Here is a 71,769-nt window from a genome sequence, read left to right as displayed (position 1 = left end):
CATTATGATGTAGGCTTTGTACATTTCTAAAAGGCTTTTATTCCAATATAACTCTATCACTTTGCTATCACTCAGCTCGCAATACTAATTCAATTCAATATAGTGTTTTAATGGGAGTATGCTACATAGTGTTTTAATATAAGTATGCTATATATAGTAGTTTAATGGGTGGGAGTATGCTACATATAGTGGTTTAATAGTACTATGCTATATATAGTGATTTAATGGGAGTATGCTACATATAGTGGTTTAATATGAATATGTTACATCTAGTTGGTTAATGTGATATGAGTATGCTATATCTAGTGGCTTAATTGGAGTATGCTACATCTAGTGTTTTAATAGAAGTTGGTGAATGCAGCATTTGTTCCCTCTCGTATGCTCTAACAATCTAACCCCTCTTTTATTTATATATATTCCTTCTTTTATAAACAGCATCAACATATAGGGTTATGGTATGTTTTTTTTTTAATAAATTCTCAATTATTATTGCTACTGCATAAGATCTAATCAAACATAAGAGCACGTTAATTTTGTAAAAATGAAGGTAATTTCCCTTTAAATTCATAAGTTTGATTAACTTTTAGGGGTAAATAAGATTTTTTTTGGAGTTATTGAGTCTCATTCTTCACTTCGAATTTTATCAAGTATAAAGAGCACGAAGAATTTGATCTTTGAAATGTCAACAGAGATAAATTGTTTATCAAGTATAAATAGTATGAAAAAAATTTGTTGGTTGTGTGAAGGTTTTCCGTCCTTCATGGATTAGTAATTCTTGAATAATTGAACTTGGTTGAGCTATTGATTTGAACTAGCCTATTAAGAAGTTTAATTTGTGCATTAGTTGTTAAGACATTTGTTCATTGTTGCTATCTTCATGAGTTTTAAATTGAGAAGTACATGTTAGGTCTGTGATCAACTTGGACACTTAGCTATTAAGTGCCAATTTATGTACTCTCCCTATAAAGAAGCTACATGTGATAGGATATGATTGTTGGGCATATTGCAAACAACAAGCAATCCAGGAAAGAAGTACTTGAAGTGTCAGCATGATTCATGTCGAAGTTATTTGCAATGGTTGGATGAAGCTATTTCTGATAAACTTTATGGATCAAGCTCATCAACAAACGAATGCTTTAAGTGTGGTCAGCTAGGCCATTGGATGCACGAGTGCCCTTGGGTAGACTATGAATGCAATACAAAAGACTGTAAGGGGAGGATGACTGTTAATACTACAAAGTATGGATTAAATATTGGAAAAAAGTATTTGAAATGCAAGAGCTGCGAGGAATTTCAATTGCTTTGTGATGCAGTGAAGATGACATCAAGAAAGAAAACAACCAGTTTGACTGTGGAACCCATTGTTACCCTGAAAATAACTGTCAAAATTCTCAAAGCTAAATATAAATTGAAATATGTAATGTGTAATGCAAAGTTTAACTTTGAACTTCTGTACAGTTTTAGCTTTGTAAGATGTATTCTAACATTTTTCTCTCTTTTCTTATTGCAACTTTTAGCCTTGTAAGGTGTAATCTGACATTTTTATGATTGCAAGTCCATAATGTTCACGATGTATGTATTTGAAACACTTGACAAGTGCTTGACCACTTTTTAAAACTGAAACACTTATTTGTGTTTTTTTGCTCATTTTGTTGTAACTTTTTCAGTAATAGCCTATTTTGTTATGTCTGTTCAGTCATGCTAGTAGTTAAGATACAATCTGATGTAACATATTTGCACTGTAAACACATGACAAGTATGAAAGTAACCTGTCAAAACTCCATATTTCTCATTTTAACATAAAATTTCTTTACTATATGTAATCCATAATGTAGTGACATACAAAACAAAGTTGCATTAATTAGACACAATCTTAGGTAGTATGCAGACTTTTTAGGAAAAATAGTTTGAGATACAATGGTTTTATCATATGATTAAACACAGACTTTTATCATATGATTAAACTTTTTTTAAGTGATTGCTTATTAATTTCAACACCAGTTTTGTAGCACTTAAATGTTCTACTGCAATAAAATGGTAAATAACATGTACTTGTGCGTAGTACACTATTAGCAACCTAATGCCATCACAAACAGCTTGCAATACTAATTGAATTCATTTTTATTGTGTGATATTTCATTTGTTGTTGGATGCTAAATTATATGCTATATATAGTTATTTAGTGTTAGTATGTTACAACTTGTGGTTGAATGTGTAGTTTACTGATGCAATGTGAAGTTCACTAAAGTCAATATGTCATTTATTGTTAGATACTAAAGTATATGCTACATCTAATAGTTTAACAGTAATATGCTACATTTAGGGGCCATTTGTTTTTGCCTCTCATAAGACCTTGAGGTCTTATAACCTCTTATAAAATGTGGCCCAGTGATTTTGGACATTTTTTTGGTTTGTTTTTTGCCTCTTATAAGAGACATTCTACTATAAATGTCTTATAAGAGGCTCCAATTTTATAAGTACCAAAATTGGATCTATTTCAATTCTATAAGTCTTATAACTTGAAAAATGACTCAAACACTCCCGTCCATATACCCTTTGCCTCATTTATCTCTTCTTCCTTTTTTATTATTTTATTCTCCAAATAATTCCATTGCCCTAGCCACCACCGGCTACCACCACCACCACTACCGCCACTAGCAACACCACCATCACCACCACCACTACCACCGTACTATTAAGACTATCACTACCACCATCATCACTGTATAAATCTAGTATCGAAAACAGTAATAATAAAGCAGGTAAAACTTATCACTGAGGATTGTGCTCGGCACAATTTCCTTAAGACGAAAAACGCCGCCGGTATGGTTGCTGCCAGCCTCAAGCGTACGTCTCCCAGGATACAACAATGGACGAGCGTGTCACCAGCCAATGACCTGCTCAGTAGAAACTCTCAGGATACTCCAGACTAGGTTTTTGATTTGAAGAACTAAAACAGTAAGCTGCGTTTTCGCTCTCTGTTAAACAAGAGAGAGTTTTGATTTATAGATTTGCCACTCGCCCCTCAAGGCGAGAGTCACGTCCAGTTTTTAATGTGAGAGCAAAAAACGTGTTGACTCGAATCAGTAAGGAAAGATTTTGAAACGGATACAGTTTTATTTTTGGAAAGAAAGAAGACCAAAAGTTTTTGCAAAAACAAGCCCAGAGTACTCGCACCCACGCGAAGCCCAATTGGGTGGATTTGCACCCCTAGCAGCGGCGTGTGTGGGCACCGCAGCGCACTAAGGTTTACGGAGCTCCCACCTCCCGAGAGCCCCCAAACCAAGGAGGCCTTATGTGCGCGCGAGCACCTCCTTATATCTCTCTACACTATCCCTCCATAAGGACACAACCAATATAAACTTAAGAGTCTTAAGTTTAGTAACCAATGTGGGACTAAAGCCCCCCACATTAGAGTGTAGTAGATACAAAGGTCATGGGTTCAAACCCATGAGGACACAAATTCATTCACATTTCCAACAATCCCCACATGAATGGAATTATTAAGAAACGAAGAAAAGAAAAAAACAAAACAAGAATGTCTGGAGTATGAAGAAGTTATGAATGGGCTGAAGGTGTCATACGACTTGAACCTTCGCTTGGTGTTTGTCTGTCGGGATTACTAGTTGACCAGTGACCTTAGTCTTGAACTGTTCAACCTATATGTAAGCCTAGTCAACGGGGTAACACATAACTTCAAAAAATCATCATAGAGTTCCCTCGGTTGTGCTTTCATTATAGCCATGAGCTTCCCGGGTTTCATGAGTGCTCTAGAGAACAAGCCTATAAGTTCTCATAGGAAGCGGCTTTTACTTCCTCACTCATATAGGTGCCTCTATCGAGAGGTATCTTGTATCATTACACCCCAATGGAAAAACCAGCTATAGAAAGCATTAAGAGTATTCACTCATCCTTTAAAAGATACTGAAGGTACTACTACATCATAGGGATGGGTGCGAGTTTTCACTCTAGGTGTAGTACCCCACAAATCCACCAATGATAACTTGTTTCCCCATTGAACCTTGATCCGGGATCTCCATTCCACGAAGGTTGGGTGTGGAGTTATCGGTGATTTAATTAAATAGGCAATTAGTCTTTAATAGACTTTAGCCCCATCCCCTCGATGTACTAAAACCGCTCTCTCTAGCCGGGCCTTTAGTTAAAGGATCATTAAATTTTCTTTTGACCTCACAAAGTCAATAGCTATGATCCCATCTCTTAACAACTGTGCGACCGCGGTGTTATGTCTTCGATTTAATATGTCGAGATTTCCCATTATAGGAAGTATTTTTGGCCCTCAAGATAGCGCTTGGCTATCACAATGAATAGAGGCAGGTGGAAAGGTTTTAGGCCAAAGCGGGATATCCATCAAAATTTCGATCCACTCTGCTTCCTCGCTAGCTTTGTCTAAAGCTATAAACTCAGATTCCATAGTGGAGCGGGCAATGCAAGTTTGCTTAGATGATTTCCAAGACACGCACCCCGCCGCCATAGTGAACACATAGCCACTAGTGGATTTAGATTCACGAGAATCGGCAATCCAATTGGCATCATGTACCCCTCAACCACAATTTGGATATCGCCATAATGAACACCATAATTTGAAGTGTATTTCAAATATCTCAATACTCGATAAGAGCATCCCAATGCTCATTCTTTGGGATTTATGGTGTATCTACTAAGTTTGCTTACGGTAAGCTATGTCGGGTCTAGTGCAGTTCATAAGATACATGAGACTACCTATAACCCTAGAAAACTCTAAAGGAGATACACCTAATCCAAGATTATTTTTTGTCAAATGTATACTAGGATCATATGGTGTTACGGCGGTATACTGATCAAATTGATTAAATCTTTTAAGCATTTTCTCTACATAATGAGATTGAGACAAAGTAATTCCATCGAATTATACACAATCTTAATGCCAAGAATGACATCGCCAATACCCAAATCTTTCATGTCAAAATGCTTACTCAAAAAGATTTAGTCTTATTATGATCTCTAAACTGGTTCAATGATCAACATGTCATCCACATATAAACAGATAATTACACCAGATTGTTTCTCAAATTTACAATAAATGCATTTATCTGCCTCATTAATATTAAAACCATTAGAGATTAGCACACTATCAAATTTCTCATGCCTTTGTTTAGGAGCTTGTTTGAGACCAGTAAAGAGATTTCTTTAGCCTACAAACTTTTCTCTCAAGGCCTTCTAAAACAAACCCTTACGGCTGATCCATATATATCTCCTCTTGTAATTCCCCATTTAGAAATGCCGTTTTAAGCGTCCATTTGGTGAATTACAAGACAAGATTAAATAGAAGCAAAGGCTATTAACATTCGATAGATGTAATCCTTCGTCACAGAGAGTAGGTATCAAAGAAATCAAACCCTTCTCTCTGTTTATAGCCTTTTGCTACTAATCTCGCTTTATATTTATCAATGGATCCATCGCCTTAAGTTTCTTTCTAAATAACCATTTATTTCCAATAGTTTTACTACCGGGGGCAACTCAACCCGGCTCCCAAGTGTTATTGGTTATAATGGACTCATATTCACTTAGAATGGCCTCTCAAAAAAATCGCATCGAAGATGATGACATGGCCTCTGGATAGGTCGAGGATCCTCCTCTACTAAGAAAGTAAGGAAATCAGGTCCAAAAGAGGTGTTAGTCCTAGGTCTCTTGCTCCTCCCGAGTTCAATTTCATCTTCGTGAAGAAGAATCTTCTCGAACTCTAGGAGCAAGTGTAGAAGAACTTCGGAGTCCCTCGATCTCTCAATAAATGGGAATTTATCCTCAAAAAAAAAGCATCCCTAGACTCAATAATGGTATTATCATCAACAAATTTATTTTTAGATTTGAAGACTAAAACTGTGAGGGCACTTTGCTATTACATTGCATACCCAATAAAGACACAATCTACAGTTTTAGGGCCAAGTTTAGTCCTCTTGGGTGTTGGTATAGATACCTTAGCCAAACACCCCCACACTTTAAAGAATCTATAAGTCGATTGTCCTATTTTTCCACATCTCATATGGAGTTTTTATCGTGTCTTTAAAAGGTATCTTATTGAGAATATAACAGGGCCGTTAGCAAAGCCTCCCCATAGGTTCATAGAAGCCCCGAGCTATTGATCATTGAATTGATCATATCTTTGAGAGTCCTATTTTTCCTCTCTGCTATCCCATTGGATTGGGGAGCATAAAGGGGCGATGGTCTCATGTACAATACCATTATTTTCACAAAATTTATTGAAAGGACCGGAATATTCACCTCCTCTATCGGACCTAACTATTTTTATTTTCTTGTCTAACTGGTTCTCAACTTCAGGTTTTAAAGGAAATAAATTTAGCTAAACTATCATCCTTACTCTTAAGAAGATAAACATGATAAGAAACGTGAAGCATCATCAATGAATGTAACAAAATATTTATTACCTCCTCTAGTCATGTAACCTTTAAGATCACATAGGTCAGTGTGAATCAATGCCAACAACTCAGTGTTTCTTTCTACCTTTTTGAAAGGTTTCCTAGCATATTTAGATTCTACACATACTTCACATCTCTTATTTTCAGAAATATTATTCTTGGATATGTTACCTAGATGCATCAGTTTTTTAATTGAAACATTATTAACGTGTCCAAGTCTACTATGCCACAGATCAAATGACTCAACCATATAAGAAGAAGTAGATGCTTTATTTAAATCAAAATCAGTTACATTGAGCTTAAACAAGCCTTCATCTAAATAACCTTTACCCACAAAGGTTCCCCCTTAGTCAGAACAAATTTGTCTGACTCAAAGACAAGTTTGAACCCCTTCTTACTTAAAAGGGAACCGAAACCAGATTTTTTCCTAATATCGGGAACATAAAGAACATCCTTCAAATTAAGAACATTTCGAAGTGAACTTCAAATTAATGATCCCTTTTCCTTCAACTCTAGAAGCGGATGAGTTACCCATGAACGGACTTTCTCCTTCTCCCGGAGGAGTGAAGGGCCTTAAATGCACTTTTAGTGCCACGGATGTGTTTGGTAGCCCGAATGTGTCTACCCGCGGTCGATCATGTTACTCACCAAGTTAACCTCGGTAACCACGCAAGAAAAGTTACCATCCCGAACTACATTTGCTTGTGCCTTGTCTTTCTTCCCATCATTGGACCCTTTTTGAATTTGATCCGGGGGCTATATGACCTCGAGATCGCACACATAGCAATGAATTTTCAGGATTGTAAGGTTTCTTTTTAAAGTGAGGTTGGGACTGTTTATTCTTGTTAGCATATGGTTTCTTTTTGACGGGAATTTAGTTGATTTAGACTTAGAAGAACTAGCGGCGTTACCTTCCACCGGGTTAGCCTTAGCCTTCATTTTCGAAGTCTCCACATTGAGTTGACCTTCTGTTATCCTCCTCGATCCGAAGGTTGACGATCGGATCTTCTAGTGTCATCTCTTTCTTCTTATGTTTGAGATTTGTTTTGTACTCCTTCCACGAGGAAGGGAGTTTCTCAATGATGGAAGCAACCTGGAAGCCTTTGCAGATTTTATAACCTTCCTGCAAAATCTCATGAATAATTATTTGCAGCTCCTCCACTTGAGAAACAACAGATTTCCCATCTTCCATCTTGAATTCCAGAAACTTTCCTACAAGAAACTTCTTAGAACCTGCATCTTCAGTAGCATACTTCTTATCAAGTAAACTCCACAATTCAGTAGCCGTCGTACAAGCATAAACATCATACAAATCAAGGGAAAGACAATCAAGTATATAATTTCTACATAAATAGTCTTTCTTTTCCCATCTGTCCACACCACCAGAACGACCAGGTTCATCTTCATTTTCATTGTAAATGGGTTTCTCAATCGAAATCCATTCAACCAATTTCAGAGTAGTCAGATAAAATCTCATTTTCATCTGCCAGCGCTTAAAATTTCTGCCATCAAAAATTTCAGGCTTGACAGACTTACCACTAGGTTTTTCCATCTTAGCAGTATTAACAACAACGAGCACAATACTAGATAATAACAGTTCGTTATTAGACAATCGATTTTTCGTCTTAAGATTGTATAAATCTAGTATCGAAAACAGTAATAATAAAGCAGGTAAAACTTATCACTGAGGATTGTGCTCGGCACAATTTCCTTTAAGAAAAAAACGCCGCCCGGTATGGTTCTTTGCCGACCTCAGCCGTCGTCTCCGGGATACAACAATGGATGGCGTGTCACCGACCAATGACCACCTTTCGGTAGAAACTCTCGGATACTCGGACTAGGTTTTTGATTTGAAGAACTAAAATAATGTTGCTGCGTTTTTCGCTCTTTGTTAAACAAGAGAGTTTTTTGTTTTATAGATTTGCCACTTTCGCCCCTCAAGCGAGAGTCAAAATCGATTTTTAATGTGAGAGCAAAAAAAGCGTGTTGACTCGAATCAAGGAAAGATTTTGAAGCGGTTCTGATTTTATTTTTGGGAAAGAAGACCAAAAGATTTTGCAAAAACAAGCCCGGTACTTCGCACTCCACCTTGAAGCCCAATTGGGTGGATTTGCACCCCCTAGCGGCGTGTGTGGGCACCGCAAGACTAAGGTTTCTGGAGCTCCCACCTCGAGAGCCCCCAAACCAAGGAGGCCTTGTGTGCGTAGCGAGCACCTCCTTATATCTCTACACTATCCCTCCATAAGGACACAACCAATATAAACTTAAGAGTCTTAAGTTTAGTAACCAATAATGGGACTAAAGCCCCCACATTAGAGTGTAGTAGATACAAAAGGTCATGGGTTCAAACCCATGAGGACACAAATTCATTCACATTTCCAACAATCCCCACATGAATGGAATTATTAAGAAGCGAAGAAAAAGAAAAACAAAACAAGAATGTGCGGAGTATGAAGAAGTTATGAATGGGTGAAGGTGTCATCACGACTTGAACCTTCGGCGGTGGTGTTTTGTCTGTCGGGATTACTAGTTGACCGGTGACCTTAGTCTTGAACTGTTCAACCTATATGTAAGCCAAGTCGGCAGGTAACACACATAACTTCAAAAATCATCATAGAGTTCCCTCGGTTGTGCTTTCATTATAGCCATGAGCTTCCCGGGTTTCATGAGTGCTCTAGAGAACAAGCCTATAAGTTCTCATAGGAAGCGGCTTTTACTTCCTCACTCATATAGGTGCCTCTATCGAGGGAGTGTCTTGTATCATTACACCCATTTGGAAAAACCAGCTATAGAAAGCATTAAGAGTATTCACTCATCCTTTAAAAGATCTGAAGGTACTACTACATCATAGGGATGGGTACGAGTTTTCACTCTAGGTGTAGTACCCCCACAAATCACCACAGATAACTTGTTTCCCCATTGAACCTTGATCACGGGATCTCCATTCCGAAGGTTGGGTGTGGTTATCGGTGATTTAATTAAATAGGCAATTAGTCTTTAATAGACTTTAGCCCCATCCCCTCGATGTACTAAAACCACTCTCTAGCGGGCCTTTAGTTAAAGGATCGACTAAATTTTCTTTTGACCTCACAAAGTCAATAGCTATGATCCCATCTCTTAACAACTGTCGCGACGAGTGTTATGTCTTCGACGAATATGTCGAGATTTCCCATTATAGGAAGTATTTTTGGCCCTCAAGATAGCGGCTTGGCTATCACAATGAATAGAGGCAGTGGAGCAGGGTTTAGGCCAAAGCGGGATATCCATCAAAAATTCGATCGATCCACTCTGCTTCCTCACTAGCTTTGTCTAAAGCTATAAACTCAGATTCCATAGTGGAGCGGGCAATGCAAGTTTGCTTAGATGATTTCCAAGACAACGCACCCCTGCCATAGTGAACACATAACCACTAGTGGATTTAGATTCACGAGAATCGGCAATCCAATTGGCATCTTTGTACCCCTCAAAACGCAATTTGGATATACGCCATAATGAACACCATAATTTGAAGTATATTTCAAATATCTCAATACTCGATAAGAGCATCCCAATGCTCATTCTTTGGGATTTATGGTGTATCTACTAAGTTTGCTTACTGGGTAAGCTATGTCGAATCTAGTGCAGTTCATAAGATACATGAGACTACCTATAACCCTAGAAAACTCTAAAGGAGATACACCTAATCCGGTATTTTTTGTCAAATGTATACTAGGATCATATGGTGTTCTGGCGCGGTATCTGATCAAATTGATTAAATCTTTTTTAAGCATTTTCTCTACATAATGAGATTGAGACAAAGTAATTCCATCAGAATTATACACTATCTTAATGCCAAGAATGACATCGGCAATACCCAAATCTTTCATGTCAAAATGCTTACTCAAAAAGATTTAGTCTTATTGGCCGGTCTCTAAACCTGGTTCAATGATCAACATGTCATCCACATATAAGCGGATAATTACACCAGATTGTTTCTCAAATTTACAATAAATGCATTTATCTGCCTCATTAATATTAAAACCATTAGAGATTAGCACACTATCAAATTTCTCATGCCCTTTGTTTAGGAGCTTGTTTGAGGACCGTAAAGAGATTTCTTTAGCCTACAAACTTTTCTCTCAAGGCCTTCTAAAACAAACCCTACGGCTGATCCATATATATCTCCTCTTGTAATTCCCCATTTAGAAATGCCGTTTTAGCGTCCATTTGGTGAATTACAAGATTACGAAAATAGAAGCAAAGGCTATTAACATTCGATAGATGTAATCCTTGTCCACGGGAGTAGGTATCAAAGAAATCAAACCCTTCTCTCTGTTTATAGCCTTTTGCTACTAATCTCGCTTTATATTTATCAATGGATCCATCTGCCTTAAGTTTCTTTCTAAATAACCATTTATTCCCAATAGTTTTACAACCAGGGGGCAACTCAACCAGCTCCCAAGTGTTATTGGTTATAATGGACTCATATTCACTTAGAATGGCCTCCCTCCAAAAAATGGCATCGAGGAAGATGACATGGCCTCTAAATAGGTGCGAGGATCATCCTCTACTAAGAAAGTAAAGGAAATCAGGTCCAAAAGAGGTGTTAGTCCTAGGTCTCTTGCTCCTCCTGAGTTCAATTTCATCTTCAGGAGAAGAATCTTCTCGAACTCTAGGAGCAAGTGTAGAAGAACTCGGAGTCCCTCCCGATCTCTCAATAAATGGGAATTTATCCTCAAAAAAGACAGCATCCCTAGACTCAATAATGGTATTATCATCAACAAATTTATTTTTAGATTTGAAAACTAAAACACTGAAAGCCTTTGCTATTACGTGCATACCCAATAAAGACACAATCTACAGTTTAGGGCCAAGTTTAGTCCTCTTGGGTGTTGGTATAGATACCTTAGCCAAACACCCCCACACTTTAAAGAATCTATAAATCGGTGTCCTATTTTTCCACATCTCATATGGAGTTTTATCTGTGTCTTTAAAAGGTATCTTATTGAGAATATAACGGGCCGTTAGCAAAGCCTCCCCATAGGTTCATAGAAGCCCGAGAGCTATTGATCATTGAATTGATCATATCTTTGAGAGTCCTATTTTTCCTCTCTGCTATCCCATTGGATTGGGGAGCATAAAGGGCGATGGTCTCATGTACAATACCATTATTTTCACAAAATTTATTGAAAGGACAGAATATTCACCTCCTCTATCGGACCTAACTATTTTTATTTTCTTGTCTAAGCGGTTCTCAACTTCGGTTTTAAAGGAAATAAATTTAGCTAAACTATCATCCTTACTCTTAAGAAGATAAACATGACGAAGCGTGAAGCATCATCAATGAATGTAACAAAATATTTATTACCTCCTCTAGTCATGTAACCTTTAAGATCACATAAGTCGGTGTGAATCAATGCCAACAACTTCGGTGTTTCTTTCTACCTTTTTGAAAGGTTTCCTAGCATATTTAGATTCTACACATACTTCACATCTCTTATTTTCAGAAATATTATTCTTGGATATGTTACCTAGATGCATCGGTTTTTAATTGAAACATTATTAAGCGTGTCCAAGTCTACTATGCCACGAGATCAAATGACTCAACCATATAAGAAGAAGTAGATGCTTTATTTAAATTCAAAATCAGTTACATTGAGCTTAAACAAGCCTTCATCTAAATAACCTTTACCCACAAAGGTTCCCCTTAGTCGAACAAATTTGTCGACTCAAAGACAAGTTTGAACCCCTTCTTACTTAAAAGGGAACCGAAACCAGATTTTTCCTAATATCGGGGAACATAAAGAACATCCTTCAAATTAAGAACATTTCGAAGTGAACTTCAAATTAAGTCCCTTTTCCTTCAACTCTAGAAGCGGATGAGTTACCCATGAACGGACTTTCTCCTTCTCCCGAGGAGTGAAGGGCATAAATGCACTTTTAGTGCCCGCGGATGTGTTTGGTAGCCCGATGTGTCTACCCACGATCGATCATGTTACTCACCAAGTTAACCTCAGTAACCACAGCAGAAAAGTTACCATCCTGAACTACATTTGCTTGTGCCTTGTCTTTCTTCCCATCATTCGGACCCTTTTTGAATTTACAGTCCGGGGCTATATGACCTCGAGATCCGCACACATAGCAATGAATTTCAGGATTGTAAGGTTTCTTTTTAAAGTGAGGTTGGGACTGTTTATTCTTGTTCGCATATGGTTTCTTTTTGACGGGGAATTTAGTTGATTTAGACTTAGAAGAACTAGCAGCGTTACCTTCCACCAGGTTAGCCTTAGCCTTCATTTCTTAAGTCTCCACATTGAGTTCAGCCTTCCTGTTATCCTCCTCGATCAGAAGGTTGGCGATCGGATCTTCTAGTGTCATCTCTTTCTTCTTATGTTTGAGAATTTGTTTTGTACTCCTTCCACGAGGAAGGGAGTTTCTCAATGATGGAAGCAACACGGAAGCCTTTGCAGATTTTATAACCTTCTGCAAAATCTCATGAATAATTATTTGCAGCTCCTCCACTTGAGAAACAATGATTTCCCATCTTCCATCTTGAATTCCAGAAACTTTCCTACAAGAAACTTCTTAGAACCTGCATCTTCAGTAGCATACTTCTTATCAAGTAAACTCCACAATTCAGTAGCAGTCGTACACACAGCATAAACATCATACAAATCAAGGGAAAGACAATCAAGTATATAATTTCTACATAAATAGTCTTTCTTTTCCCATCTGTCCACACCACCAGAACGACCAGGTTCATCTTCATTTTCATTGTAAATGGGTTTCTCAATCGAAATCCATTCAACCAATTTCAGAGTAGTCAGATAAAATCTCATTTTCATCTGCCAGCGCTTAAAATTTCTGCCATCAAAAATTTCAGGCTTGACAGACTTACCACTAGGTTTTTCCATCTTAGCAGTATTAACAACAACGAGCACAATACTAGATAATAACAGTTCGTTATTAGACAATCGATTTTTCGTCTTAAGATTGTATAAATCTAGTATCGAAAAAGCGATAATAATAAAGCGAGGTAAAACTTATCATCGAGGATTGTGCTTTCGGCACAATTTCCTTAAAGACGAAAAACGCCGCCCGGTATGGTTCTTTGCCCGACCTCAGCGTCGTCTCCGGGATACAACAATGGATGGCGTGTCACCAGCCAATGACCATGACCTCGCCAAGAGAAACCCTCGGATACTCGGACTAGGTTTTGAAAGAACGAGGAAAAAATAATGTTGTGTTTTCGCCTCTTTTGTTGTTAAACAAGAGAGTTTTGTTTTATAGATCAAAAACTTTCGCCCTAAAGGGCTATTGATTTTAATTGTTTGATTTCGAATCAAGGAAAATTTTGAAAGCTGATTCTGGTTTTTATTTTTGGAAAGAAAGACCAAAAAGATTTTGCAAAACAAGCCCGATACTTCGCACCCGCGAAGCCCAATTGGGTGGATTTGCACCCCCTTGGCGGCGTGTGTGGGCACCGCAGCGCACTAAGGTTTTGGAGCTCCCACCTCGAGAGCCCCAAAACCAAGGAGGCCTTGTGTGGCGAGCACCTCCTTATATCTCTACACTATCCCTCCATAAGGACACAACCAATATAAACTTAAGAGTCTTAAGTTTAGTAACCAATAATGGGACTAAAGCCCCCACATTAGAGTGTAGTAGATACAAAAGGTCATGGGTTCAAACCCATGAGGACACAAATTCATTCACATTTCCAACAATCCCCACATGAATGGAATTATTAAAAAGCGAGAAGAAAAGAAAAACAAAACAAGAATGTGCGGAGTATGAAGAAGTTATGAATGGGTGAAGGTGTCATCGACTTGAACCTTCGCTTGGTGTTTGTCTGTCGGGATTACTAGTTGACCCGGTGACCTTAGTCTTGAACTGTTCAACCTATATGTAAGCCTAGTCAACGGGTAACACACATAACTTCAAAAAATCATCATAGAGTTCCCTCGGTTATTGCTTTCGTATAGCCATGAGCTTCCGGGTTTCATGAGTGCTCTAGAGAACAAGCCTATAAGTTCTCATAGGAGCGGCTTTTACTTCCTCACTCATATAGGTGCCTCTATCGGGGAGTGTGTATTGTATCATTACACCCCATTTGGAAAAACCAGCTATAGAAAGCATTAAGAGTATTCACTCATCCTTTAAAAGATCTGAAGGTACTACTACATCATAGGGATGGGTACGAGTTTTCACTCTAGGTGTAGTACCCCCACAAATCCATGAGATAACTTGTTTCCCCATTGAACCTTGATCACGGGATCTCCATTCACCAAGGTTGGGTGTGGGTTATCGGTGATTTAATTAAATAGGCAATTAGTCTTTAATAGACTTTAGCCCCATCCCCTCGATGTACTAAAACCCGACTCTCTAGCCGGGCCTTTAGTTAAAGGATCGACTAAATTTTCTTTTGACCTCACAAAGTCAATAGCTATGATCCCATCTCTTAACAAGCTGTCGCCGCGGTGTTATGTCTTCGACGAATATGTCGAGATTTCCCATTATAGGAAGTATTTTTGGCCCTCAAGATAGCGGCTTGGCTATCACAATGAATAGAGGCAGTGGAGCGGGTTTAGGCCAAAGCGGGATATCCATCAAAAAATTCTCGATCCACTCTGCTTCCTCGCTAGCTTTGTCTAAAGCTATAAACTCAGATTCCATAGTGGAGCAGACAATGCAAGTTTGCTTAGATGATTTCCAAGACACTGCACCCCTGCCATAGTGAACACATAACCACTAGTGGATTTAGATTCACGAGAATCAGCAATCCAATTGGCATCAACTTTGTACCCCTCGGCCGCAATTTGGATATACGCCATAATGAACACCATAATTTGAAGTATATTTCAAATATCTCAATACTCGATAAGAGCATCCCAATGCTCATTCTTTGGGATTTATGGTGTATCTACTAAGTTTGCTTACGGCAGTAAGCTATGTCGAGGTCTAGTGCAGTTCATAAGATACATGAGACTACCTATAACCCTAGAAAACTCTAAAGGAGATACACCTAATCCGGTATTTTTTGTCAAATGTATACTAGGATCATATGGTGTTACGGCGGTATCTGATCAAATTGATTAAATCTTTTAAGCATTTTCTCTACATAATGAGATTGAGACAAAGTAATTCCATCAGAATTATACACTATCTTAATGCCAAGAATGACATCGGCAATACCCAAATCTTTCATGTCAAAATGCTTACTCAAAAAAAGATTTAGTCTTATTGGCCGTCTCTCTAAACTGGTTCCAATGATCAACATGTCATCTACATATAAGCAGATAATTACACCAGATTGTTTCTCAAATTTACAATAAATGCATTTTATCGCCTCATTAATATTAAAACCATTAGAGATTAGCACACTATCAAATTTCTCATGCCTTTGTTTAGGAGCTTGTTTGAGACCGTAAAGAGATTTCTTTAGCCTACAAACTTTTCTCTCAAGGCCTTCTAAAACAAACCATACGGCTGATCCATATATATCTCCTCTTGTAATTCCCCATTTAGAAATGCCGTTTTAACGTCCATTTGGTGAATTACAAGATTCTGAAAAATAGAAGCAAAGGCTATTAACATTACGATAGATGTAATCCTTGTCGAGGAGTAGGTATCAAAGAAATCAAACCCTTCTCTCTGTTTATAGCCTTTTGCTACTAATCTCGCTTTATATTTATCAATGGATCCATCTGCCTTAAGTTTCTTTCTAAATAACCATTTATTCCCAATAGTTTTACAACCGGGGGCAACTCAACCGGCTCCCAAGTGTTATTGGTTATAATGGACTCATATTCACTTAGAATGGCCTCTCTCCAAAAATGGCATCGAGAAGATGACATGGCCTCTAAATAGGTGCGAGGATCATCCTCTACCAAGAAAGTAAGGAAATCAGGTCCAAAAGAGGTGTTAGTCCTAGGTCTCTTGCTCCTCCGAGTTCAATTTCATCTTTTGAAGAATCTTCTCGAACTCTAGGAGCAAGTGTAGAAGAACTATGAGTCCTCCCGATCTCTCAATAAATGGGAATTTATCCTCAAAAAAGACATGACATCCCTAGACTCAATAATGGTATTATCATCAACAAATTTATTTTTAGATTTGAAAACTAAAACCTGTAGGCACCTTTGCTATTACGTGCATACCCAATAAAAGACACAATCTACAGTTTAGGGCCAAGTTTAGTCCTCTTGGGTGTTGGTATAGATACCTTAGCCAAACACCCCCACACACTTTAAAGAATCTATAAGTCGGTGTCCTATTTTTCCACATCTCATATGGAGTTTTATCTGTGTCTTTAAAAGGTATCTTATTGAGAATATAACAGGGCCGTTAGCAAAGCCTCCCCATAGGTTCATAGAAGCCCCGAGCTATTGATCATTGAATTGATCATATCTTTGAGAGTCCTATTTTTCCTCTCTGCTATCCCATTGGATTGGGGGAGCATAAAGGGCGATGGTCTCATGTACAATACCATTATTTTCACAAAATTTATTGAAAGGACCGAATATTCACCTCCTCTATCGGACCTAACTATTTTTATTTTCTTGTCTAAGCGGTTCTCAACTTCAGTTTTAAAGGAAATAAATTTAGCTAAACTATCATCCTTACTCTTAAGAAGATAAATATGACGAAGCGTGAAGCATCATCAATGAATGTAACAAAATATTTATTACCTCCTCTAGTCATGTAACCTTTAAGATCACATAAGTCGGTGTGAATCAATGCCAACAACTTCGGTGTTTCTTTCTACCTTTTGAAAGGTTTCCTAGCATATTTAGATTCTACACATACTTCACATCTCTTATTTTCAGAAATAGTATTCTTGGATATGTTACCTAGATGCATCGGTTTTTAATTGAAACATTATTAGCGTGTCCAAGCCTACTATGCCAGATCAAATGACTTCAACCATATAAGAAGAAGTAGATGCTTTATTAAATTCAAAATCGGTTACATTGAGCTTAAACAAGCCTTCATCTAAATAACCTTTACCCACAAAGGTTCCCCTTAGTCGAGAACAAATTTGTCCGACTCAAAGACAAGTTTGAACCCCTTCTTACTACTTAAAAGGGAACCGAAACCAGATTTTTCCTAATATCGGGAACATAAAGAACATCCTTCAAATTAAGAACATTTCGAAGTGAACTTCAAATTAATGGTCCCTTTTCCTTCAACTCTAGAAGCGGATGAGTTACCCATGAACGGACTTTCTCCTTCTCCCGGAGGAGTGAAGGGCCATAAATGCACTTTTAGTGCCACGGATGTGTTTGGTAGCCCGGTGTCTACCCACCGGTCGATCATGTTACTCACCAAGTTAACCTCGGTAACCCGGTGAGAAAAGTTACCATCCGAACTACATTTGCTTGTGCCTTGTCTTTCTTCCCATCATTGGACCTTTTTTGAATTTGATCCGGGGCTATATGACCTCGAGATCCGCACACATAGCAATGAATTTCGGGATTGTAAGGTTTCTTTTTAAAGTGAGGTTGGGACTGTTTATTCTTGTTAGCATATGGTTTCTTTTTTGACGGGAATTTAGTTGATTTAGACTTAGAAGAAGAACTAGCGTTACCTTCCACCGGGTTAGCCTTAGCCTTCATTTCTTAAGTCTCCACATTGAGTTGACCTTCTGTTATCCTCCTCGATCCGAAGGTTGACGATCGGATCTTCTAGTGTCATCTCTTTCTTCTTATGTTTGAGATTTGTTTTTGTACTCCTTCCACGAGGAAGGGAGTTTCTCAATGATGGAAGCAACACGGAAGCCTTTGCAGATTTTATAACCTTCTGCAAAATCTCATGAATAATTATTTGCGGCTCCTCCACTTGAGAAACAAATGATTTCCCATCTTCCATCTTGAATTCGAAACTTTCCTACAAGAAACTTCTTAGAACTGCATCTTCAGTAGCATACTTCTTATCAAGTAAACTCCACAATTCGATTAGCGATCATTACACCGCGGCATAAACATCATACAAATCAAGGGAAAGACAATCAAGTATATAATTTCTACATAAATAGTCTTTCTTTTCCCATCTCATCCACACCACCAATTTAATCCCCGGGTTCATCTTCATTTTCATTGTAAATGGGTTTCTCAATCGAAATCCATTCAACCAATTTCGAGAGTAGTCGGATAAAATCTCATTTTCATCGCGGTAACTTAAAATTTCTGCCATCAAAAATTTCGGGCTTGACGGACTTACCACTAGGTTTTTCCATCTTAGCGGTATTAACAACAACGCGAGCACAATACTAGATAATAACGGATCGTTATTAGACAATCGAATTTTTTCGTCTTAAGATTGTAATAAATCTAGTATCGAAAAACAATAATAATAATAAAGGTAAAACTTATCATCGAGTGATTGCGGCACAATTTCCTTTAAGGCAAAAACGCCGCCCGGTATGGTTCTTTGCCGACCTCACGCGTCGTCTCGGGATACAACAATGGATGGCGTGTCACCACCAATGACCGACTCTGCGGTAGAAACTCTCGGGATACTCGGACTAGGTTTTAATTTGAAGAACTAAATGTTGTGTTTTGCGTCTTTTGTTCAAAACAAGAGAGAGTTTTGTTTTATAGATTTGAAACTTTCGCCCCTCAAGGCGAGAGTCGCGCCGATTTTTATTGTTTGACTTCGAATCAGGAAGGAAAGATTTTTGAAACGGTTACAGTTTTATTTTTGGAAAGAAAGAAGACCAAAAGATTTTGCAAAAACAAGCCCAGTACTCGCACCCACGCGAAGCCCAATTGGGTGGATTTGCACCCCCCCCTGCGCGCGACGTGTGTGGGCACACGCGCACTAAGGTTTTCTGGAGCTCCCACCTCCCGAGAGCCCCCAAACCAAGGAGGCCTTGTGTGCGCGCGAGCACCTCCTTATATCTCTCTACACTATCCCTCCATAAGGACACAACCAATATAAACTTAAGAGTCTTAAGTTTAGTAACCAATAATGGGACTAAAGCCCCCACATTAGAGTGTAGTAGATACAAAAAGGTCATGGGTTCAAACCCATGAGGACACAAATTCATTCACATTTCCAACAATCCCCACATGAATGGAATTATTAAGAAACGAGAAAGAAAAACAAAAAACAAAACAAGAATGCGGAGTATGAAGAAGTTATGAATGGGTGAAGGTGTCATCACGACTTGAACCGGCGGTGTTTGTCTGTCGGGATTACTAGTTGACCCGGTGACCTTAGTCTTGAACTGTTCAACCTATATGTAAGCCTAGTCAGCGGGTAACACACATAACTTCAAAAATCATCATAGAGTTCCCTCGGTTGTGCTCATTATAGCCATGAGCTTCCTGGGTTTCATGAGTGCTCTAGAGAACAAGCCTATAAGTTCTCATAGGAAGCGGCTTTTACTTCCTCACTCATATAGGTGCCTCTATCGGAGTGTCTTGTATCATTACACCTTTGGAAAAACCAGCTATAGAAAGCATTAAGAGTATTCACTCATCCTTTAAAAGATCTGAAGGTACTACTACATCATAGGGATGGGTACGAGTTTTCACTCTAGGTGTAGTACCCCCACAAATCACGCAGATAACTTGTTTCCCCATTGAACCTTGATCCACGGGATCTCCATTCACCAAGGTTGGGTGTGGGTTATCGGTGATTTAATTAAATAGGCAATTAGTCTTTAATAGACTTTAGCCCCATCCCCTCGATGTACTAAAACCGGCTCTCTAGCCAGGCCTTTAGTTAAAGGATCAGCTAAATTTTCTTTTGACCTCACAAAGTCAATAGCTATGATCCCATCTCTTAACAACTGTCGCGCAGTGTTATGTCTTCGACGAATATGTCGAGATTTCCCATTATAGGAAGTATTTTTTTGGCCCTCAAGATAGCAGCTTGGCTATCACAATGAATAGAGGCAGTGGAGCAGGTTTAGGCCAAAGCGGGATATCCATCAAAAATTCACGATCCACTCTGCTTCCTCACTAGCTTTGTCTAAAGCTATAAACTCAGATTCCATAGTGGAGCGGGCAATGCAAGTTTGCTTAGATGATTTCCAAGACACTTTGCACCCCCGCCATAGTGAACACATAACCACTAGTGGATTTAGATTCGAGAATCAGCAATCCAATTGGCATCTTTGTACCCCTCGCCACAATTTGGATATACGCCATAATGAACACCATAATTTGAAGTATATTTCAAATATCTCAATACTCGATAAGAGCATCCCAATGCTCATTCTTTGGGATTTATGGTGTATCTACTAAGTTTGCTTACGGGTAAAGCTATGTCGGGTCTAGTGCAGTTCATAAGATACATGAGACTACCTATAACCCTAGAAAACTCTAAAGGAGATACACCTAATCCAGTATTTTTTTTGTCAAATGTATACTAGGATCATATGGTGTTACGGCGGTATCTGATCAAATTGATTAAATCTTTTAAGCATTTTCTCTACATAATGAGATTGAGACAAAGTAATTCCATCAGAATTATACACTATCTTAATGCCAAGAATGACATCAAACAATACCCAAATCTTTCATGTCAAAATGCTTACTCAAAAAAAAGATTTAGTCTTATTGGACGGTCTCTAAACCTGGTTCCAATGATCAACATGTCATCCACATATAAACAGATAATTACACCAGATTGTTTCTCAAATTTACAATAAATGCATTTATCGCCTCATTAATATTAAAACCATTAGAGATTAGCACACTATCAAATTTCTCATGCCCTTTGTTTAGGAGCTTGTTTGAGACCGTAAAGAGATTTCTTTAGCCTACAAACTTTTCTCTCAAGGCCTTCTAAAACAAACCCTTACGGGTGATCCATATATATCTCCTCTTGTAATTCCCCATTTAGAAATGCCGTTTTAACGTCCATTTGGTGAATTACAAGATTAAATAGAAGCAAAGGCTATTAACATTCGATAGATGTAATCCTTGTCACAGAGAGTAGGTATCAAAGAAATCAAACCCTTCTCTCTGTTTATAGCCTTCTGCTACTAATCTCGCTTTATATTTATCAATGGATCCATCTGCCTTAAGTTTCTTTCTAAATAACCATTTATTCCCAATAGTTTTACAACCAGGGGGCAACTCAACCAGCTCCCAAGTGTTATTGGTTATAATGGACTCATATTCACTTAGAATGGCCTCTCTCCAAAAAAATGGCATCGAGGAAGATGACATGGCCTCTAAATAGGTCGAGGATCATCCTCTACCAAGAAAGTAAGGAAATCAGGTCCAAAAGAGGTGTTAGTCCTAGGTCTCTTGCTCCTCCTGAGTTCAATTTCATCTTCAGCAGAAGAATCTTCTCGAACTCTAGGAGCAAGTGTAGAAGAACTATGAGTCCCTCCCGATCTCTCAATAAATGGGAATTTATCCTCAAAAAAGACAGCATCCCTAGACTCAATAATGGTATTATCATCAACAAATCTATTTTTAGATTTGAAAACTAAAAACCTGTAGGCACTGCTATTCTGTGCATACCCAATAAAGACACAATACGGTTTAGGGCCAAGTTTAGTCCTCTTGGGTGTTGGTATAGATACCTTAGCCAAACACCCCACACTTTAAAGAATCTATAAGTCGATTGTCCTATTTTTCCACATCTCATATGGAGTTTTATCTGTGTCTTTAAAAGGTATCTTATTGAGAATATAACGGGCCGTTTAGCAAAGCCTCCCCATAGGTTCATAGAAGCCCGAGCTATTGATCATTGAATTGATCATATCTTTGAGAGTCCTATTTTTTCCTCTCTGCTATCCCATTGGATTGGGGAGCATAAGGGCGATGGTCTCATGTACAATACCATTATTTTCACAAAATTTATTGAAAGGACCAGAATATTCACCTCCTCTATCGGACCTAACTATTTTTATTTTCTTGTCTAACTGGTTCTCAACTTCCGGTTTTAAAGGAAATAAATTTAGCTAAACTATCATCCTTACTCTTAAGAAGATAAATATGATGAAACGTGAAGCATCATCAATGAATGTAACAAAATATTTATTACCTCCCTCTAGTCATGTAACCTTTAAGATCACATAAGTCGGTGTGAATCAATGCCAACAACTTCGGTGTTTCTTTCTACCTTTTTGAAAGGTTTCCTAGCATATTTAGATTCTACACATACTTCACATCTCTTATTTTCAGAAATAGTATTCTTGGATATGTTACCTAGATGCATCGGTTTTTAATTGAAACATTATTAAGCGTGTCCAAGTCTACTATGCCCACGAGATCAAATGACTTCTCAACCATATAAGAAGAAGTAGATGCTTTATTAAATTCAAAATCAGTTACATTGAGCTTAAACAAGCCTTCATCTAAATAACCTTTACCCACAAAGGTTCCCCTTAGTCGGAACAAATTTGTGCGACTCAAAGACAAGTTTGAACCCCTTCTTACTTAAAAGGGAACCGAAACCAGATTTTTCCTAATATCGGGGAACATAAAGAACATCCTTCAAATTAAGAACATTTCGAAGTGAACTTCAAATTAACAATCCCTTTTTCCTTCAACTCTAGAAGCCCGGATGAGTTACCCATGAACGGACTTTCTCCTTCTCCCGGAGGAGTGAAGGGCCTTAAATGCACTTTTAGTGCCACGGATGTGTTTGGTAGCCCGGTGTCTACCCACCGGTCGATCATGTTACTCACCAAGTTACCCTCGGTAACCACAGTGAGAAAAGTTACCATCACGAACTACATTTTTGCTTGTGCCTTGTCTTTCTTCCCATCATTCGGACCTTTTTGAATTCTGATCCGGGGCTATATGACCTCGAGATCCGCACACATAGCAATGAATTTCAGGGATTGTAAGTTTTCTTTTAAAGTGAGGTTGGGACTGTTTATTCTTGTTAGCATATGGTTTCTTTTGACGGGGAATTTAGTTGATTTAGACTTAGAAGAACTAGCAGCGTTACCTTCCACCAGGTTAGCCTTAGCCTTCATTTCTGAAGTCTCCACATTGATTTGACCTTCCTGTTATCCTCCTCGATCCGAAGGTTGACGATCGGATCTTCTAGTGTCATCTCTTTCTTCTTATGTTTGAGATTTGTTTTTGTACTCCTTCCACGAGGAAGGGAGTTTCTCAATGATGGAAGCAACACGGAAGCCTTTGCAGATTTTATAACCTTCTGCAAAATCTCATGAATAATTATTTGCGGCTCCTCCACTTGAGAAACAACAGATTTCCCATCTTCCATCTTGAATTCGAAACTTTCCTACAAGAAACTTCTTAGAACACGCATCTTGATAGCATACTTCTTATCAAGTAAACTCCACAATTCGATTAGCGATCGCATTACTACGGCATAAACATCATACAAATCAAGGGAAAGACAATCAAGTATATAATTTCTACATAAATAGTCTTTCTTTTCCCATCTGTCCACACCACCAGAACGACCAGGTTCATCTTCATTTTCATTGTAAATGGGTTTCTCAATCGAAATCCATTCAACCAATTTCAGAGTAGTCAGATAAAATCTCATTTTCATCTGCCAGCGCTTAAAATTTCTGCCATCAAAAATTTCAGGCTTGACAGACTTACCACTAGGTTTTTCCATCTTAGCAGTATTAACAACAACGAGCACAATACTAGATAATAACAGATCGTTATTAGACAATCGAATTTTTCGTCTTAAGATTGTATAAATCTAGTATTGAAAAACAGTAATAATAAAGCAGGTAAAACTTATCACTGAGGATTGTGCTCGGCACAATTTCCTTAAGACGAAAAACGCCGCCGGTATGGTTCTTTGCCGACCTCAAGCGTCGTCTCCGGGATACAACAATGGCGGTGTATGGCGTGTCACCGACCAATGACAGCTCTGCGTAGAAACTCACCGGGATACTCCGGACTAGGTTTTTGATTTGAAGAACTAAAAAATAATGTTGTGTTTTAAGCTTTTTGTTAAACAAGAGAGAGTTTTGTTTTATAGATTGCCACTAAAAAAGGCGAGAGTCATCGTTTTTTGCCAAAAATTGTTTGACTCGAATCAAGGAAAGATTTTGAAACGGTTCTGCTTTTATTTTTTTGGAAAGAAGACCAAAAGATTTTGCAAAAACAAGCCCAAGATACTTCGCACCCGCGAAGCCCGATTGGGTGGATTTGCACCTAGCTTGTAGCGGCGTGTGTGGGCACCGCAGCAGCACTAAGGTTTTCGGAGCTCCCACCTCGAGAGCCCCCAAACCAAGGAGGCCTTTGTGTAGCGGCGAGCACCTCCTTATATCTCTACACTATCCCTCCATAAGGACACAACCAATATAAACTTAAGAGTCTTAAGTTTAGTAACCAATAATGGGACTAAAGCCCCCACATTAGAGTGTAGTAGATACAAAAAGGTCATGGGTTCAAACCCATGAGGACACAAATTCATTCACATTTCCAACAATCCCCCACATGAATGGAATTATTAAGAAACAGAAGAAAAGAAAAAACAAAACAAGAATGTCTGGAGTATGAAGAAGTTATGAATGGGCTGAAGGTGTCATATGACTTGAACCTTCGCTTGGTGTTTGTCTGTCGGGATTACTAGTTGACCAGTGACCTTAGTCTTGAACTGTTCAACATATATGTAAGCCAAGTCAACAGGTAACACACATAACTTCAAAAATCATCATAGAGTTCCCTCAGTTGTGCTCGTATAGCCATGAGCTTCCCAGGTTTCATGAGTGCTCTAGAGAACAAGCCTATAAGTTCTCATAGGAAGCGGCTTTTACTTCCTCACTCATATAGGTGCCTCTATCAGGAGTGTACTGTATCATTACACCCCACTGGAAAAACCAGCTATAGAAAGCATTAAGAGTATTCACTCATCCTTTAAAAGATACAGAAGGTACTACTACATCATAGGGATGGGTACAGAGTTTTCACTCTAGGTGTAGTACCCCCACAAATCACGCAGATAACTTGTTTCCCCATTGAACCTTGATCCTGGGATCTCCATTCACCAAGGTTGGGTGTGGAGTTATCGGTGATTTAATAAAATAGGCAATTAGTCTTTAATAGACTTTAGCCCCATCCCCTCGATGTACTAAAACCAACTCTCTAGCCGGGCCTTTAGTTAAAGGATCGACTAAATTTTCTTTTGACCTCACAAAGTCAATAGCTATGATCCCATCTCTTAACAAGCTGTCGCATACGGTGTTATGTCTTCGACGAATATGTCGAGATTTCCCATTATAGGAAGTATTTTTGGCCCTCAAGATAGCGGCTTGGCTATCACAATGAATAGAGGCAGGTGGAGCGAGGTTTAGGCCAAAGCGGGATATCCATCAAAAATTCCGATCCACTCTGCTTCCTCACTAGCTTTGTCTAAAGCTATAAACTCAGATTCCATAGTGGAGCGGCAATGCAAGTTTGCTTAGATGATTTCCAAGACATCGCACCCCCCGCCATAGTGAACACATAGCCACTAGTGGATTTAGATTCCGAGAATCAAGCAATCCAATTGGCATCACTTTGTACCCCTCAGCCGCAATTTGGATATCCGCCATAATGAACACCATAATTTGAAGTGTATTTCAAATATCTCAATACTCACGATAAGAGCATCCCAATGCTCATTCTTTGGGATTTATGGTGTATCTACTAAGTTTGCTTACGGTAAGCTATGTCGGGTCTAGTGCGGTTCATAAGATACATGAGACTACCTATAACCCTAGAAAACTCTAAAGGAGATACACCTAATCCGGTATTTTTTGTCAAATGTATACTAGGATCATATGGTGTTCGGGCGGTATCTGATCAAATTGATTAAATCTTTTAAGCATTTTTCTACATAATGAGATTGAGACAAAGTAATTCCATCGAATTATACACAATCTTAATGCCAAGAATGACATCGGCAATACCCAAATCTTTCATGTCAAAATGCTTACTCAAAAAGATTTAGTCTTATTGACGGTCTCTAAACTGGTTCAATGATCAACATGTCATCCACATATAAGCGGATAATTACACCGATTGTTTCTCAAATTTACAATAAATGCATTTATCGCCTCATTAATATTAAAACCATTAGAGATTAGCACACTATCAAATTTCTCATGCCCTTTGTTTAGGAGCTTGTTTGAGACCAGTAAAGAGATTTCTTTAGCCTACAAACTTTTCTCTCAAGGCCTTCTAAAACAAACCCTTACGGGTGATCCATATATATCTCCTCTTGTAATTCCCCATTTAGAAATGCCGTTTTAACGTCCATTTGGTGAATTACAAGATTACTGAAAATAGAAGCAAAAAGGCTATTAACATTCGATAGATGTAATCCTTGTCCACGGAGAGTAGGTATCAAAGAAATCAAACCCTCTCTCTCTTTTATAGCCTTTTGCTACTAATCTCGCTTTATATTTATCAATGGATCCATCGCCTTTTAAGTTTCTTTCTAAATAACCATTTATTTCCAATAGTTTTACTACTGGGGGCAACTCAACCGGCTCCAAGTGTTATTGGTTATAATGGACTCATATTCACTTAGAATGGCCTCTCTCCAAAAATGGCATCGAGGAAGATGACATGGCCTCGGATAGGTCCGAGGATCCTCCTCTACTAAGAAAGTAAGGAAATCAGTCCAAAAGAGGTGTTAGTCCTAGGTCTTTTCTTCTCCCGAAGTTCAATTTCATCTTGTGAGAAGAATCTTCTCGAACTCTAGGAGCAAGTGTAGAAGAACTATGAGTCCCTCCCCGATCTCTCAATAAATGGGAATTTATCCTCAAAAAAGACAGACATCCCTAGACTCAATAATGGTATTATCATCAACAAATTTATTTTTAGATTTGAAGACTAAAACTCAGAGGCCTTTGCTATTACGTGCATACCCAATAAAGACACAATCTACAGTTTAGGGCCAAGTTTAGTCCTCTTGGGTGTTGGTATAGATACCTTAGCCAAACACCCCCCACTTTTAAAGAATCTATAAAGTCGGATTGTCCTATTTTTCCACATCTCATATGGAGTTTTATCGTGTCTTTAAAAGGTATCTTATTGAGAATATAACAGCCGTTAGCAAAGCCTCCCCCATAGGTTCATAGAAGCCCCAGAGCTATTGATCATTGAATTGATCATATCTTTGAGAGTCCTATTTTTCCTCTCTGCTATCCCATTGGATTAGGGGAGCATAAAGGGCGATGGTCTCATGTACAATACCATTATTTTCACAAAATTTATTGAAAGGACGGAATATTCACCTCCTCTATCGGACCTAACTATTTTTATTTTCTTGTCTAACCGGGTTCTCAACTTCAGGTTTTAAAGGAAATAAATTTAGCTAAACTATCATCCTTACTCTTAAGAAGATAAATATGAATGAAACGTGAAGCATCATCAATGAATGTAACAAAATATTTATTACCTCCTCTAGTCATGTAACCTTTAAGATCACATAAGTCGATTGTGAATCAATGCCAACAACTTCGGTGTTTCTTTCTACCTTTTTGAAAGGTTTCCTAGCATATTTAGATTCTACACATACTTCACATCTCTTATTTTTCAGAAATAGTATTCTTGGATATGTTACCTAGATGCATCGGTTTTTTAATTGAAACATTATTAACGCGTGTCCAAGTCTACTATGCCACAGATCAAATGACTCAACCATATAAGAAGAAGTAGATGCTTTATTAAATTCAAAATCGGTTACATTGAGCTTAAACAAGCCTTCATCTAAATAACCTTTACCCACAAAGGTTCCCCCTTTAGTCGAGGAACAAATTTGTCCGACTCAAAGACAAGTTTGAACCCCCCTTCTTACTTAAAAGGGAACCCGAAACCAGATTTTTCCTTATATCGGGGAACATAAAGAACATCCTTCAAATTAAGAACATTTCGAAGTGAACTTCAAATTAATGAGTCCCTTTTCCTTCAACTCTAGAAGCGGATGAGTTACCCATGAGCGGACTTTCTCCTTCTCCCGAGGAGTGAAGGGCCGAAATGCACTTTTAGTGCCACCGGATGTGTTTGGTAGCCCCGGTGTCTACCCCGGTCGGTCATGTTACTCACCAAGTTAACCTCGGTAACCCGCAGTGAGAAAAAAAGTTACCATCCCGAACTACATTTGCTTGTGCCTTGTCTTTCTTCCCATCATTCGGACCTTTTTGAATTTTGGTCGGGGCTATATGACCTCGAGATCCACACACATAGCAATGAATTTCGAGGATTGTAAGGTTTCTTTTAAAGTGAGGTTGGAATTTGTTTATTCTTGTTCGCATATGGTTTCTTTTGGCGGGGAATTTAGTTGATTTAGACTTAGAAGAACTAGCGGCGTTACCTTCAAACCGGGTTAGCCTTAGCCTTCATTTTGAAGTCTCCACATTGATTTGACCTTCTGTTATCCTCCTCGATCGAAGGTTGACGATCGGATCTTCTAGGGTCATCTCTTTCTTCTTATGTTTGAGATTTGTTTTTGTACTCCTTCCACGAGGAAGGGAGTTTCTCAATGATGGACCAACACGGAAACCTTTGCAGATTTTATAACCTTCCCCGCAAAATCTCATGAATAATTATTTGCGCTCCTCCACTTGAGAAACAACAGATTTCCCATCTTCCATCTTGAATTCGAAACTTTCCTACAAGAAACTTCTTAGAACCCTTAGATCTTGTTAGCATACTTCTTATCAAGTAAACTCCACAATTCAAGAGAGTGCTTGATCATACACAAAGATAAACATCATACAAATCAAGGGAAAGACAATCAAGTATATAATTTCTACATAAATAGTCTTTCTTTTCCCATCTGTCCACACCACCAGAACGACCAGGTTCATCTTCATTTTCATTGTAAATGGGTTTCTCAATCGAAATCCATTCAACCAATTCGAGTAGTCGGATAAAATCTCATTTTCATCGCCGGTAACTTAAAATTTCGCCATCAAAAATTTCGGGCTTGACAGACTTACCACTAGGTTTTTCCATCTTAGCAGTATTAACAACAACGAGCACAATACTAGATAATAACAGATCGTTATTAGACAATCGTTTTTTCGTCTTAAGATTGTAGTAATCTAGTATTGAAAAGCGATAATAATAATAAGCGGGTAAAACTTATCATCGAGGATTGTGCTTTCGGCACAATTTCCTTAAGACGAAACGCCGCCCGGTATGGTTCTTTGCCGATTTCGCCGTCGTCTCCCGGATACAACAATGGACGATGGGCCAGCGTGTCACCCCACCCAATGACCGCTAAGTAGAAACTCTTAGGATACTCGGACTAGGTTTTGATTTGAAGAACTAAAAGCTTGTAAGTCAAAACTTGTTTTAGCCTTTTTTCGATAAACAAGAGAGTGTTTTGTTTTATAGATCGCGAAGCCACTCGCCCTCAAAGCAGAGTCACGTCGAGACGCGCCAAGACTAAGGTTTTCGGAGCTCCCACCTCCCAGAGAGCCCCCAAACCAAGGGCGCCTTGTGTCGCGGCTGAAAGCACCTCCTTATATCTCTACACTATCCCTCCATAAGGACATTAACCAATATAAACTTAAGAGTCTTAAGTTTAGTAACCAATGTGGGACTAAAGCCCCCCACATTAGAGTGTAGTAGATACAAAAGGTCATGGGTTCAAACCCATGAGGACACAAATTCATTCACATTTCCAACACCACCATCCAAAGTCCTAATCTCCAAACCCATCCATATATCACTCTCTTTTACAATCCCATCTCTCAAACTTAATGCCAAAACCTACCAACGCAGGTTTTTTAGTGAATAAGTGAAAAAGGAAGATTGGGTAGTAGTGTTTTTCAGTGATTGGGTATTGGAGGTTTGAAAAAGATTGGTTTTTGAGAAGTGGGGTTGTGTTTAAACTTTAAAGTTGTAAAGGATTTAAAGGGGACATAGATCAAATTGGTTTTGGTGACTTTTAACTTGTTTTTATTAGATTTGAAGTCTGGAATTTGTTTCTAAGTGCTCATTTTGAGCAAAACTAATCTGAAACTTGAAGAAGAAATAAATAAGATTGGAGTTATAGTGGTGTGAATTGGTTTGAATCTCCATATAGTGTGTAAGTGAAGTGCGGTTGATGAAATGAAAAGTTGAATTTTCGAGAGTTACAGACTATGTGGGGTAGTGGGATTTGTGTTCCACATTGAGATAAGATGGAACGAACCTTAGCATATGGAACAAAGGGAAAGAAGATTATGGAGGATCTCTCCAAGTATTCCCATAGTCCTGCTCACTCATCTGTGATTCACCGTGACTACGTGGCTCTCAAACGAATTGTCTCTGCCTTGCCCCGTTTACCGAAGGCTGGTGAGGTGAACACTGAAAATGACTTTGTAGCTGCTGAGCTTCAGGCTGATGTTGTCTCAGCTACAATAGATCGACGTGATGTCGTCCCTGGTTGCGAGACTCCATTACATGTTGTTGTTCGCCTCCGTGATGCCACTTATGTTGAGATCCTTATGGCAGTAGGTGCTTATTGGAGCCTTCAGAAACTGTATGCACCCGGAAGGATTCTAAAATTAAAAGTAAAAGATTTGGAAAATGGGTTTCCTTTGCCTTCCTTTTTCTACTAGGAACAGCAGTAATAAAAAAAAATTGGAAACTTTGATAGACACCGATTTGGTTGTCTTCCTCGTAAGGAATTCACAGTTGTTCTGATTTCAACACGAATTTCGATATGTGCTCGGCAGTTGTTTTGTTTTCTGAGTTGATGAATATGATTGGTGAAAAAAATGAAAAGGAGATTGGAAAATGGGTAAAGACGTATGTTAAAAATAGAGGGTTTTTACAAATTTTAAATAGGTAGGGGCAAAATTGTCAATATATAAAATATCAATGTCTGTTACACATAAAATTGATGGAGTGGGGGGCAATTACTAATGATTTTGAAAATGGAGGGTTTTCACCTATGTTGCACGGACACTGACGAAGACGCGGCGACTCGGTTATATCTAAAAAAAAGTAGGATGCGGACGCGACAAATGATGCAGAAATTAATTAATATTTATAATTTTATTTTATATAAATTAAACAGTAAAAACTAAATTAAATATATTAACATTCATAAATTCAAAACTATTAAAAATAAATAGCTACAAAATTAAGTTTAATATTTCCCAATCTAACTTTAAAAACATGTCGTAAGTCTTAAGAAAACAAAAAATAAAAAAAATTGAGTTTTTTAATATTATTTTGATTTATTATTTATTTTTTTGGGTCAAAATCTGCGTTCTGACTATGTTAACTGTGTCCTGACTGCGTCTTGATCCGCATCTGGTTTAGTTGACCGCGTATTGACCGTACATACTGTGTACGACGCGGACACAGCCCATCCGTAGCTGCATCCATATTTTAGACGCGGACACAGCCCATCCGTAGCTGCGTCCGTGTTTTAGAGGTTTTCACGAAAGGGCTGCACTAATTGGGATGTTAAGTCAAAAAAGCCCTTGTCCAATAGGACCACATACTAAGTTTTTCGAAATAGGACCTCTAGTGTATAGTGTATTAGTTGTCTACGCTACTTTCACAGTTTTACATTTTTTGCCATCCCCATATTTCCAGATAAGACTCTATCTGACACCCAAAGACAATCGCGCTTCTCCTTCCCACGACTCAAAGACACTCACCAAAAACCTCCCTCTAAATTAAATCATCACACACCCCATGGCTTCCTCATTACTCCCTCAGGTACACACACACTCTCTCTCTCTCAACTATCTATTTAATTTACACATAACATATATTTTTTTATCTAACATTTCATATTTTAAAAAAATATGCAGGCACTATTTTCAAACCCAAGAACTACCCATTTCCCGTCCCATATATCTTCCCTAAAACCCAGTTCAATTACTCTTTCCAATGTTTCCTCGACACGTGTACGTTCTAAAATTGTACCCATTGTCACTAGACAAAATAAAAGGAGGTCAGTACTAGTTAGAGCAGAAGGAGAGAATGAGAATCCCGAGGTGGAAGTCGCCGAGTCGGTTTCTGTAGCTGTGGTTGAACCTGAAGTCAAACCTCCACGTAAACCTGTAGTCAAACTTGGAGATATAATGGGGGTACTATTTTTTTTTGTTATTTTTTGTACTAGTTATTCTAATAGTTTTGTTTTAATTATTTATATCTGAATGGGGTTGTTTAGATTTTGAATAAGAGGGCGATTGAGGCCTCGGATAAAGAAAGGCCTACTCCTGACCTTAGGACTGGAGATATTGTGCAGATTAAATTGGCAAGTTTGTTTTTTTTTTTGTTTTTTTTTTTTTTTTTTTTTTTTTTTTTTTTTTTTTTTTTTTCTTGTGTAGAATTTTGTGATGTTTTATTTGTGTATATATAATATGCAGGAAGTGCCGGCAAATAGGCGTAGGCAATCTATATATAAAGGGATAGTTATATCGAAGCAAAATGCAGGGATTCACACGACTATTCGTATTCGGAATATAATTGCTGGTATTGGCGTCGAAATTGTATTTCCAGTGTAAGTATCTCTTTTCTCTTAGTTTTTCATTAGTTACTTGATTATTTCCGCTTGGTGTGTGTGTGTGTGTATGTGAGCTTGTGGTTGTGACTTGTGAGTAGCAGACAGTTTTGGAAACGTACAACTATTTTAAGCAATACATGGTTAAGAGAAATATGTGAAAATGGTTATAATTTGTTTGCTTTGATAATGAGACAGTGAGAATTATAATTTCAGTTATGTATTTATAGAACCTTTAAAACTGAATATGGGTACAGACATAACAGAATACACAAAAGAGTAAAAACTGAATTGTAACAACTTTGCTGATGCGGATAACAGTCTAACTGAATCTTGTTTAGCTGACTTGCATTACGAGTTGGCTTGCTCATGTGTCTTCAGTCTGCTTACAAGTAAAATTCATTTGTTGATCTTCTATCTCTTATTGCACACAATGCCTTCAGCAGTAGAGCCTTTCAAAGATATCAAGATGTATTTGACTGCAATCATGTGTTGAACTCTAGGATTGTGAATGAATTGTCAAACTTGGTTATATGCAAAATAGATGTCACGTCTGGTCTAAATGAGGTATTGCAGTGCATCTACAATGGACCTATATTCAATTGGATTAGATAAGAGAGGTGTGGAGAAGGGATAAGGTTTAGTAGTGGAAGAAAGGGAGTTACACGGTTTCACATCTAGCTATATTCAATTGTTATCTATCTTGATTCTTGAGTAGGTCAATGGTGTGTTTTGTCTGGGTCAAGAACAGAGTGCTCAAGTTTTCTGTGTATTTCAAGACCTAGAACATAGCTAAGATGACCCAAGTCTTTCACAGTGAAGGATTATTTGAGTTGCCGTATAACAGTGTTACAAGTGATTGAATTCCCACTAATAAGGATGTCATCAACATTAACTCAGATGATTGTGATAGTAGAGTGAGATTTGAGCTATGAAAGCCTAGAGAGAATAGAGCCTGAGTGAGTTTCTCATACCAACCTCTGGGAGCTTGTTTGAGACCATATAAGGTTTTATGGAGTTTGCAGACACAGAAAGGTTTGGTTGGATCAACCAAACAGGATGTTGGATCATGAACAGTTCCTCTTCTAGATTTCCATGAAGAAATGCATAACTCAGATCAAGTTGTTTTATTGGCCAATCGAACTGAAGGGCTATGAGGAGTAGGATTTTTATTGTTACGGGTTTTACACTGGTAGAGAATGTGGCAGAGTAGACTAGCCCTTGTTTTTGGTGATACCCTTTGGCAACTAGGATGGCTTTTATCTTCCAACAGTGCCAGCTGCCTCATGGTTATCTTAAACACCCACTTACATCTACCAAGGTTTTGTTTGGAAGTGTAAGGAACTAAAGACCGTCACATCATGTTGCAAGTGTTTGTTGTTAGTTTCGAGACTTTAGCTGGCTGTTGACTTTGAGAAGTAGGATTTAAAGTAGATGAAATGTTATTTTGTGTAGTTTCTGTCAAAACTGGTGTCAGAACAGGTTGTGTAGGTATAGATGGATTTTGTGATGTTTGTACTGATTGAGTAGGTGACTAAGAATGCGATGCTTGAGTTGAGGAGTGTAATGGTGCATGCAATGATGTTTGAACTGGTGAACGCATTTGAGAATGCACTGGTGAAGAATTTTGTGTGTGAACTGGTGCAGAGTCATTAGAGATAGTAGGAGAATTTAGAGTGGTGTAAGAGAGTTTTTCTACATAATCAAGGAGGAATAAGAGGTAAAAAGTTCTTTAGAAGATCCAGGAATTGAAGTATTTTGATTTTTGACGAGTTGTTTTGATGCTGAATTTTGAAAGGGACTTCTTCTTCATTGTAAATGACATGCCTTGAAATATCGACTCTTCCTATCGAGACATCTAGATTTCTGTACCCTTCAAAAAGAGTATTGTAGCCAATGAATACACATGACTTTGTTATATACTCAAGTTTGTGTTTAGTGTAGGGTTTTAATTGAGGTTTTGAGGTCTCACCTATTGAAAGGAAACTTGGTAGAGAAGTATGATTGGAAAAACATTAAATGCTCAACTGGCTCTATTTTGTTGATTGGGAACCCTTACAATAATGTATCTTTTAAGGGGATGGTTATATGAACTCCACTTAAAGTGACTCCAAAGTTACTCTACCACTAAATACAACGAATTAGAAGCTGATGTTTGGTGGAGATGCTCTCCACACAATAGAGATCATCATCACAAAAAATCAGTTCATTTGAAGATGTACAACCTCGTAAAAAATCGTTTAGAATGTTATGAAATTATCCAACAGCCTAGATTTGTTTAATTTTATAACAACTTTTGACAAGGTTAAACATATTCAATTGAGCTGATTTTTGTTAAGGTGTTCTCCATCATGTGTATATCTCCACAAAATATTAGCCCTCAATTCATCTTGTAAGTCCACTTTTTGGTGGAGCAAACTGGAGTCCCGATAAGGTGGAGTTTATATAACCATCCCCATCTTTTTAAACCTTTTCGGAATGACAATTACCACTCATGGAATTTGCATATAGTATTCTAGTCCCATTAGTTGGACAAAAAAAAAAATAAAAAATAACAAAAAAAAACATCAGACTCTTACGGATACTTGCAATCGATGCTGCATACATCACTTGGACTGGTGAGTCAAGATAAATCAAATCTTGAGTATTTATGGGAGATGGAAGCTCAAAAATCAATTTCCCATCAATCATCTCGTCCAAATCATCTTTAACATTTTGGGCTTTAGTTTTATATGATAGAAAAAGTATAAAAAAAATCTCGTCTCCAATATCAAGCAAAACCATACCACCAAATTCAGCTTCAAATGTTCTTGTGACAAAAAAAAGAAAATTTATTTTGGTATATTAACGACTACATAAAAAAGCTTTCTTGCCCGAAATTGATCTGAACTTTGAAGATGAAAGAACTAAACAAACTTAACAAATGAGAGTTTTTATTGTTATACAATATGTTGGAAAACCAATAAGACGTAGGTCATGTAAATTGGTTACATCAACTAGTCTTTTAATTGAGTAAGAAAAATTCAAAAGAGATTTAGTTAAAAGGACTGCGACACTTTTCGAATAATTGAGAAAGTTTAGTTAGAACTTAGAAGCCATGTCCCTTTCTTTTTCTATATATTTTTCGAAATGACTCGAGAAACATCATAGTCCTAAGTAAAATCACTTTTGAAGTTATTTTCTGCAAATAGAAAAATAGTTAGTGTAACCAATTTACATGACCTACGTCTCATTGGTTCCCAACGTATTGTGGAACAATAAAAATTTCTATTTATTGAGTTATTTCATCTTTAAGATTCGGATCAATTTTGGATGACAAGGCTTCTTGATGTAGTGGTAAATTACGATCTATCTAAAGAAGTTTTCTTTTTTCGGTCACAAGAACATTTTATTTGGAATTAAATACCTCATTTTGAAGCTGAGTTTGGTGGTGTGGATTGCTTGATATTAGGGACAAATGAGTTTATTCTACCCTTTCTGTCGTATATAGAACTAAAACCCAAAATTTCAAAGATGTGAGATGATTGATGAGAAACTGATTTTTGAGTCCCCACTTCCTATAAATGTTCAAAATTATCTTGATTAACTAGTCTAAGTGATGTACATACTGATTGTATGTTTATAGAAGAGTGAGTTGCATGTTTTTCTTTGTTTATTTTATTTTTGTCCAATTGATGAGACTAGGATACTTGATGCAAATTTCATAAGTAATAATTGTCATCCGAAAGGTTTAAAATATACGTTATTGGAAGGGTTCCCAAACAAAAGATAGCCAATTGAGCGTTTAATGTTTTTCCAACCATACTTCTCTTCCAAGTTTCCTTTCAAAAATCCAAATACTTCTTCATTATGTTGTGGAGTTTGAGGACATGAAAAAAATGAGTATACCATTAAATTTGAGAAGGTTTTCAGTTTCGTGCTAACAAAATTTCCACCACATTCTATCCAAATTTCCACCACATTCTATCCGTACAGGTCTTTTGATTTGGTATTCAGTAGGGTTTCAACATTTGTTTTGAACACAGAGAACTATTGTAGAATTCTGTTTTTTTACTGATTGGATAAGACCAACAGAATCTTGACCAATCATCGACAAAACTAGCATACTATCTATAACTAGAACAAGAAATGATTGGCGAAGGTCCCCCCAAGTCTATATAAAAAGAGTTGTAAGGAACTCAAAGACCTTATTTGCGACTTAACATAAAACATTTGTGACTTTTCCTTTGTTGGCAAGATGAACAGAAGCTTGATAGCTGAGAAGATCATTAAGGAGATAGCTTGTTGTTAGCTAGAACTTTACTCAGAATAAGTTGAGTTGGATATTTCAGTCTCTTATGCCAAATAGCAGAAGCCATTTTGCTAGATATAGAAGGCTGATGACTGGGTTTGAAGAATCAATCCTTTAGTTGAGAAGGTGATCTTCGTTTTGATTAATTTGATCTTCGGTTTGAAGAATTTGAGCTTCATTTTGAAGATCTGAAGATGAATTTGAAGGTAAGTATGGAGGTTTAATGGTGAAAATTAAGTTCTGATTAATGGTGAAATTAAGTTCTGATTAAAGGTTTAATGGTGGTGGATCGATTTCTCTTTCGAGCTCCAATACTCTTTGCTTTTAAAATGAGTGAAAATTATAACTTCATTTTAATGAGTTAATAAACTTTACAATGATTGTTCTCCATTTATAGAACCTTTACATCTGAATATAGTTACAGACATAACATAGTTCTTTTACACTAAGGAGTAGAAAACTAGACCCTCATCTTGGTAAACAGACAACAGGTAAAGTAGGGATTTTTGAGCGAGCTTCAGCAGTATTATGTTACATACTCATTCCAATTGTACTGAAAGCTAAATTTATGTGACCTCTGTAAAAAAGCACACGCTCTGTGGAGTGAGATGCTCAATTATGTGCTTATATACAATAGCTTATACAATGGTCTATATGACTATATCTCACTCTACAAATTCATTTAAGACTTGATTTTTTGTAGATCTCATTTTCTCACCATAGAGAATATCCCTACAAAAAATGGGTTTGTTTGGAAATTTCTAAATATGCCAAAAGAGAGTTTCAAATCCTGGTCGTTAAAAAAAAATCACATTTTCAAATCTACTTTTGAAAGGGATAGAGTTTTCGAAATGAACTAAAATTTGTGGATATGATCTATATAGTGATAAGATCGTACCCACAAAATTTCTAAATATGCCAAAAAATATTGAGATGACATGTGAGAAGACTCAGATGATAAGAGGGATCCATATACAACACTTTTTATACAACAGTTTATATAACACCATTTTTTAAGTTGATCTAAGAGCTAATATTTTGTGGGTATGATCTTATCACTATATAGATTATATCGACATGTGAGAAGACTGAGATGATAAGATCGAAAAGATGTTGTAGTCCCAACAAGTGAGAGATTTTGACCATGTGAGACGTAGACAACTAACAAGACTAGGCTAGACCAAAGTGGTAGCGTGTTCGGCCAGCCGTCCCAAACATTTTTTTTTTTTGGATCAGTAAACATGGGATGTGGGGATGTTGTTCTTAGGGACAAGCTAGCAGGAGGAACCTATAACTAGATGATCCAGAATGTTGGTCCTTGGTATGTGTTTGTTTGGGCTCTACCTTCAGTGTGTTCCCATACTTGGACTCTGGCCCAACACCTTTCCGGACTCCGGCCCAACATTTCGGATTCCGGCCCAACACCTTTCCGGATTCCGACCCAACACCTTTACGGACTCCAACCCAACACCTCTCCGAATTCCGGCCCAACACTCCGGATTCGGCCCAACACCTTTCTGGACTCGGGCCCAACATTCTAGATTCAACCCAACATGATTCCGGACTTGGTCTATATCCAAATATTTACAGGTGCATTTGGCACATATTTAATTAGATATGCACATTCTGGTTAACAGAGGACAGATAAGTAGGAAAAAATATCTTATTCAGGAGATAAAGATGAACCAAATCTTTACATGTTTGGGAGTTAGAGTGGAATCCGGATCTTGGAATCCAGACTTTTCCAATAAGAGAGTCTGCTATCACTTTCAGAACGACGTAAACAATTAATACTGCTGAGACTTGATCTCTATTTCCGGACTTGGGTACGTAGGCAGCCATCAGAGGTTCAGTCTCACTTTCTCCATCAATCTATCCACTATTCACAACTCTCATTGTGTTTGGGAATTTCTAGTCCAAACATTTGGCGCCATCTGTGTTTTTTAAATCCACACCAATGGCTAGAGCACAAACTAATGGCCAACATCCTGTAGTTTCCCAACGATCTACTCAGCGCATAATGATTCCTGTCAATGCAACACATACTAATAACATCCCACAAAATGTCGTCTAGGACGTTCCGGAATCTTCACGACATCCATAACATGTTCAACACAATCCAGATGAACTCCAAGCAAAGATACTGAGGCTTACTAAAGAGAATGAAAGACTCCGGAATGCTAGGGGGAAAAGGCCTAGGATTCCCTCTCCAGATAGTTCTGAACAACATTCATCAGCACCAAGAAGGAATCACAATGCTATTGATGATAGGCGAGAACCAGTTCCTCCAGCACAATCCAATGTATGGGACATGCTAGGCTCTGAATCTCATCATTCAACTAGAAGGACAAGTTTCGGACATGGAGTCAGGACTCCTGAAAACTCCCCATCTCGTCATTCTGGACGGAGAAATTTTGATCCACGCGGTCATCGATATCGAGTTCTGACTCCACCCCCATATGTTCATAGATATGATCGGCGTGAACATTCACCCAGACACAACTTCCAAGAAGAATATAATGCTGGACTCGATCGAAGGATTGTAGAAGATATTGTAGCAAGAGCAATCAGAGGAAAAAGTACTCACAATGACCAAATCAGAGACTTAGCAGTAATGGGTTTCTAGCATTATCCATTTTCAGATTACATTTGTAACTATCGTCGCCCTAGGAACTTCAAGAAGCCATACTTCGAAATGTATGATGAAGAGAATGGAGATCCATACACTCATCAGTTTTACTACAAGTCCCAAATGGTTATGAAAAATGATGATGCACTGCTCTGTAAGTTATTTCCAGCCACTCTCAAAGGTGATGTTTTAGTATGGTTTAACTCTCTTCGTTCCAGATCGATTAGAAATTTTCCTGAATTAGCTAAAAAGTTTGTTGATCACTACCAGTATAATTGTGAGCTTAAACAGGATTCTGTTGCCTTATTTAATCTCACAAAAAATTCTGGAGATTCTATCAGAAATTTTCGAAAAAGGTTTCGAACTTTATTCAATGTTACTAACCCTCCATCTGACAAGTTTATTATCCAAGCTTTCAAAAATGCCATAGGATAAGATCGTGGCGGTCTTTATAATTTGCTCACTAGATAGCCACCTTTTTCTAAGTCCGAATTGTTTGATCGCGTTGAAGAGTTTGCACGAGTTGAGGATGATCTCAAAGAAAATATCCAGAAGAACCAAAAAGAGTTCGGATAACTTCCAGTCTAGAACAACAATAAAAATTAGGATAAAAACCAGAAGAACAACTTCCAGTCCGAACAAAACTCCAAAACCAACCATCAGAAAGAAGAAAAAAATTTCACCTCTTTGTCCATTTTCTAAAGTTTACGACAGAATAAAGGGGAGAAATCTTCTTTACAAGCTACGACCATTACCTGAGGATACAACCAACATCAAAGACAAATCCAAAAGATGCAAATTTCATGATGATTTTGGTTACACTACAGATGATTGTAGGTTACTTAGAAATGCGATTCAGCGCTTAGTTGATGACAAGAAGTTTGATGAATTCATACAGAAAGCAGCACAAGTGAAGTTTACAAAACATATGGTAATCAGGGCTGGGCATGCCCCGTATTGACTCCATTTCAAATAATCAGCGGAAGTTTGAGAAAAAACAAAAATTTAATTTTCTAATGGACTGGAACAGAGTCAACGGAATTGATTTTCTTAAAGGTGACAATGTAGAAACATATGAACCTGAGCCCTTATCATTCAGTGATCGTGACTTATATGGAGTATTTCAACCACATTATGATGCTGTTATGATATCAACATTCATTGGAATGTGGAGGGTTCAAAAAATTATGCTAGATACTGGAAGCTCTGTAAATGTTTTATTTTCTAGAGCTTATGTAGAAATGAAGTTGCCACAGGAGCTTATCATTCCGGAAGAAAACCCTATTGTTGGGTTCGATGGAACAACAACTATCCCGATAGGAGTTGTACGTCTACCAGTAATAGTCGGAAACAAGTGGGTTGAAATCAATTTTTTGCTCATGAATTGTCACTCCATATGATGCAATTCTGGGCAGAGATTGGATCCATCAGATGTAGGCAGTTATATCCACTTTCCACCAAGCAGTAAAGTTTCCATGCATATCTCCATCAGATGCAGGTAATTATATCTACTTTCCACCAGGCAGTAAAGTTTCCATGCAAGGAATTTGTAAAATCCGGAGTGATCAGATGGAATCCCACATATGTCATGACAAAGCACTATATGACTACAAACCTTCCGCGGTTCATGCCAATAGTGTCATTCAGGACACTCCATAGAAGTAGCAATTACAGTACGAATCCGCATCCATTTTAGATGAGAAACAAAGGACCTTCCTACTGTTGATAAACTTGAAGAAGTTCAGATTGGAATGAGTCCGGAACATACCACTTTCATATCAACTAAGCTTTCCGAAGTTGAGAGAAATGACATGACAGAATTGTTAAAGAAAAACAGCACAGCCTTTGTATGGAGCATAGATGACATGACTGGAATCAGTCCAGACGTAGCATGTCATCATGTTGATATGGATCCTACAACGAAACCTGTCAGGCAAAGACCAAAGCGCATGGCACCTGATAAAAGGCTAAAAGTCAATGAAGAGGTTAGTCGTTTATTGAAGGCTAAGTTTATTCGACCCGTAGAATATCCTAAATGGTTATCAAACATTGTTGTAGTTACCAAGAAGAATGGCAAATTAAGAATGTGTGTAGATTTCATTAAACTTAATGAAGTTTGCCCACTTAATCCTTGCCTTTTGTCTAAGATAAATGATTTAGTTGATGTTACTTCAAGATATCAGAGGATTTCATTCATGGATGCTTCCTCTGGTTTTTACCAAATACTCTTGTATGGTCCGGACCAAGAACATACAACCTTTCTTACAGATATAGGCATTTATTGTTTTACAGTCATGCCTTTTGGCCTTAAAAATGCCTCAGCCAGCTTTCAGAAATTAGGCAACACAATTTTTGAATGCCTAATAGGTGATACTGTGGAAATATATATTGATGACATAGTCATTAAGTCATGGTTAACAAGTGATCATCTTCGAGATCTTCAGAAAACCTTTGATGGGGTAATAAAATTCAATCTTAAATTGAATCCAGCAAAATGTTCTTTTGGAGTTTTCCTCTAGGAATATTTGGGTTATCTTATGACCCATAGAGGCATTGATGGGCAAGAAATGTTTGGACAAGAATTTCCCAAACACTAGTTAGGGTTGTAAAAGTGAGCGGATTGGTGGAGAAGATGAGACTGAATCTCTGATGGCTGCCTACGTACCCAAGTCCGGAAACAGGGATCAAGTCTTAACAATATTGCTTGCGTAGTTTGAAAGTGAGAGCAGACTCTCTTATTGGAAAGGTCTGGATTCCAAGATCCGGATTCCGCTCTACCCCCAAACCTCTAAAGATTTTGTTCATCTTTATCTCCTGAATGAGATATTCTTTCCTACTTATCTGTCATCTGTTGACCAGAATGTGCATGTTTAATTAAACATGTGCCAGATGCAACTGTAAACATTTGGATATGGACAAAGTCTGGAATCATGTTGGGCCAGAGTCCGGAAAGGTGTTGGGCCGGTGTCCAAGTCTGGGAACACACTGAAGGTGGGGACCAAACAGTGTTCCCACAAAATTTTGTATTAGTAAAAGTTTAGTCTCAAATGTGTGTTGTTGTACACTATGGCTTTTGTATTTTCTTTTTTGCCATTGCTCGCACGTTTGTGAGTGTGTTAGGTTGTCTTTGAAATCATGTTACATTACATTACTGTTGGCTGTGGGAGATTACGTTGTTAGGGGTGGGGCGAGGGCAAGGTGTTAGGTTTCTCAACTATCGCCTTGGTTTCTCAAACTAACCCCTTGGGCCGCCCTAGGTATGCCTTTGATTGCTTTGGAACTGGTGTGCCTGTGGCGTGGCGGAATAATTACCTCATCCATACCTAGCTATCTGCCTGAAATATCACCTGATTACTCTTATTTGAGACTTTTAGTGTTGTCTTCAAAATGGGAACTTACTTGAGCACACTACAACTTTGGGACTCGGCCTGATTTAGGAATTTGTTCCTAGTTAGAGAAAATTTTACCTGATTTAGGGAGGAATTTGTTCCTAGTTAGAGAAAATTTTACCTGATTTAGGGACTTTTGAAATTCTGTCTTAAGTGCCAAGTTTGACTACTTTGAAACTAAGGTCCCAATATGGCAAAGTTCTTGAATATCGCTGATAAGAAATCTTTTTTGTAAGGTGAGCATTTTGTGGCATTACCGTATAGATTGGTTGGAAACAGAAGTATATTCCTCAGAGTTTTTACTATCCTAGCTTCGCCGGCAACTGTTGGTTTTTCTTTCCTAACCTTGTGCAAAGCACTGTTTCAATGTTGGTTTGGCACAGCACCTAGGATACGTACTATCCTTAAGTCAATACATAATATGAACCATCAATATATATCCTCTAAAATTGATTATTTCATTGGATGGTGAGTGGTTGCTTTGGAGGTGGCTGGCTATGAGATTATAGAGAATCATTCAGATAATGAAGTTAAAGTTCATATTTCAAATATTTTCTATTTGTGTTTCTTCTTTAAGCATTAACTGGGTGCAAACTTTTCCGGTTTTTATTCAGGTATTCACCAAACATCAAAGAGATCAAGGTAGTTAAGCACAGGAAGGTCAGGAGGGCCAGACTGTATTTTTTGAGGGATAAGCTTCCCAGACTTTCCACCTTCAAGTAGAGAACATCAGCAACAGTTTCGTTTGAAGTTACTTCTCACGGGATCCCCGAAGATGACGATTGTTTTATTTGTGCATTGTTAAAAAATTGTACAACTGTTCCATATCTGCTCATTGTATCAGAGTACTCTTTTTGTTTTCCCATTTTGTTATGTTCTATGTTTGGACAAACTTTAAATTAGTAATTTACTCAGGAAAATATACGTTGTATGCGCACATCACAAGGACGACATCCTTTTTTCTTATTTTTTCGTTAATACCTTATATATATATCATCAAAGCTACACCAAAACAGGCACTACATTGTGTCAGGATGCACTGTGGAAGCTGACACACTTGCTGGTGGTGGTACGCCCATTTCGCCAGCAAGTGTGCCTCTCCATTGTTTCTCCTGTTTATCCACTTAAAATTACAAAAAGAGAGAGAACTTAAAGTGATCACATAGTTTCTTAAGCTCTCATACAGCCATGAACATGTTTGGCTATTAAGAGCCTTGATGCTTTCTAAATAGTCTTTTTCTATTAAAACCTCAGTCCATCATGAAGCTAGTGCCAGCCCTACAGCTACTTCTGTAGCCACCATCTCAGCTTTCTCTGCTGATCTGGCTTGGTACTTTCTAGTGCCAGCCCCTACTATCTTTTCTTTATTGTTCCAAGCAATAGTACCAGCTGCTGCCTTTCCTGTCGCTACCTAGAAAGAAGCATCAAACCTAATCTTAATACACTCATTTGGTATAATAGGAAATACAGTGTCAAAATCAAAATGAGTAGAAGGAGGTTCATGAGCAATAATAGTTCTATTCTCAAGATTAGCACTTTTCTACCTCCATCACACTCCTAATAGTTTTTTCTCTGTTTGGTGATCTATGCTCGAACTTGACTTTATTTCTGGTTTTCCAGATGTTGTATAACAGATAGCATGCTTGTACCCCAGCTTTGGATTCATGTTGCCTCTTGATGTTGCTCCAACTTAGGAACTTAGAGACCCAATCTTTGACAATATTATTTCCATGAGTCTCCATTCTCAGACCCAAGCCTAAGGAGAACCACATGGCTCTTGACCATTCACATTCAAAGAACAAATGCACATCATTCTCTAACATAGTTGAACAAAGAGGACATGAGAAGTCCCCCAACATCTTCCTAGATGCCAGCCTATCCCCCATTGGTAAAGCCTCCATATAGACTTTCCAAAGGAATATTTGATATTGGCTGGCAATCTAGTTTTCCATAGGAGCTTAACAGACTGAGAGTTGAAACTGGAGCTCTGCCCTACATTCTTATCTTTGGTAAGATATTTGTAGACATATTTCAATGTGAACTTCCTAGTCTTTTCTTCACTCCAGACCATCTTGTCCTTTCCCAGGCCCAAAGGTCTGATCACCACCTCTTTGATTATTTCAGCTAGCAATGGTGGGAAAAAGGTTGTGAGCTTATCATCATCCCATCCAGTCTTGTCCTCTTTAAACAAGTCAGCCACATGGAGATCATTTAGTATGGAATCCTCCATTCCTAACTCTCTCAGAGTCTTTGGATTTCCATTGCTAACAACCCAAGGGTCATCCAAAATAGAAGTGGAGGTTCCATTATGTATCCCCCATATCAAACCCCCACTAATGAGATTGAAAGTGATGTGTATACTTTTCCAAAAGAAAGAGGCATACCCAGGAGGTTTCCAAACATCCTCAATCCAGTTTTTTCCATAAATGCTTGTTAGGGTTTTTCTCCAGATAGAGTTAATATCTGTAGCTACTTTCCAGGGAAGTTTTGCTAGCATTGCTAGATTCATTTTCCCTCATCTTTCTGAACCCCAAGCCTCCCACTGACTTGGGTTTACATAAGTTATCTCACCCAATGGTATGGACACTTTTTGAATCCTCAGACCCATGCCAAAAGAAATCTCTACAAGCTTTATCAATTTTGTTGCAAGTAGACATAGGGATCATATATGTAGCCATGGCATACAAGGGGGTGGCTTGTATCACAGATTGGATTATAATAGCCCTACCAGCCTGAGATAACACCTTAGCTTTCCACCCTTTAATCTTATTATGTATTTTATCAACTAAGTAATCAAAGTCCTCTACCTTCTTTTGTGAAAGCATGATAGGTATGCCCAAATATTTATCTTTTGGGTCAAACAATCTCATCTTTCAAAACTTTTTCAGCTTGATTTTATTTTTAAACTTGATATTTCTGCTGCAAAACATGCTAGATTTATCAAAATTTATAAGTTGACCAGAGGCATCACAGTATTCTTGAAGGATCCTCTTGAGATGACCCCCCCTCTTCAAGGTTGCCTCTGGTGAACAGGATTAAATCATCAGCATAGAAGAGATGTGATATAGAGGGGGGGGGGGAGGCTCTTCTAATTTTAATCCCATGTATTTGCTCATCACCCTCGACTTTAGCAATCATCCTAGGACCTCAGCCATGATGATAAAAGAAGGGGGACTTGTCTAAATAGATAATCACGCCATTAAGCAAAGTTGGATCGCCTTGTTGGATTCCTCCAAGTATGATTAAACCCCAATCTTTCAAAGATATTGTCTACCAAAGACCATTCCACCCTATCATAGGCTTTTGCCATATCCATCTTTAAGGCTATCCACCCATGATTTTTATCATTCATATGCTTCATGTGATGAAACATCTCACAGGCCAGCCCTGTATTATTCCCTATATTTCTCCCTTTTATGAAAGCCCCTTGGAAGGTGGAAACAATCTTATTCAAGTGACACTTAAGTCTATTGGCTAATATCTTGGAAATCACCTTGTAGCAGAAATTGCACAGACTGATAGGCCTAAAATTTGCCACAGTCTCAGGATTGCTGATTTTGATAATGAGAGCAATATAAGTCTCAATAAAAGTAGGGTTTAACACTCCTTTGGTGAAAAAGTCTCTCACAAAGGCAACAATGCTATTGCCCACAATGTCCCGATAAAAGCATCCTTGGAACCCATCTGGATCAGGAGCTTTTAAACTCCCCAATCTTTCTAACCACTCTCCAAATATCCTCATAAGAAGGAACAACAATCAGAATATCATTCTCCCTTTCAGAAATACAGAGGTGGAATAATCTGAAGATATTCTCATTGACTTGAGGGTGATCAGAGCTGAAGAGGTTTTTGAAGTAGGAGTTAATATTGTCCCCCACTTCAGCTCTCCCCACACTCTAGCCACCCCCATTTTTATGAAGCCTCTCTATCTTATTCTTTCTTATTCTATATATGGTTGAGAGATGGAAAAATTTAGTATTTCTCCCTCCATCTTTCAGCCAATGAGTGGTGGATTTCTGTTTCCAAAAGCTCTCTTCCTTAGCCAACCAATCAAGCAGCTCATATTTGAAGACCTTAGCTCTTTCATAGTTAGTTAAGGAGAAAGGTTTTTTCAAAACATACTCCAACTCTTTATTCAACTTATTAATATTAGTAAAAATATTACCAAACACCTTTTTATTCCAAATAGTCAGATGTTGTTGTGTTATCTTATGCTTAAAGGTGACATTCACATCAGGCAGACCATGGGTAATAGAGTTCCAAGCAGTATCTATCACCGGCATACAAGAAGAATCAGAGAACCACATATTATAGAACCTAAAAGGGTTCTCATGCTTCATATTATTATCATCAGCAGCAGTGAGATTAATCATGATGCATAAGTGATCAAAGGTGGCATTGACAACATTTGTGACTTTCATATTAGGAAACTGGAGGATCCAGTCATCAGATGCCAATGCTCTATCTAATCTCTCTATGATATGGGCATGAGGGCTTCTATTATTACTCCAAGTATACTTAGGACCATTAAAACCTAGGTCAAAGAGACCTAGGTTGTTAATCAGTTCATTGAACTCAGTCATGCTTTTACCAAAAATAATATTGCCTCCTATCTTTTCATCGAGGAAAGTAATCGCATTAAAATTCCCAAACAGACACCAAGGTTCAGGGATCATAGTGGCTACTTCCCTGAGCTCTGTGCCTATTACTAGCAACCGGTTCCCCATACACAAAGGAAAAAAATCAGGCATTCTTGCAATGATAATTATAAAGTTTACCTGTCACTTGGTTACGAGTTGCTCTTAAGATTTCCAGGTCCACACCTTCTTTCTAGAGCACAGCAAGACCCCCACTACGGCCCACAGCTGGAACACTAAAGCAACCACTATATTTTACCATCCTACTAATCTTCTTTATCCTATCACACCCAACCTTAGTTTCAAACAGACAGACAATATTTGAACTTTCCTACTAAGTCCTTTAGATTTTGAATTGCCGTGGAAGAACTAATTCCCCAGCAATTCCAGGCTTGTATCATGGTTGTCGAGGCAGCTGTTATGGGACAGCTACCGCAAACCCTGAAGGAGACCTCAGACCCCCACTGCTTTCAGACTCATCACCAACAAGCTTAGCCTTTTCATACCCGCTAAGAACCTTATCAGGACTCCTAGGTCTTAGGGAGCACTCACCTATACTCTTTTGCTTCCCCTTAAAAATGTTTCTTCTTATCACAGACGAATCATCTATAGCCAAAGACTGAGGTTGCTTAAACAAAGAGATACTATCCTCAGACTCATACCCTCCCTCTTCATTGCTCCCTTGCACAAAATCCTCGGGAGCAAAGCTTATAGACACTTCCTCATGTGCTCCAGCATTCTGAGCTTCCAAGTTTTGAGCCAACTCTTCTGAGAACACATCTTTTCCCCATTCTGTGAAAGTGTCCGATGGGATTTGATCTTTCGGAAAGCTGTGATCTGAAAGATCTGATGGAATGGTGGGATCCAAAGATCGGTCTGAAATGGAGGGATCCGTAGATTTCCCAGTATCACTTGAAATAGCTATCACTGGAGCTTCTTCATGAATTAACAGATGCCCCAGACTTTTTGACCTCAGATCATCAGCCTCCCTCTTAGCCTTCTTAGATTGTTTTACCACCATCTTCAAGCAATAAATTTCCCATTCTTCATTATCCATGAACTCTAGCTTATTATCAGCTCAGCTGTTTTCTTTTTGTTTCTACACTTACCTCTTGCACTACTCCAAAAGACCGTCTAAAAACCCCCTTTCTCTTACCTCGAGACACCACCGTTTTAAAGCCCCTTCCACGTGTCGGTAATCCCATGAATCTAAACTTGGGGTTCTCACCTTCAATTGGTGGAGTGATATGATGGAACTCATCAAACTTGGTGTTCTCAAGACAAGGTATGATAGTCTCAGACAGGGGTGAGAGAAAAAACGGCGAAACATGATCATCCGCAGGAGAGATCCTTGTTCCCAATGACCCCTCCTTTAAGGCTAGCACCCCTAGATCTCCAGCTGTTTCTTCTAGAGACACCGATATTTTTGCTTGGGCCTGATGAGATCCATCTGCACCAGATTCTTTAAACTGATCCAGGTCCATCTTAGACAAGCATGAGCCCTACACCACGAAGGCCTCACTATTCTCCTCTGGTCCATGGTCTGGGTCCAAATTGCCATCTTGGGCCCCAGGCGCATGGGTTGTACTCATCTATACCATCTGTAGATCCAAAACCACATTATTTGCATTTCCCAGATCTGCTACCCCAACGGTCATTGAGTCTGTTTTCATCCACTCTGATATATCCCTTATGTTTTCTGTCAAACCATCTCTAATTACCTCTGTGCCCTTTGTCCTGTCCTTCGCACCAGTAACCACCTGAAAATCCTTTGGTGGAGTTGACAATAGCCCCGCCCCCTGCCAAAGCTTTCTTTCCGGTGAACTCCTGTTCCTAGCTGGAATCTGATCTAATCTAGGTTTCTGTGGAATACCCGAGATAGTAATCGAAGCTGGATATGGAACAACATCTCCATTATAAAACACATTTGCTCTTAGCAAGAACGAGAAATTGTTTTTTATATCTCTGGGGGAGCCACTCAGCTTCCTCACCTCCAAACTATGTTTTTTCCTTATACTATAATAATACAGGTAATGCCTAATACACCCACAAAAATAACAAAAATATCTAGTTTTTCATATTTAAAAGAAACTAGAATCACTTCCCCCAATTCCGTGTGTAACTCTATTCCTTTTAGTAACCTCTCTTTGATGTCCATACACATTCTCACCCTTGCAATAGGGTTTTTGAAGGCAGATGAGCAGCAGAGATCCATCCCCTTGATTTTGCCCTGATTCAAACCCACAGTGTTCACATTCTCCTCATTAATCCGATCTATTGGAAGACCATATATTTGGACCCAGAAGTCCACACTATCAAACTTCCGATCAGCTCCTAAGAGCTCTAAAGAATTTCTTTTTTTGATAGACAGTATAAATCCTTATATCACTCAAGGACTATTCTGCTTGACGTGTTTGTATTCTTCTACCTTGTCAAAAACCATTTTGTATAAGCCTTTTGAAATAACTTATGTCTTTGTCTCTCCCTTAATTTGCCAGCACCTATGTATGTCTTCCGCAAAGGCCTGTAACAATATATGCTTTCCTCTATACAGCTTCCCCACCAAAGTTGTGGTCTGTATGGCTTTCAGTGGGGTTTTTGCATCCAATCTCCACCACTCGTTTTTCCTTAGAGCAGAATAGGTTTTGCATATCAGCTTGGAGCTTCTCTATTCTAGCTCTAGAGGTCTCTCCTTGCTCATCTTCATCTTCTATATCTCTATATGCCGAATCCATTGTAAAAACACTGAGGCCTAGTTGAATCTTTAGCCTTCAGCCAACACAAGAAGGAAACAAAGGGGGGGTTGGGGGGAGGAGGACAGGGTTGAGAGGGTAAGGAAAAGGAAAAATTCTACTCAGTGTACAGCTCCAGAGGACCCCAGAGATTTTTGTACAGATAGGACACAGTAGCCAGAGCTGTTTCTCAAACCTTACAAGAGAAGAGCTTCTCAGAAAACCATAGATTTGTTAAAAAGATATAAAGATATAATGATCAGATAGAATTTTGAATTTGAATTAGAAAATTGGGGGAAGAAAGGTGGTGGTAGAAGCTGCTTTAAGCCGCAGTAGAGCAAGCTGAAGGACGACATCATTTACTAATAAAGAACGTACCAAAAAAATTGTCCCACGGTCCCACCACAACTGAATTTGTTTAAGACTATGATAATGTTATGATATCTCCAAGAAGTGCGATGTGTCTGTGTTGTAGACAATCCAGCTCAGACACATTGCGTCAGCAAAGAAAATGACGAACGTGTCCTTGTCTCTGTTAATAATAATAATAATTGAAGTACAGTCATCATAAATTTAAGTAACAAATGCGCACCAAAAGAAATAAATAGTCCGAATTTGATGGCGAGTTTTAGGAATCGGAATTAGACTTAGCAAAATCCGCTATTCTTGGCGTTGGTTTCCTACTGTATGTTAATTGGACAAATGTTTACTATTTCTATTTTTTGTTATTTGTTATTTTGTTGATGTTAATCCATGTTTGATCTAGGGTGGTTTTAATATTGTTGTTGTTGTGAGTTTGATTGGTGATTAATTATGAGTGGGAGTAGTAACCACTTGATCTCTGTTCATCCTGATGACCTCAGATTTCAATGTAAGCCTTTCTATTATTCTAGGATCTCATTTCTTATTCATTTGCATTTCAATTTAGAAGATTGGAATAAATTGTTTTGTTCAAGGATCTCTGGGAGTTGTTTAGTTTGTATCTTGATTGCCCAATTAAGCATAGAGTCATAGACCATCGCATTGTGTAGAAAACTGTATATGGATCAGGCAATATTTCATTATAAATGATTGATGCTACTGACAGACGCCCTACTTACGGAGTGAACTTTTGTTTTCTTATATGACATATTACTCTCTGGAAGGTAAGTTTGTTGGTTTATTATTAATGACATTTCTTTCATCAGTTGAGCTGGACAAACAAATCTATTGTGATCTCAAAGTAGCAAACAACACTGAGCACCATGTTGCCTTCAAGGTACTACTAATGCTATTAACCTTTATATTTTATATAATTTCATCCATTCCCTCGAGGCTTCTGTTGAACTTGGAATTGAAGTCTCCTCCATTTTGTTTGCCAGGTCAAAACCACTTCACCTAAGAAGTATTTCGTACGACCAAATACTGGTGTTATACAACCTTGGGACTCATGTTTCATTACAGGTGCCATTCTTTACTTTGTCACAATCGTCTGATAGAAAATGTATGTGTGTAAAAGGTGTCCTCCGCTCATTGGGAAATATCTAACAAATTTTGAGCTGAAAAATTAGATCAAATTGATTGCATGAACCATCAAACTTTTATGTACGACTATTGAAGTTGCATGAGTTAGCTGAAATAGAACAATGTTTTGGTGTTGTGTCCTGCACATGCTTCATATAATTAGGGCATACTGCCTCTTTACTAATCTCTTTAACACAATATCTGCTTGTTCATACTGTTCTTGGACTTGAATTTTTGCATCTGAAGTCACGCTCCAAGCCCAAGGGGAATATCCACCTGATATGCAATGCAAAGACAAATTTCTCTTGCAAAGCACAATAGTTCCTCCTCATACAGATGTTGATGAGCTCCCATCCGATACTGTAAGTTTATTTGCTTTAAGGTTTATGTCGTTTTCTAAATAAAAACATATTCCTTTTAACGTATCTATGATTGTTATTATGAACAGTTCAACAGAGATGGTGACAGAGTAATAGAAGATTGCAAGCTTAGGGTTGTCTATACATCACCCTCGAGTCAAGGTCAGGGAGAGGATCAGTATGCTTCAAAGGACCCCAACCAAAGTGTTGATTCCAATTCTGTAAGATCTTCTTTGTATTTTTTTAATTCGTATTCAAGATTATAAAATTTTCTATGGATGTTCGGTCGTCTGTTACTTTATCAAACCCAGTTGATAAATTATGGATAAAAGAGAGAAAAGAAAGATTAATCAAAGCTTCAGTTGATTCACAAGATCTCATTGCCTTCTCTATCATTTCAAAATCAAACTTTTATAACTAGACAAAAAGGACTTCTTTTAATGATTAGACCAAGTGAAGAGACTAGAGTCTTGATGAAGAGCTTTGATAAAATCCTTGTTGAAAATGTCCTTTCTCATTTTCAGGCAAGGCATGGAAACAAATTCTCCCGTTGAACAAAAATGAGAACAAAGTTAGCGCTTTATTCTTTTCATTTCTATAGCATATCAATACCAAGAATTTGAGCTGGTAGGCACACCAATTGGAAAATGATATCTAGAACTGACATGACCTTAGCATGTATTTTCTCTCATTTTTTTTTTTTGTTATCTCCCATGATGTTATTTTTGGGTGACTTGAATGAATCCAAGTGATGCCACATAAAAGAGCTATAAGGTTCTAGAGGAGTCAAAAGTAACTGGGGTTTGGTTAAAGAATTTCTGCAATCCCTGGAGTCTGATACTATGGGAGCAATTGCCTTTTCTTGTGACTGAAGTATACTTGAGGGTTCTGCTTTTTGGTAGTACCCCAGATGGACTAGTGTGGACTTTCAAGACTCCAAGAGCCAGTCTAAAACTCAGATCTTGTTTGTAGAGTCTGTCTTGTGTTTTTTCCAGCTGGAGTCGTCGTTTATAAAATCTCTGTACTGCAAAAGTATACAGATACTTGTGGATGTAATAATTCTGTTTGTTACCAGCACCATGCGTACTCTTGTTGAACAATTCAGCACACAGCAGTAAACGTGTTTATCTGTGGGTAGATATGTGTCTAGCCAACATTTGATTGACTTTGTTAATTTAACTAAAATGAAGATGGTTGGTAAGGGGAAAAAAGCATTGCGGTGTGCTGGTATCTACATACTATATACAGGAATCAGATAGGAACTAAAATGTTGCAGCAATTTTGAATTTGAATCAAATAAGAGCTATCTATCTATCTATTATGAAGCAGTTGTAAGGCCGACACAGAATAATTTAGTGATGTTTTTGGGATGGCAATTTTGGCATCCAACTCAATCAGTTTTTTTTTTTACATTTGTGCCTTTGGCAAAAATGTGAACAAAATGGGGTGCAAGTGTAAAATGTAAAGAACCAATAAGAGAAAAACGACTGTAACATGTGGCAAACTGGGAATGAAAGCTTGGGCAACATGGCAAAGAGAGAGGAAGTGCCACATATACATACTGTGACTTTTGATTTACTAGTTGATTTACTAGTTTTTGCATGAGGTGGGCCTTGTTGAAGGACGAATTGAATTATTTAACCTCAATATGCACCTCGACTTTTGGAACTTCATTTTATCATTTTTTGACTAGTTCTTTGTGGAATTTGATCCAGGAAGTTCAGCGTGCGAAGGAGGAAAGAGATACTGCTGTTCGACAAACTCATCAATTGCAACAGGAACTGGTATGTACAGCGTATTTATTTCCATGTTCCATTGACCCCTCTGCCCTCCCCCTTTCTTCCTTTTCTGGTTGGTATCCCTTTTCTGGACAGATGATTCATTGTAGTTTTCTGTATTGTTCTGCTTTAATTATTTATTTTGATACTGGCTTCAAACATGTTATCTTGCTGTCTTTTATATCTATGCTTCAATTTAATAGTCAAGAGCGTGAAGGGGCAGGGGTAATGCTTCTGTGCCTAGGTACAAACCTAGCGATGCATTAAGCAAGCCGCAGTGGGTGGGAATCATGTGTAAACTTGTGTTTGACTGCATAAACCTGAATATGGTTTCTGACTGTCCCTATGTTTTATTCAATTGAAGGATTGGTCCTATGTTTTCTTTAACACATCCCTTACACAATGGAGGTACATAAATGAGGTATGGGAGAAAGAAATGTGTGGTCAGTAGTCCCAAAAGTGCGCCCTGTGTAAGTTCTATGGTGTGTCTAGGGTTTTTTATGTGTGTGGGAGGGAGTGTGGGACTGTAAACTGAGGTCAATGACTTCTTTTGTATGCATCTAAGGAATTAAATTGTAGATTGTATATATCCAAACAAAATGGTGAACACATTTCCTTGGCTATTAGATTGATTACCATTGATGGTAAATTGGTAATATATGGAGTTAACATTCTAGACAGTTCAATCTGCAGCAGAGCGAAAAACTTGGCATGTCAAATCTAGACGTGCTAACTCTACTCAGTCAATACATTGGTCCTCCACGATGCCTTTCGAGTACATGAACATAAATTGGGGCTGGGCTTGTATGAAATTAAAAAGAACTACTTTTCTGGGTTGGGTCTTGGTAGATGCTACCATCATCCAAATTCACTGTAAAGATGACTCAAATTCAACAAAATTTTACCGCCATTGCCAAATTGCAAAAGTTTGTGCATTGACTCAGTCTAAGAAGCATGGCGACAGTCGAGCGCTCTCTCCAACATGAAGAACTGGCTATTAGATCCTGAGCCTGGTGGAAGCACCACCATATTGATTTGTATTCACCAATCTTGTCATGAGATCCTCAGATATAACTGTATTTGGCCCCCTAAAAGCTCAATATTGAACAAAACTGTCAAAATTCGCTCTGCAGTTTCTCTCTTTATACCCATGGACAGCCTTAGCAATTTGGTTTATCTTGTATTCCCTAGCAAAAGAAAATAAGGAGAAAGGATATAAGAGGGAGGAAAAAGAAAGTTTCTACCTGATGAGTTGTTGTGATAGAAATATTAGAGTTCATTGTATAGAATCTTGTGTAGAGCTCATTGAATACAAAGTGTAGATAGATATGGTTGTCCTTGAGCCTAGTGCATGGTTGTCCATGGTATTGTACCTGTAAATGCGTGGATGTACTCCAGTAGGGTGATTGGATGGCATTTGCCTGGGTAGTGCTGCTTGGTTGTTTTTTGAATGCTTTTAATAGTGAAATTCGAAGGATCTACCACTCAGGAAAATATGAAGTTTAAAATTATTTCTTTTAATCTTTCAGGAATTATTGAGGAGACGAAGAAATCGTAGTGCTGATTCCGGCTTCTCGTTAACATTTGCTGCCTTTGTGGGACTCATTGGTGTCATGGTTGGCTTCATCTTAAACCTAACATTCTCTGTACCACCGACTGAGTAGCTTGACCCTTGTCAAAACCTCAGGAGATGATATATTCTTTCTCATCACCATGCAATTTCTGGTGCCCCAAATTTTCCAAATTGAAAATTTGTTTACTGTTTTTGTATATTGTTTGCACTGTGAGGTGGTTCTACGGAACTGATAACTATATAAATCGTGGGAACTCGTTTTGTCAGAATTCTTTGTATTTTGTAGACAAGGTGATGGCACATCAAATACAATCTGTTGTGGCTTGCGCTTGAAATGTTTGTTTACTGACAGTGTATAAGCTGAAATGAAGACTCTTTGAGATGTTTAGAATTGGTATAAATCTTTGATTAACTATTCCAGCAAGGTTGATGCATGTATATACATTGAAAGAACAGTTTTCTAGCTTTAACAACCCCCCAGTTTTTTTTTCATCTAGAGATTTTCCCCCTTTCTAAGATCACACCACCTCCAAGTAAACTATTATTTTTTTAGTCAATACATGTAAAAAGACTTTATTGTTTTTTGCCCTTTTAATACTTTTCTAGTTTTATCCCCCTTTCGAACTTAGGCCAATTAGTTTTATCCCTCCAGTTCTTTCATCTAGAGGTTTTCTTCCCATAATTTAGGCCAATTAGTTTTATCCCCTCAGTTTTTTCATCTAGAGGTTTATTCCCCCCCAATACCACAATACATCCAAATCAACTGAGTTTGACCATAATATTTTTGGTCAAGATAAATGAAAATGACTCTAATACCCTTTTTTAGGTATAATTACATAAATATCTTGTGACTTTGGCAAATATAAAATTGGAATTCAAATAATCTAGGACACATGTCATGATTTTGTGAACTCTATTCGACGGCTACCACCAATCCTTATCAAATGACATTCACACTCTTAACATTATAAAATTACATAATTAACCTCACGGTTGTTAAAAGTTACATGTATGTTAGGAGAAAACCAACCATGAAAGGGCAATAGAGTCTTTTTATGTGGTAGTGGTGTATGACTTTGAGAAGATAATGCTACAGTGATGGTGTATGGCCGTCGGATAGAGTTTACAAGATCATGATATGTGTCCTAGATGATTTGAATTCTAATTTTGTAGTTGCCAAAGTCACAAAGTATTTATATAATTATAACTAAAAAAAAGACATTAGAGTCATTTCATTTGTCTTTACCAAAAACATTGCGGTCAAACTCAGTTGACTTTGATGTGTTGTGATCTTGGGGGGTCAACCTCTATATGAAAGAACTATGGGAGTAAAACTAATTGGCCTAGGTTTTGAGGTAAACCTCTATATGAAAGAAGGGGGGGGATAAAGCTAATTAGCCTAAGTTCTAGGGGTAAAGCTATAAAACTATTAAAAGGGCAAAGAGCAGTAAAGTATTTTAGATATGTATTGACCAAAAAAATAACAGTTGACTTGGATGTGGTGCAATTTTGGGGATAAACCTCTAGATAAAAAAAACTATGAGATAAAACTAATTGGAGGATAGGATAAACCTCTAGATAAAAAAACTATGAGATAAAACTAATTGGAGGATAAAACTAGAAAACTGTTGAAAGAATAGTTTGGCTGTTGAAATATCTGGTTCCATTTCTATTATATTGATTCACGGTTTCACCCCAAGAAACTTTTAAAATAGAAAAACCACAACTAATCCGTGAGCGTTAGCGAACTCTTCTCTCAAAAAACCACTTCATACGTGTAATTCTCCCAGGTGTGTCTGACCGTACCCCCAAATAACCTTTACTTTGTGTCTGACCGTACCCCCCTTCTCTCATTTTTATCTGTTTTCGTCTCCAACCTCTCCCAATCTCTCATCCAAACTGTTCTCACACTCTATTCACAATCTAAGAGTGATTTACACAGCCTCAATCTCCCTCCTTCACTCTTCACTCCTCTCTCTCTCTCTCTCCCTTCTTCTTTCTCAACCAAACCCAACTCTCTCTCTCCCCACCACAAACTCATCTCTCCCTCTCTTTTCTCCACCTCCGCTCACGCCCCCACTGCCTTGCAGTTATCTAGTCATTAACCTCGGAAACATGTGAGTTAAATATACTACTGGTACGGGACTTGTGCTGATTTTGAATCTGGAAAATTTAGGGCCCAACAGAAACCGAGCCGAGTCCATTATTAAGACACGTATACAACGTTACAACCAAACAGAACTCGAAAAAAGTCAAAACCAAAGTGGCGGGAAACCCACTTTCCCGCCTCTTCTTCCCCAAAAACAAAAAACCAAATCCATTTAAAAAAAAAAAAACAAGAAACACTTCCAACCTTAAAACTCTAAACTCAAAATGGTACACCACCTAACAAACTCACCACACAACAATTCAACTGAAGCCTACATAGAAAAAGCATGGCATATATTTTCACTTCTTATAACAATCGGCCAACCCGCTCGTTGCAGTGAACTCGCTTCAAAATGTAAATTATTTGATGCCTCAGCTGAGTTTATCGAGTTTTTATGCTCTATTGGTGAATCTCCGTTACGTTTAACCGATGATTTGTTTGTTACGGTTTCTAGTTTTGGGTTTTCTGTTCTCGGTGAGTTTTTTGTTAAAGCGATGGATGGTTATGTTCCGAGGAGTGTGTTGAGAGGGAATAATGGGATGAAGGTTTTACGGGATGGGGTTGTTGTGCCTTATAGTAGGAAGAGGAAGAGAGAAAAGGATGATTCTTTTTTGTTCTTGGATGAGAAAAGGAGATTTATTTTGCCTGGTGAGTTGTGTTTTTGTTTAATGTTTTGATATTGTTTTGTTTGTTTTATATATTTTGGGTTTTAATTGTGGGAATTGGACTTGAAACAGATGGCGAAGATGGAATTACGTTGCCTTTGCCGATCAAGTCTACTCGCGAGGTATTCATCTTACTGCCTTAATTGCATTAGCTTATGTCTATCATTAAAAGATGACTGCTAATCTGGTGGTATTTTGAGACAATGTGTTTGCTACTAAAGTTAATGCAATATAGGATTTGTAATATGGATATTACAGTGTAGATAGAGATGGGGGACATGTCTGCTAAATAGCAATAGGTTTTGGAATTGCAAGTAGGCTTACTCGTTTAATACCATTTTAATATACCACTATGCGGACATCTGTTTAAGTCAATATTTAAGATGGATTTATCTTGATAGATTGATAGACTTGAGCCTACACAGCGATATGTTTAGCCTTTGGCATGAGCTGCATTTGAAAACAGACATCTCATATTTTCAACTATCTGACCCTATTGGGTCGAGCCCTGTATATCAATTCATTTATTTACTGCTGCTTCTGTATCTTTACTTGTTTGTTGCACAATTTAGTACTACTTGCAGATTTTCATTTATTTCTGTTATACAGGCACAAGGTGATATTGCCATTGATATGATCAGAAACATGCACCTGCTGACAGATGGCATGTCCATTGTTGACCATGACTCATGGGTTTTAAGTGAAGATAAATCCATGTTTGCTCTTGTTCATAATTCTAATGTTGCTTCTCCAAGTAATGCACTGCTGAGTATTGGGTGTATTAAAGATGACATTGAAGGTGAGACAGAGTTAATTGCACCGAAGGAGTTGGCAGAATCTTTAGGTATAAAGCACGAGCACAGTTATGGCAATACTGAAATAGACTTAAATTTTCCTTTTGCTACTGGTTTTGAGGTGGCGTGGAATCCACTCTTCCATTATGTACACTGCAAAATTCATCAGTGCACAAGAAAATTGTGAAGGACGCGACAAAATTGGTAACTGAAAGAGGTTTAACTACAAGAATCTGTACCGAAGCAGTGATCTTGTATGATAGACCTGCAGAGACCGATGTTCATGCTTGTCCTTCTAGTAAAACTCTAGACAATAAAACTGTTAATAAGAAGATAGATTTTGGCTGTCTGGAAGAACATATGGTGAAGTCCGGTGTTCCTACAGGGTTTCTAGGAGACCTTGTCCCAACAGATGATACAAAGCATGCACTGATAAAAAATAATTTGAGATTCTCAAATGATACCAGCTATGCTGATAGAATCAAAACCTTGCGTAAAGAGAAAGTAACTTCAAAGGTGGAAAGGCAGGCAGTTTTTCCCTCCGCTGAGCCACGTACTACCAAGATGAAGCCAGCAAAAACTTCTGGCAAGCCAAAAGGCACGCGAATGGATTTGTTGACTTTAGGACCAAAAGTAACTTCCAAACTGTTAGATCGTCATATGGCTGTTTCTCCTAAACAACAAGAGAAGTATAGAAGAGACCAAAAGTGCATCACTGTGAAAGAGAAGTTAAAGAAGAATCATAACATGCTTACTAAGGAAAATAGGGTGAATCCTTCCTCTACTGATCCAAAGGTAAACTTAAAATCCACACTTTTTGAAATTTGCCCTTTCTCTTTTGGGTGAGTTTTCAGTCGTTGAGGATGTTTTGTTGTCTGGCTACATCTATTTAAAGATTAAAAAGAACACTCCGTGTTTACTCTGCAGGACCACATGGAGACGAAAGCACTACCAGATTTTGAATCTTTTGTCATAGAGGAAGAAGAAGGTTCAGGTATAGAGACTCAAGTACATTTTCCTTTTTTAATCTATTTCAACCCATTTATATCCATATTAATTGCACTAACCATCTCATTGTGTTTGCATCTGCAGGTGGTTATGGGACTGTTTACAGGGCTCGAAGAAAAAGTGATGGAAAGACATTTGCTATTAAATGTATGCAAAACCAACATCACCCAGTTGTTCATTTTGCGCTTCATTACCTAGTTCTGAATGACTAAATTTAAACATGCAGTGTTCCTTATGTTCGGAAACTTGGATTTCAAGCCATTACTTTTTCTATGGGCGTAGGAACTCTATTGAAACATATGACAAATACAATGCTGTATAGCACTAATCATTACCACCTTGGTTTGATATTTATTTATTCAGTCTTTTTAGCTGAAACGATAAGTCGATTAACAACATATATTGACAAATCAATTCCATTACTTGTGTAATGTTTCTTAATTCACAGTAGAAATTTTAGTTCAGCAAGATACCGACGAAAACTTTAGTTTCTCTTTTACTGTTGTAACTTTTATGTAGTCGTATTTCTGTATCAAATCAAAGGGTAGCCATTAAATAGGACTGAGGTTGGAGTTTTTTCTTACTATTTTGTCGTCTCTGTAGCCTTGTAGGTTTGTCATATATATCAAGGTTTTGTAGGTCTTGTTGTCTTCCCTACATTAAAAGGAAAGCGATGTTACCTTTAGGTTCGACACATCCATTCATATCCTTGTCACATGCATATGTGCACTACATACAGCCCATTCAGCCATGATACATTCTGTTTCTTTCATATATCTGAATGAACTGTTGTAAACAGACTAGTCAAATTAGACCGATTAACCTGCTTTAGGAATGGTGGTGCTTCTACATTCTATTGACTGTTTGGTCATCTTTGTCCCAATTTGCATTATTATTATTTTTTTTTTTTTTTTCTAGTTTATATTTTCCTGGCTTTAAGAGGCAACTTAATTAATCACCATTTTTATTTACTATATAAAGTATGACATTTTGTGTTGTGTTTGATACCCGAAATTGATCCCATGATGCATATTTTGTAGGCCCTCATGCAAATGCTCATATACACCATGTTAATAATGAGCTGAAGATGCTGGAGCTATTTGGGTGAGAATCCTAAAGTGTCAATTATTTATTGCACTTGAGATGTTGTGAACTTATTGGCTTATTAATTGGATGCAGAGGTCAAAACTTCGTTATCAAGTTTGAGGGGTCTTTTAAGAGTAGCAATTCTGAGTGTTTTGTCTTAGAACACGTTGAGCATGACAGACCAGAGGTAATTATAGGAGTACATATCATAGATGCCTGGGACGAGAGTTCTGAATTTTACTCCTCTGGCAAGAAACATGTCACATCCTCACCGGGTACATCCTGGGAGTTTGCGATTAAACTGAGACATGTGTTTCTTGTTGGAGTAGAAAGCCAAAATTCTCCTTCCAGGTGTCCACCCATCTGGATTCAATAGTATGATGCATCAATAGCTTGGGATTTATTATTTTCACTCATGTTTTGTTTTTACATTGTAGGTGCTGAAGAGGGAAATTGATGTATTTCAGCTCCAGTGGTACGGTTACTGTATGTTTAGAGCACTTGCAAGTTTGCATAAGCAGGTAGGATGGTTTACAACTGAACTGACTATTTTGTAAACTTTCCTAGAAAGGTTATTTTGAGCCTCTTTTTTTGCCATTTCTGCAGGGAGTAGTGCATAGAGATGTTAAGCCTGGGAACTTCCTGTTTTCTCGTAAACTTAATAAAGGTTACCTTATTGATTTCAATTTGGCTATGGTTAGTGACACCTCTTGTGCTACTTATAACATTTTTATCTCTGTATCAGAGCTTCATTTGACGTTATTCTTCCCTTTTCCTTCAACAGGATTTAAATAAAAAGCATGGCATAACAAGTGAGATTCCTTTCCTGTTACTACTCTAAACAACTAGGTTATTACTTTATGCTAGCATAGAATGTATATTACTTCTCTTGGATATATATCAAATGCTTTTTATGTTTTTAACTAAAAAGAATGAAATGAATGCAGCTGAGTAGTATTCTAAAAACTCCCTTTGATGCAAATTTCTGTCCAATTAGTTAAATTGTACACATGATTCACATTTTATATAGGCCACGATTGATTTTATGTCTTTCTTTTTCCTTTAGATCATTCTACTGCCTTTTAATTGTAGTAAATTTCATCTGGTTAGTATCTCGTGAGACATTATATAGTAACTCTGAATTTGTATATTTATGTTTTCAGGAAAGTCAAAGACATATAGCACAAGCTTTGACCATGTTCCTCTACCCAGTTCTCGATCTGCTCCCTCTACCAAAGATAAGAATACAATGGGTAGTGGAGTTTTAGAGTCAGTGCATCATGGAATAGCAAAAGATTCCAAGTTACCATTTGAACCCAAGAACTTGAAGAAAAGAGCCGATGTAGGTCACTTAAAGTCCCACCCAGATCTGGGAGGTAGAAGTATATACAAAAGCCAAGGTGCTGATGGCTCAGGCATAACCTCAACGAAAGATGGAACAAGCACTAGAACCCCGTCAGCAGAGAGACTGCGGGAACCTCGACCATATTCAAGTAGGAAGGAATTGAACAGACTGGTTCAGGAGGCCATGGGAAACCCAGATACAAAAGAAGTAAGAGTTCCAGCTTCTCAGAGGAAGAGGGTTGCTGCTCCTCTTGGAAAAGTGGACAGCAAACTCTATCTGACTCCCATGCCTCTACTTTATAGAGGAGCTGCTGTTTCTGGAGCTGGGTTGTTGAAGAACAATGGTGCGTAAAGTATTATAGAGCTTTCAGCATTCCTTGTTCAGTAAATCACAAAGGTCTAATTGTGTTCATATTTTCTCTTTCTTTTTCCTAGGTGATGTAAAGCATAAGAGAGAAGGTCCCTGTGTTGGAACCAAGGGGTTCCGGGCACCAGAGGTAAGATTATGGATCACGTGTTACACACCTATGACCACATGAGTCTGTATGTAGGTCTTTATTTCAGCCTTCCTGAAAAAGACTATTCTTTCATTTTGAAACTGGTGACTTATCAGGCACAAGTCATGGCAACGGTTTCCTATTACATGAAAAAAGGGAAAAGAAGAAAAATCATTTACTTCTTTTACTAGTTATTGGATACTGTTTTCAAGAGTAAGCAATTCAGAAAAGGCCATCTGATTACCCCCTTTTATTTTCAATCGGTTAAATTTCATATTTTATCTGTAGTATGATAATTCTTAAGTTGATAATGTTCTAACTTCTAAGCTCCAAGTAGCAACTAGCAGTTTGACCTCACCCAACTTCCTCAAGTCCTTAAAATTTGATGGTGGTCTCCATGCATGTTGAAAGATGTGAAAAGTATTGCCCAAATTCTAAATGCAAATTGAAAAGTGAGAAAAAGGCGATCCACCCACATCTTTCTCAGCGTAATTACCAAAAAAGAAAAAGAAAAAAACATCTTTCTTCACCACCTTGCAATATGAGGACACACTATCAATACCATACCCTTTCACTTCCCCCTCCCCCCCCAAACTTACTACAGACCAGGTAAAAGCAAGATCTAAAGAGTTTCTGCTTGTACTAATTCCACACCTCTCAAACTTATAAGTAATTACTTTTCTTTTGTGATTCCATTTATAATGCATTTTTGGTCACCTGATGCATTTCCCCTTTTTCACTTTGTACCTTTGGATTTGTCATACAAGTGGTGGAAACCTAATATATTCAGTTTGTTAGCTGTGTACAGTGTACTGTGCATAAAAGGCGCTACTTCGTTTTTCCTCTTTAAGTTTGAAACTGTCTTAACCAGCATGCAATCATTGGTTTGGTATCACATGCAGCCATTTCATAACTTCATTTCTTTCTCCAGCTTCCACTTTTCCCTACGAACTAGCATAAAATCCAATGAAGTCTTATTGATGCTCTGGTGCAACTCAGATTTACAGAATTTGTCGTTTTAAATTTCTGTAAACATATTGGATTCTTAACATGTCATCTACACAGACTTACACTATCATATACGCAAAACAACAAAAATAATTTATATATTTGGCGGTTTCTGCAGGTCTTGTTAAAATCACCACATCAAGGGTCTAAAGTTGATGTTTGGTCTGCTGGAGTAACTCTTCTATATCTGATCATTGGAAGGGCACCCTTTACTGGTGACCCTGAACAGTAATCGTCTTGCTCATTGCACATAAATAGAGAAACAGGCAGTACCTTTTGGTGTTCCAATCTTCTAACTAAAGCACCATTACTTGCAGGAATATGAAAGATATTGCGAAGTTGAAAGGCAGTGAAGATCTCTGGGAAATGGCCAAGCTACATAATCGTGAATCTTCACTCCCTGAGGTACTCTATGAAAACTTTGTTCCCTATAGGTTATTTTTTGAAATAGCAAAATGTTACTAAATAGATATTTATTTGTGGCAGGAGTTATTCGATATAAAGTCCTTACCGTCAAAAAATCTCCGAGGATGGTGTGAGATGTACACAAAAAGACTGGACTTCCTTGATTCCATACCGAGTTCCCTATTTGACCTTATCGAGAAGTGCTTGATTGTGAATCCCAGACTTAGGATCAGTGCAGAGGAAGCTCTGAGACACGCGTTTTTTACTCAGTGCCACAAGGATCTGAGGAAAACGAGGCTACTCAGCCTGGGCTTTGGAACTGATCATCATTCTGATGAGACATTGTCGTCAGAGATGAAGGTTTTACATAGGCAAAATACAGTTGGATCTGTAAATATTGCAGGCTGACTAACTGACCAAATTACTACATTCTTATATTGTCTTGATGTTGTAAATTCTTAGCCTTGAGCTTTTGTTGATTATTTGTGTAACCTTTTTTTTTTAGCTAACGTGTGGTGTTCACTGTCTGTTCGAGTGGTACTTGTCACAACGGAGTCCTCTTGCCTCACCAGGCTGATTATTTGTGTAACCACTTTGTTGTATCTTTGTACCTATGTTCTTACTTTTTACTCCTTACCATTTTAAGATCATATTTTTATGTGTCCGTTTCCGGGTAGTAACAGAAAGACGGAGATGTGTATTTCTCTACATACGGCAAGAACAGTATGATCTCTGGCATACGTTCTACTTTTAGTGAAATGCAATTGGTAATTATACGAGCTGTGCACATGAGTAACAAGTAATATAGACTGAAAATACCTTTGTGTTTTTGTTAAAAGGCAGCACCCGTTATATTCATTCTCATTGTACAAGACACTTTTCCAAATTAAAACTATTTTCACAGATTTTCCAGTGAACAGAAAAGATTATAATAAAGAAAATACAAATTAAAACTATTTTCACAGATTTTCCAGTGAACAGAAAAGATTATAATAAAGAAAATACAAAAATATCGGAGTTAAGAGTCTTGAAACGTCGGATCAAGTCCTACTGGATATAACCAACAAATAAAAAATTGGATGTTGCACTTGCTACCCACGCCCCAACAATTCATCCAACTTTAATGCCCTGCTAAGTTATAAGCAGGCTTTACCCAGCTTGGCGAAATATGCTAGGATAAATTGACTTATATAGTGTTAGAAACACATTCACGCATCCGATGTGGGACTAAGGTTTGTATGTTCTTGCCGAACTACGTATGGCCCCATACATACACATTCGAATTGATCTGTGTCAGTTGTCAATATCCAATGGCATGCTCTATAAGTCATCAAGTCATCGATACCCCCCTTCACTTTCTCTCCAACAAATCTCCGTAATTAACATCCCCCAACTCAAATTATAAATAAATTTGAACTTGCAGAAATCAGGATTTGAAATATTTCCGGACATGTTCCACAAAATAGATTAAAGATTGCTCTCTGATTTGCTGCTCATGACTCGGAATTTGAGCGTGGGATTCTCGTCCTCGAGCATCTTCACCACAGTGCTCATTGAAGGCCTACACTAGGGCATGTAATGGACACATCTTAATGCAATATCTCTGCTTTTACTCTGTCTTTCTCCTCAATACTAAGGCCCTCCATAAGTTTGTCAAATTCTCCCTTCTTAAACATCTCCCAAACTTTCATATGAAAGAAGTGATCCCCGACATTAGTATTCTTACAACAACTGCGAAGAACTTCAAATAACATTAACCCAAAGCAGTAAACATCAACGACGCTTGTTATTGGTTCCGCTGGCTTCTGGAACTCTAGAGCAGCATATGCATTAATCACATTAAAGTTTGAGAATGAGACAAGATTCCAATATTTGTTATAAAGCTTAGTCAGTCCATAATTTTTAATCTTAGGACAAATATTTGAATTAATGAGCACATTATGCAAATAGGAGATCCCCTTAACCCCCTTTGCTGTGTCTGTTGCAATCCCATACAACTTTTCCCACTCCTGATTCTCCTCAGATAAAATCTTATCGAAAGTTCTTAGCCCCGTGTATTCATAGACGAGGGCTTTTGAACCTCTGCCAAGATAGGAAAATCCATAGTCTAACTAAGTTTGGATGGCAAAATTTTCCTATTAAGTTCACGCTAGTCATAAACTGCAGTTTAGATACATACTTCACTGCCTTCACACCATCATTTAGTACCTGAACGACTACTGGCACACCATCAGAAAGCTGACCTTTGTAGATACTTCCAAATTTGGCAGTACCCTCGAATTTTGATTTAATGGTCTGAATATGCAAAATGGAAAAATGCTGCAGTTCCTTCGTTTCTGGGTTCCTTATTGTTTCACTTGTTGAATGAAGCTCTGGAGTCCTCCTACCCGAATCAATTTTCGCGTAATCTCTTTGTAGAACAGTTGGAGTGCTCTTAAGAGGCGTTCTTAAATCTTCTTCTCTGTCCCTAAAGCTGAAAATATAATGGTTAATTGGCCAATTTTTATACCACCTAACGAATATGAAATTAAAGCTTCTGTTGCGACTAATGTGGAAGCTAACAACAACGACTTGATCACTACCCAAAGTTGTGATCTTTCTCTAGACAAAGTGTTCCAACAACTCACCAAAACCAAGCTCAACAAATAATATCAACATAAACAAGCATAAAGAGACTATGTAAAGAACAAACATACACAAGACGATGATTTATCGTGGTTCGGCAATGTGCCTACGTCCATACGTCGAGATCGATGGTTCCACTAGATGAAGAAGAAAGTTACAAGAGGAGTTGCTTTGATTGTACACAACAATCAATTCTCAATCACTCGCAAAGAATGAATCACTCACAAAGAATGCTCTCAACAAGTTTTCTCTCTTTCTCACTCTTTGAGAACCCTAGAAAAAGTTATCTCTATTTCTCTCACAAAGAAAAAGTTTTTTTTTTTTCTCTCTCTCTTGATCCCTTATTTAGTAGGTTACAAAGTTGTGTTACGGGTCAATGATATATTATATGTATCATCCTGACCAGTAATTCCAATAACAATGGTGCGAACCAAGACATAATGGTACCCAACAGGATGATACTTTGTGTGTATTATTCCGACATACTTCCACTATGCCATTTTAACCCATTTCACAACAACTTCTTAGGCTAAGTCCAATGACTCTTTATCCCCCTAAAAGTGGAGGCCAAAGTGGAGGTTTTCACTCTCTATCTGTAATTTACTATATATATAGGGAGTATTATTGAGATACAGAGTACATTCCGCGCCACTTGAAGTGGAGTGGTATGACTTATTTTAATTTACATTCCGTGGAGTATTATTGAGATACAGAGTACATTCCGCGCCACTTCAAGTGGAATGGTATGACTTATTTTAATTTACATTCCGTGCCAGTTTTAGTGGAGTGGTATGGCTTACTTTTCTATTCCGCGCAAGTTAAAGTGGAGTGGTATGACTTACTTTATTAATTTTTTCTTTATTTGCATTCTGAGCCAGATGAAGTGGATTGGTTTGTTGAGGTTTTCATTCTATACCTATAAAACCATTGGACCCATTTTCCTTATCTATATCTATAAAACACTGTTAAATTGAGGAATAAGGATAAAGAGTCCAAAACCATTGGACTCAGCCTTACTCTAATGACTTGTGGTTTTGTAGTAATTACCTCATACTATTTGTAGAACATCTAATCCATAATTTTAAGACAATCAGTTAGTTTGGTGGTGGTGCTTAGGCTGGGTGCAATGGCTCCCCATTCAATTCCCTCAAAAGTGGACGGAGTGGCGGTGGTTTCCCCCTCCTATTTGTATATAACTCTCTCTATATAGAGAGTAATATTGAGAAATAGAGAGTGCATTTCATGCGATCGAGTAGAAATGGTGTGCACGTGGTTTGTAAAACCAAAACGGCGCCACTTGAAGTGGCGTGCTGGAATGCAAAAGACAATTTCATACCGCGCCATTTAAAGTGGAGTGGTTTGGGAAGTGTCCCTACCAAATCACATAGTAATTATGAGAACAACGAATTACTACATTACCTTTACTACTTCTATTTTATTACAGGTGTATCCTATTACTCAATTTAATTTAATTTTGTCGTGTTTCTGCGTAATTAAAACAAAGTTTTCCAAATTAATTGACAATCATAAAATAAAACAAATTGCATAACATAAAAAAAACATTCCATTATTACAACACACACAAATTAAAATGGCATGAAATAAATACAACACTTCCAAAAGATATTCAATTTCAATAGGAATCTTCATCACATTCGGTGAAGTCTAGGTTCCTTGATACACGGATACACCAGACATACGTGCTTGCATGTCGGTTAATTTGACGTTTCATTCCCTTATAATACACTTTCCCCTATGGTGTCATATCTAAAGTATTTGTGCTCATGATTTTTGACTCCCACTCCAATCTCGCGAGGGTTGGCTCATTCTCTTTATTTTTACCACGTGAAGAATTTTTTTCATTAGATTCGTAAACTTCATAGGCTTTTTTCCCGCGGTCACGCGAGTCTTCAGTAGCCTCCATCGCTCGTCGAGAATATTCTTCAGATTGGGTGCATTTTGTGATTCAGCTCTTTTCACTTGTTTTGCTTTGTCTCGCCCATGTACCCTTGTCGACGAATTTTTTTTTGGCATATCGGAATCAGCTGTTGCCCCAGTCTCGACACCAATGTTTACCGTCGCGGGTGATGTGAAATTCATATTGTTAATGGAGATGCCAGGTGTCGGTGGGACTTCATGTGGAGCCCATTTCTGGTTGTCTTTCAATAGTTTCCATGCGTGATACATGGTGAAATTCTTGTAACTCGTTAACCTTTCGACATACATCTATTTTGCTTGTGCCATATGTTAAGAAAAATTATACAAACTATAACATAAAATGAAATACAAATTAAATTTAACAATACTAGTGAATTTATAATCAATACTTACAATATGTGCATCGTTTGCTCCAGAAATGTTAAAAGATTCAGCTTGATGGACACAACCACGAAACAAAGTTATAGTTTTGTTGATAATTCCCCAACGACCTTCCAAGCTCTTCTTGGTTCGATGAATATAACAAAACTTCAATCTCTCTGTCTCGTAGTGATTCACAATATTATCTCATAGCATGTTATAGGACTGGTTGATCCTGGTAATTGGATCAATAGAGAATTGTAACATGCTTCAATCAAAATTGTGTCTTCTATTGGGTTAAATGACGATTTCCTAGAAGACATTGCTATAAAACAAGCTTAGTACTAAATGAGAATAAAACTGAGAGAATGAAATTTTGTTTTTTGTTAGTTGAAAACAGAATGAGAAATGTGTGAATTGTATGATGAGAATGGATAAGTATTTATAACTAAAAAATCATAAATGTGGCACTCGCTCCAAGTCAGGAAATAAATTTGGCACTCGCTCCAAGTCGTGGCACTCGCTCCAAGTCAGGAAATAAATGTGGCACTCGCTCCAACCTCCAATCTCCATAATCAATTATTATCCAATCTCTAATATCCATTATTAAAGCCCAAACTGTAACTTTCCATTATTAAAATTGTTACAGTAAAATTGGTACAATAAATTTCCTGAGGTAAATTTGAAACGGTAACTTTCCAATGGTAAATTTCAAATATACTAATTTATGAAAAATTGTAACTGTTACAATCAAATGGTAAAACTGTTACAGAAATTGGTAAAATTATTTTCCAACTGTAAATTTTTAATTGTAACTTTCTAATGGTAAATTTGTAACAGTAACTTTCTAATGGTAAAAAAATATCATATCCACAACATAATAATATCAACTATCTTATCCTCAAAAAATCTCATGATTTGTGAAAATCTTATCCTCAAAAAATTTGGACCTCAATTTTAGATTTTATTTATCTATATAAACAAACCTAAGCATATACTATTCCAATGTACCTTCTTACTTCATTCATTATTTTCTTTTTCTTGTATAACCTTAAGAAAAGTGGCCTCTGGAGCTGGTCCTTCTCATCATCATTCTTCCAGCTCTTCTGATAATAAAGACAATGATGCTATTAATCGAAGAAATCATTTTCTTCAATTCTACCAACAAGATCAAGATTTTTTGGATACCGTAGCTAATGGTATCCAAGCAAATCTTGCTTCAGCGGTTGCTATCTATAATAATGTCATTCAACCTGAAAGGCCCCGTCTAGGGTCTATTGCAGGACGCAAGTATCGTAACCGTAATAGAGCTATGGGCAATGCTCGTCTAAAGGCTGATTACTTTGGTCCAAATCCCACATATGATGAAGGCATTTTCAACAGTCGCAACCAAATGAGTAGTCAGCTATTCTTGAGGATTAGGAGTCGCCTAAAGTAACATAGTGACGTTTGTAAGAAGAAATATGATGCAGTTGGTAAAGTTGGATTGTCATCTCGGGAAAAAATGTTGTGTGCGTTGCAAACAGTAGCTTACGGACCCCCAGCTGATTTTCTAGATCAGTATTTCTGCATTGCTAAATCAACCATACTCTCATATGTAAAATTGTTCTGCCAACATATAGTGGAGGCATTTGGTCCCGAATATTTGAGAGAACCAAACCAGGAGGACATTGCAAGGTTGCTTAACATTGCTAAGCTAAGGGTTTCCAGGAATGCTTGGTAGTCTCGATTGTATGTGTAGAGAAAACGATGTTTTTTTCTATCTGGTGTGAAGGGCGCGACCCTGCGCTCAGTTTTCACTTGGGCAAGGCGCGACCTGCGCTCCACTTTGCCTAGTCGAGGGCGCAACCCGCACTCATGAGTTATTTCAGCACGAATTTGCCCTTTTTCGGAAGTTTTATGAAATAGTATAAATATAGGTTTTTTCTGTAGAAACCTAACTTTTCCAAAACCAAGAAAGAGAGAGATTATAAGAGAGCAATTCTTTGTGAGTTGAGTGTTCATTCTTTGTGAGTGGATTGAGAGACTTGTAATATGTTACTCCGGACATCTAGTAAAGCTTGGAACTTGCAGTGTGGAAGTGGGCAAATTGCCGAATCACGATATATCTCGTCTTGTGGTTTGTTCTTCTTTTACATTAATTGTTTTACTTTATATGCTTGTTATTTGATATTGAG

At 37.9% G+C, this 71,769-nt stretch overlaps 5 protein-coding genes across 8 annotated transcripts; 3 read left to right on the top strand and 2 right to left on the bottom strand.

The window, feature by feature from the left end:
- Positions 1–31,873: 31,873 nt before the first annotated feature.
- LOC147481247 (Ribosomal protein L19 family protein) lies at positions 31,874–44,068 on the top strand. 3 transcript variants are annotated; one of them, XM_086581311.1, is made up of 5 exons: positions 31,874–32,032; positions 32,128–32,406; positions 32,490–32,576; positions 32,689–32,822; positions 43,746–44,068. In XM_086581311.1, exons 1-5 carry the CDS (start codon positions 32,009–32,011, stop codon positions 43,852–43,854), a joined length of 633 nt encoding a protein of 210 aa, XP_086437437.1. In that variant the 5' UTR covers positions 31,874–32,008; the 3' UTR covers positions 43,855–44,068. The 3 variants fall into 3 exon arrangements, with proteins under 3 accessions (XP_086437437.1, XP_086437438.1, XP_086437439.1); XM_086581312.1 differs by having other exon boundaries at positions 32,490–32,580; positions 32,693–32,822; XM_086581313.1 differs by lacking the exon at positions 32,490–32,576.
- A 19-nt stretch (positions 44,069–44,087) lies between these two features.
- LOC147481245 (uncharacterized) lies at positions 44,088–48,962 on the bottom strand. The gene is made up of 2 exons (XM_086581310.1): positions 47,910–48,962; positions 44,088–44,542 (listed from the first exon to the last, which is right to left on the bottom strand). Exon 1 carries the CDS (start codon positions 48,823–48,825, stop codon positions 48,187–48,189), a length of 639 nt encoding a protein of 212 aa, XP_086437436.1. The 5' UTR covers positions 48,826–48,962; the 3' UTR covers positions 44,088–44,542; positions 47,910–48,186.
- Positions 47,028–47,882, bottom strand: LOC147481246 (uncharacterized). The gene has a single exon (XM_086578878.1). It carries the CDS (start codon positions 47,880–47,882, stop codon positions 47,028–47,030), a length of 855 nt encoding a protein of 284 aa, XP_086435004.1.
- A 1,988-nt stretch (positions 48,963–50,950) lies between the features above and the next one.
- Positions 50,951–56,048, top strand: LOC147481244 (Plant VAMP (vesicle-associated membrane protein) family protein). 2 transcript variants are annotated; one of them, XM_086581308.1, is made up of 8 exons: positions 51,048–51,185; positions 51,267–51,371; positions 51,688–51,758; positions 51,862–51,943; positions 52,250–52,365; positions 52,452–52,583; positions 54,078–54,146; positions 55,670–56,048. In XM_086581308.1, exons 2-8 carry the CDS (start codon positions 51,314–51,316, stop codon positions 55,802–55,804), a joined length of 663 nt encoding a protein of 220 aa, XP_086437434.1. In that variant the 5' UTR covers positions 51,048–51,185; positions 51,267–51,313; the 3' UTR covers positions 55,805–56,048. The 2 variants fall into 2 exon arrangements, with proteins under 2 accessions (XP_086437435.1, XP_086437434.1); XM_086581309.1 differs by having other exon boundaries at positions 50,951–51,371.
- Positions 56,049–57,535: 1,487 nt separating this feature from the next.
- On the top strand, positions 57,536–65,318 carry LOC147481243 (Protein kinase superfamily protein). The gene is made up of 16 exons (XM_086578877.1): positions 57,536–58,510; positions 58,600–58,649; positions 59,137–59,490; positions 59,523–60,116; positions 60,249–60,315; positions 60,414–60,476; positions 61,370–61,433; positions 61,509–61,602; positions 61,853–61,936; positions 62,022–62,111; positions 62,200–62,227; positions 62,579–63,103; positions 63,195–63,256; positions 64,383–64,492; positions 64,582–64,669; positions 64,751–65,318. Exons 1-16 carry the CDS (start codon positions 58,087–58,089, stop codon positions 65,075–65,077), a joined length of 3,024 nt encoding a protein of 1,007 aa, XP_086435003.1. The 5' UTR covers positions 57,536–58,086; the 3' UTR covers positions 65,078–65,318.
- Positions 65,319–71,769: the final 6,451 nt, after the last annotated feature.

The sequence above is a fragment of the Coptis chinensis genome, chromosome 8 (genome assembly GCF_015680905.1).
Source record: "Coptis chinensis isolate HL-2020 chromosome 8, ASM1568090v1, whole genome shotgun sequence".
NCBI lineage: Eukaryota > Viridiplantae > Streptophyta > Magnoliopsida > Ranunculales > Ranunculaceae > Coptis > Coptis chinensis.
This window is presented reverse-complemented; position numbering and strand designations above follow the sequence as displayed.

Coding starts and splice junctions, on each gene's coding strand:
- LOC147481247 (XM_086581311.1), top strand. CDS start 32,009: ATGGCTTCCTCATTACTCCCTCAG. Junction 32,407..32,489: donor AACTTGGAGATATAATGGGG/GTACTATTTTTT, acceptor GGGGTTGTTTAG/ATTTTGAATAAGAGGGCGAT. Junction 32,577..32,688: donor ATATTGTGCAGATTAAATTG/GCAAGTTTGTTT, acceptor TATAATATGCAG/GAAGTGCCGGCAAATAGGCG.
- LOC147481246 (XM_086578878.1), bottom strand. CDS start 47,882: ATGCCTGATTTTTTTCCTTTGTGTATGGGGAACCGGTTGCTAGTAATA.
- LOC147481245 (XM_086581310.1), bottom strand. CDS start 48,825: ATGGATAATGAAGAATGGGAAATTTATTGCTTGAAGATGGTGGTAAAA.
- LOC147481244 (XM_086581309.1), top strand. CDS start 51,314: ATGAGTGGGAGTAGTAACCACTTGATCTCTGTTCATCCTGATGACCTC. Junction 51,944..52,249: donor GGACTCATGTTTCATTACAG/GTGCCATTCTTT, acceptor TTGCATCTGAAG/TCACGCTCCAAGCCCAAGGG. Junction 52,366..52,451: donor ATGAGCTCCCATCCGATACT/GTAAGTTTATTT, acceptor TATTATGAACAG/TTCAACAGAGATGGTGACAG.
- LOC147481243 (XM_086578877.1), top strand. CDS start 58,087: ATGGTACACCACCTAACAAACTCACCACACAACAATTCAACTGAAGCC. Junction 60,117..60,248: donor CTTCCTCTACTGATCCAAAG/GTAAACTTAAAA, acceptor TTTACTCTGCAG/GACCACATGGAGACGAAAGC. Junction 62,112..62,199: donor TTGATTTCAATTTGGCTATG/GTTAGTGACACC, acceptor TTCCTTCAACAG/GATTTAAATAAAAAGCATGG.